This window comes from Oncorhynchus mykiss, chromosome 25 (assembly GCF_057628025.1).
Source record: "Oncorhynchus mykiss isolate SJ-2025 chromosome 25, ASM5762802v1, whole genome shotgun sequence".
Classification (NCBI taxonomy): Eukaryota; Metazoa; Chordata; class Actinopteri; order Salmoniformes; family Salmonidae; genus Oncorhynchus; species Oncorhynchus mykiss.
The window spans coordinates 2852501-2920305 of record NC_143046.1 but is presented as its reverse complement, the minus strand read 5'-3'; the positions used below and the strand labels follow the sequence as shown (position 1 = coordinate 2920305).

The window sequence follows — 67805 nt, the reverse complement described above, 5'->3', positions numbered from 1 at the left end:
GATCATCCTCCCAACCGTAGTAAACCCAGGATCATCCTCTCAACCGTATTAAACCCAGGATCATCCTCCCAACCGTATTAAACCCAGGATCATCCTCCCAACCGTAGTAAACCCAGGATCCTCCTCCCAACCGTAGTAAACCCAGGATCAAAGTCAGGATCATCCTCCTAACTGTAGTAAATTCAGGATCAAAGTGGCCAAACCAAAGATGAGCTGCTTTAATGATAAGTGCAGCAATTCAGATGTCCTTTATTTTGGCACTAATATCACTCCACACAGCAGTATAGTGTCCTGTCCAGGGGGTGTACTCCACACAGCAGTATAGTGTCCTGTCCAGGGGGTGTACTCCACACAGCAGTATAGTGTCCTGTCCAGGGGGTGTAATCCATACAGCAGTATAGTGTCCTGTCCAGGGGGTGTACTCCACACAGCAGTATAGTGTCCTGTCCAGGGGTGTACTCCACACAGCAGTATAGTGTCCTGTCCAGGGGGTGTACTCCACACAGCAGTATAGTGTCCTGTCCTGGGGGTGTACTCCACACAGCAGTATAGTGTCCTGTCCAGGGGGTGTACTCCACACAGCAGTATAGTGTCCTGTCCAGGGGTGTAATCCACACAGCAGTATAGTGTTCTGTCCAGGGGGTGTACTCCACACAGCAGTATAGTGTCCTGTCCAGGGGATGTACTCCACACAGCAGTATAGTGTCCTGTCCAGGGGGTGTACTCCACACAGCAGTATAGTGTCCTGTCCAGGGGGTGTACTCCACACAGCAGTATAGTGTTCTGTCCAGGGGGAGTACTCCACACAGCAGTATAGTGTTCTGTCCAGGGGTGTAATCCACACAGCAGTATAGTGTTCTGTCCAGGGGGTGTAATCCATACAGCAGTATAGTGTCCTGTCCAGGGGGTGTAATCCACACAGCAGTATAGTGTCCTGTCCAGGGGTGTAATCCACACAGCAGTATAGTGTTCTGTCCAGGGGATGTACTCCACACAGCAGTATAGTGTTCTGTCCAGGGGGTGTAATCCACACAGCAGTATAGTGTTCTGTCCAGGGGGTGTACTCCACACAGCAGTATAGTGTCCTGTCCAGGGGGTGTACTCCACACAGCAGTATAGTGTCCTGTCCAGGGGGTGTACTCCACACAGCAGTATAGTGTCCTGTCTAGGGGGTGTAATCCATACAGCAGTATAGTGTCCTGTCCAGGGGGTGTACTCCACACAGCAGTATAGTGTCCTGTCCAGGGGGTGTAATCCATACAGCAGTATAGTGTTCTGTCCAGGGGATGTACTCCACACAGCAGTATAGTGTCCTGTCCAGGGGGTGTACTCCACACAGCAGTATAGTGTCCTGTCCAGGGGGTGTACTCCACACAGCAGTATAGTGTCCTGTCTAGGGGGTGTAATCCATACAGCAGTATAGTGTCCTGTCCAGGGGTGTACTCCACACAGCAGTATAGTGTTCAGTGTTCTGTCCAGGGGATGTACTCCACACAGCAGTATAGTGTCCTGTCCAGGGGGTGTACTCCACACAGCAGTATAGTGTTCAGTGTTCTGTCCAGGGGGTGTACTCCACACAGCAGTATAGTGTCCTGTCCAGGGGGTGTACTCCACACAGCAGTATAGTGTTCTGTCCAGGGGGTGTACTCCACACAGCAGTATAGTGTTCTGTCCAGGGGGTGTACTCCACACAGCAGTATAGTGTCCTGTCCAGGGGTGTAATCCATACAGCAGTATAGTGTCCTGTCCAGGGGGTGTACTCCACACAGCAGTATAGTGTCCTGTCCAGGGGTGTAATCCACACAGCAGTATAGTGTTCTGTCCAGGGGGTGTAATCCACACAGCAGTATAGTGTCCTGTCCAGGGGGTGTAATCCACACAGCAGTATAGTGTCCTGTCCAGGGGTGTAATCCACACAGCAGTATAGTGTCCTGTCCAGGGGGTGTACTCCACACAGCAGTATAGTGTTCTGTCCAGGGGGTGTAATCCACACAGCAGTATAGTGTTCTGTCCAGGGGGTGTAATCCACACAGCAGTATAGTGTCCTGTCCAGGGGTGTAATCCATACAGCAGTATAGTGTCCTGTCCAGGGGGTGTACTCCATACAGCAGTATAGTGTCCTGTCCAGGGGGTGTACTCCACACAGCAGTATAGTGTTCAGTGTCCTGTCCAGGGGGTGTACTCCATACAGCAGTATAGTGTCCTGTCCAGGGGGTGTAATCCACACAGCAGTATAGTGTCCTGTCCAGGGGGTGTACTCCACACAGCAGTATAGTGTTCAGTGTCCTGTCCAGGGGGTGTACTCCATACAGCAGTATAGTGTCCTGTCCAGGGGGTGTAATCCACACAGCAGTATAGTGTTCAGTGTTCTGTCCAGGGGGTGTACTCCACACAGCAGTATAGTGTTCTGTCCAGGGGGTGTAATCCACACAGCAGTATAGTGTTCTGTCCAGGGGGTGTAATCCACACAGCAGTATAGTGTCCTGTCCAGGGGTGTAATCCATACAGCAGTATAGTGTCCTGTCCAGGGGGTGTACTCCATACAGCAGTATAGTGTCCTGTCCAGGGGGTGTACTCCACACAGCAGTATAGTGTTCAGTGTCCTGTCCAGGGGGTGTACTCCATACAGCAGTATAGTGTCCTGTCCAGGGGTGTACTCCACACAGCAGTATAGTGTTCAGTGTCCTGTCCAGGGGGTGTACTCCACACAGCAGTATAGTGTTCAGTGTCCTGTCCAGGGGGTGTACTCCACACAGCAGTATAGTGTCCTGTCCAGGGGGTGTAATCCACACAGCAGTATAGTGTTCAGTGTTCTGTCCAGGGGGTGTACTCCATACAGCAGTATAGTGTCCTGTCTACAGAAACAGGAGATGGACTCCTGCCCTACGGGCCGTTCTGGTTCACTCTACAGAAACAGGAGATGGACTCCTGCCCTATGGGCCGTTCTGGTTCACTCTACAGAAACAGGAGATGGACTCCTGCCCTATGGGCCGTTCTGGTTCACTCTACAGAAACAGGAGATGGACTCCTGCCCTACGGGCCGTTCTGGTCCACTCTACAGAAACAGGAGATGGACTCCTGCCCTACGGGCCGTTCTGGTTCACTCTACAGAAACAGGAGATGGACTCCTGCCCTACGGGCCATTCTGGTTCACTCTACAGAAACAGGAGATGGACTCCTGCCCTACGGGCCGTTCTGGTCCACTCTACAGAAACAGGAGATGGACTCCTGCCCTACGGGCCGTTCTGGTCCACTCTACAGAAACAGGAGATGGACTCCTGCCCTACGGGCCGTTCTGGTTCACTCTACAGAAACAGGAGATGGACTCCTGCCCTACGGGCCATTCTGGTTCACTCTACAGAAACAGGAGATGGACTCCTGCCCTACGGGCCGTTCTGGTCCACTCTACAGAAACAGGAGATGGACTCCTGCCCTACGGGCCGTTCTGGTCCACTCTACAGAAACAGGAGATGGACTCCTGCCCTACGGGCCGTTCTGGTTCACTCTACAGAAACAGGAGATGGACTCCTGCCCTACGGGCCGTTCTGGTTCACTCTACAGAAACAGGAGATGGACTGCTGCCCTACGGGCCGTTCTGGTTCACTGTACAGAAACAGGAGATGGACTCCTGCCCTACGGGCCGTTCTGGTCCACTCTACAGAAACAGGAGATGGACTCCTGCCCTACGGGCCGTTCTGGTTCACTGTACAGAAACAGGAGATGGACTCCTACCCTATGGGCCGTTCTGGTTCACTGTACAGAAACAGGAGATGGACTCCTACCCTATGGGCCTTTCTGGTTCACTCTACAGAAACAGGAGATGGACTCCTACCCTATGGGCCTTTCTGGTTCACTCTACAGAAACAGGAGATGGACTCCTACCCTATGGGCCTTTCTGGTTCACTCTACAGAAACAGGAGATGGACTCCTGCCCTACGGGCCGTTCTGGTTCACTGTACAGAAACAGGAGATGGACTCCTACCCTATGGGCCTTTCTGGTTCACTCTACAGAAACAGGAGATGGACTCCTACCCTATGGGCCTTTCTGGTTCACTCTACAGAAACAGGAGATGGACTCCTGCCCTACGGGCCGTTCTGGTTCACTGTACAGAAATAGGAGATGGACTCCTACCCTATGGGCCGTTCTGGTTCACTCTACAGAAACAGGAGATGGACTCCTACCCTATGGGCCTTTCTGGTTCACTCTACAGAAACAGGAGATGGACTCCTGCCCTACGGGCCGTTCTGGTTCACTCTACAGAAACAGGAGATGGACTCCTACCCTACGGGCCGTTCTGGTTCACTCTACAGAAACAGGAGATGGACTCCTGCCCTACGGGCCGTTCTGGTCCACTCTACAGAAACAGGAGATGGACTGCTGCCCTACGGGCCGTTCTGGTTCACTCTACAGAAACAGCAGATGGACTCCTGCCCTATGGGCCGTTCTGGTTCACTCTACAGAAACAGGAGATGGACTCCTGCCCTACGGGAAGTTCTGGTCCACTCTACAGAAACAGGAGATGGACTCCTGCCCTACGGGAAGTTCTGGTCCACTCTACAGAAACAGGAGATGGACTCCTGCCCTATGGGCCGTTCTGGTTCACTCTACAGAAACAGGAGATTGACTCCTGCCCTACGGGAAGTTCTGGTTCACTCTACAGAAACAGGAGATGGACTCCTGCCCTACGGGCCGTTCTGGTTCACTCTACAGAAACAGGAGATGGACTCCTGCCCTACGGGCCGTTCTGGTTCACTCTACAGAAACAGGAGATGGACTCCTGCCCTATGGGCGGTTCTGGTTCACTCTACAGAAACAGGAGATGGACTCCTGCCCTACGGGCCATTCTGGTTCACTCTACAGAAACAGGAGATGGACTCCTGCCCTACGGGCCGTTCTGGTCCACTCTACAGAAACAGGAGATGGACTCCTGCCCTACGGGCCGTTCTGGTTCACTGTACAGAAACAGGAGATGGACTCCTACCCTATGGGCCGTTCTGGTTCACTCTACAGAAACAGGAGATGGACTCCTGCCCTACGGGCCGTTCTGGTTCACTCTACAGAAACAGGAGATGGACTCCTACCCTATGGGCCTTTCTGGTTCACTCTACAGAAACAGGAGATGGACTCCTGCCCTACGGGAAGTTCTGGTTCACTCTACAGAAACAGGAGATGGACTCCTGCCCTATGGGCCTTTCTGGTTCACTCTACAGAAACAGGAGATGGACTCCTACCCTATGGGCCGTTCTGGTTCACTCTACAGAAACAGGAGATGGACTCCTGCCCTACGGGCCGTTCTGGTTCACTCTACAGAAACAGGAGATGGACTCCTGCCCTACGGGCCGTTCTGGTTCACTCTACAGAAACAAGAGATGGACTCCTGCCCTACGGGAAGTTCTGGTTCACTCTACAGAAACAGGAGATGGACTCCTGCCCTATGGGCCTTTCTGGTTCACTCTACAGAAACAGGAGATGGACTCCTACCCTATGGGCCGTTCTGGTTCACTCTACAGAAACAGGAGATGGACTCCTGCCCTATGGGCCTTTCTGGTTCACTCTACAGAAACAGGAGATGGACTCCTACCCTATGGGCCGTTCTGGTTCACTCTACAGAAACAGGAGATGGACTCCTACCCTATGGGCCGTTCTGGTTTACTGTACAGAAACAGGAGATGAACTCCTGCCCTACGGGCCGTTGTGGTCCACTCTACAGAAACAGGAGATGGACTCCTGCCCTACGGGAAGTTCTGGTTCACTCTACAGAAACAGGAGATGAACTCCTACCCTACGGGCCTTTCTGGTTCACTCTACAGAAACAGGAGATGGACTCCTACCCTATGGGCCGTTCTGGTTCACTCTACAGAAACAGGAGATGGACTCCTGCCCTACGGGCCGTTCTGGTCCACTCTACAGAAACAGGAGATGGACTCCTACCCTATGGGCCGTTCTGGTTCACTGTACAGAAACAGGAGATGAACTCCTGCCCTACGGGCCGTTGTGGTCCACTCTACAGAAACAGGAGATGGACTCCTGCCCTACGGGAAGTTCTGGTTCACTCTACAGAAACAGGAGATGGACTCCTACCCTACGGGCCTTTCTGGTTCACTCTACAGAAACAGGAGATGGACTCCTACCCTATGGGCCGTTCTGGTTCACTCTACAGAAACAGGAGATGGACTCCTGCCCTACGGGCCGTTCTGGTCCACTCTACAGAAACAGGAGATGGACTCCTACCCTATGGGCCGTTCTGGTTCACTGTACAGAAACAGGAGATGAACTCCTGCCCTACGGGCCGTTGTGGTCCACTCTACAGAAACAGGAGATGGACTCCTGCCCTACGGGAAGTTCTGGTTCACTCTACAGAAACAGGAGATGGACTCCTACCCTACGGGCCTTTCTGGTTCACTCTACAGAAACAGGAGATGGACTCCTACCCTATGGGCCGTTCTGGTTCACTCTACAGAAACAGGAGATGGACTCCTGCCCTACGGGCCGTTCTGGTTCACTCTACAGAAACAGGAGATGGACTCCTACCCTATGGGCCTTTCTGGTTCACTCTACAGAAACAGGAGATGGACTCCTGCCCTATGGGCCGTTCTGGTTCACTCTACAGAAACAGGAGATGGACTCCTACCCTATGGGCCTTTCTGGTTCACTCTACAGAAACAGGAGATGGACTCCTGCCCTACGGGAAGTTCTGGTTCACTCTACAGAAACAGGAGATGGACTCCTGCCCTATGGGCCTTTCTGGTTCACTCTACAGAAACAGGAGATGGACTCCTACCCTATGGGCCGTTCTGGTTCACTCTACAGAAACAGGAGATGGACTCCTGCCCTACGGGCCGTTCTGGTTCACTCTACAGAAACAGGAGATGGACTCCTGCCCTACGGGCCGTTCTGGTTCACTCTACAGAAACAAGAGATGGACTCCTGCCCTACGGGAAGTTCTGGTTCACTCTACAGAAACAGGAGATGGACTCCTGCCCTATGGGCCTTTCTGGTTCACTCTACAGAAACAGGAGATGGACTCCTACCCTATGGGCCGTTCTGGTTCACTCTACAGAAACAGGAGATGGACTCCTGCCCTATGGGCCTTTCTGGTTCACTCTACAGAAACAGGAGATGGACTCCTACCCTATGGGCCGTTCTGGTTCACTCTACAGAAACAGGAGATGGACTCCTGCCCTACAGGCCGTTCTGGTCCACTCTACAGAAACAGGAGATGGACTCCTGCCCTATGGGCCGTTCTGGTTCACTCTACAGAAACAGGAGATGGACTCCTGCCCTACGGGCCGTTCTGGTTCACTCTACAGAAACAGGAGATGGACTCCTACCCTATGGGCCGTTCTGGTTCACTCTACAGAAACAGGAGATGGACTCCTGCCCTACGGGCCGTTCTGGTCCACTCTACAGAAACAGGAGATGGACTCCTACCCTATGGGCCGTTCTGGTTCACTGTACAGAAACAGGAGATGAACTCCTGCCCTACGGGCCGTTGTGGTCCACTCTACAGAAACAGGAGATGGACTCCTGCCCTACGGGAAGTTCTGGTTCACTCTACAGAAACAGGAGATGGACTCCTGCCCTATGGGCGGTTCTGGTTCACTCTACAGAAACAGGAGATGGACTCCTGCCCTACGGGCCATTCTGGTTCACTCTACAGAAACAGGAGATGGACTCCTGCCCTACGGGCCGTTCTGGTCCACTCTACAGAAACAGGAGATGGACTCCTGCCCTACGGGCCGTTCTGGTTCACTGTACAGAAACAGGAGATGGACTCCTACCCTATGGGCCGTTCTGGTTCACTCTACAGAAACAGGAGATGGACTCCTGCCCTACGGGCCGTTCTGGTTCACTCTACAGAAACAGGAGATGGACTCCTACCCTATGGGCCGTTCTGGTTCACTCTACAGAAACAGGAGATGGACTCCTGCCCTACAGGCCGTTCTGGTCCACTCTACAGAAACAGGAGATGGACTCCTGCCCTATGGGCCGTTCTGGTTCACTCTACAGAAACAGGAGATGGACTCCTGCCCTACGGGCCGTTCTGGTTCACTCTACAGAAACAGGAGATGGACTCCTACCCTATGGGCCGTTCTGGTTCACTCTACAGAAACAGGAGATGGACTCCTGCCCTACGGGCCGTTCTGGTCCACTCTACAGAAACAGGAGATGGACTCCTACCCTATGGGCCGTTCTGGTTCACTGTACAGAAACAGGAGATGAACTCCTGCCCTACGGGCCGTTGTGGTCCACTCTACAGAAACAGGAGATGGACTCCTGCCCTACGGGAAGTTCTGGTTCACTCTACAGAAACAGGAGATGGACTCCTGCCCTATGGGCGGTTCTGGTTCACTCTACAGAAACAGGAGATGGACTCCTGCCCTACGGGCCATTCTGGTTCACTCTACAGAAACAGGAGATGGACTCCTGCCCTACGGGCCGTTCTGGTCCACTCTACAGAAACAGGAGATGGACTCCTGCCCTACGGGCCGTTCTGGTTCACTGTACAGAAACAGGAGATGGACTCCTACCCTATGGGCCGTTCTGGTTCACTCTACAGAAACAGGAGATGGACTCCTGCCCTACGGGCCGTTCTGGTTCACTCTACAGAAACAGGAGATGGACTCCTACCCTATGGGCCTTTCTGGTTCACTCTACAGAAACAGCAGATGGACTCCTGCCCTACGGGAAGTTCTGGTTCACTCTACAGAAACAGGAGATGGACTCCTGCCCTATGGGCCTTTCTGGTTCACTCTACAGAAACAGGAGATGGACTCCTACCCTATGGGCCGTTCTGGTTCACTCTACAGAAACAGGAGATGGACTCCTGCCCTACGGGCCGTTCTGGTTCACTCTACAGAAACAGGAGATGGACTCCTGCCCTACGGGCCGTTCTGGTTCACTCTATAGAAACAAGAGATGGACTCCTGCCCTACGGGAAGTTCTGGTTCACTCTACAGAAACAGGAGATGGACTCCTGCCCTACGGGCCGTTCTGGTTCACTCTACAGAAACAGGAGATGGACTCCTGCCCTACGGGCCGTTCTGGTTCACTCTACAGAAACAAGAGATGGACTCCTGCCCTACGGGAAGTTCTGGTTCACTCTACAGAAACAGGAGATGGACTCCTGCCCTATGGGCCTTTCTGGTTCACTCTACAGAAACAGGAGATGGACTCCTACCCTATGGGCCGTTCTGGTTCACTCTACAGAAACAGGAGATGGACTCCTGCCCTATGGGCCTTTCTGGTTCACTCTACAGAAACAGGAGATGGACTCCTACCCTATGGGCCGTTCTGGTTCACTCTACAGAAACAGGAGATGGACTCCTGCCCTACAGGCCGTTCTGGTCCACTCTACAGAAACAGGAGATGGACTCCTGCCCTATGGGCCGTTCTGGTTCACTCTACAGAAACAGGAGATGGACTCCTGCCCTACGGGCCGTTCTGGTTCACTCTACAGAAACAGGAGATGGACTCCTACCCTACGGGCCGTTCTGGTTCACTCTACAGAAACAGGAGATGGACTCCTGCCCTACGGGCCGTTCTGGTCCACTCTACAGAAACAGGAGATGGACTCCTACCCTATGGGCCGTTCTGGTTCACTGTACAGAAACAGGAGATGAACTCCTGCCCTACGGGCCGTTGTGGTCCACTCTACAGAAACAGGAGATGGACTCCTGCCCTACGGGAAGTTCTGGTTCACTCTACAGAAACAGGAGATGAACTCCTACCCTACGGGCCTTTCTGGTTCACTCTACAGAAACAGGAGATGGACTCCTACCCTATGGGCCGTTCTGGTTCACTCTACAGAAACAGGAGATGGACTCCTGCCCTACGGGCCGTTCTGGTCCACTCTACAGAAACAGGAGATGGACTCCTACCCTATGGGCCGTTCTGGTTCACTGTACAGAAACAGGAGATGAACTCCTGCCCTACGGGCCGTTGTGGTCCACTCTACAGAAACAGGAGATGGACTCCTGCCCTACGGGAAGTTCTGGTTCACTCTACAGAAACAGGAGATGGACTCCTGCCCTACGGGCCGTTCTGGTCCACTCTACAGAAACAGGAGATGGACTCCTACCCTATGGGCCGTTCTGGTTCACTGTACAGAAACAGGAGATGAACTCCTGCCCTACGGGCCGTTGTGGTCCACTCTACAGAAACAGGAGATGGACTCCTGCCCTACGGGAAGTTCTGGTTCACTCTACAGAAACAGGAGATGGACTCCTACCCTACGGGCCTTTCTGGTTCACTCTACAGAAACAGGAGATGGACTCCTACCCTATGGGCCGTTCTGGTTCACTCTACAGAAACAGGAGATGGACTCCTGCCCTACGGGCCGTTCTGGTTCACTCTACAGAAACAGGAGATGGACTCCTACCCTATGGGCCTTTCTGGTTCACTCTACAGAAACAGGAGATGGACTCCTGCCCTACGGGAAGTTCTGGTTCACTCTACAGAAACAGGAGATGGACTCCTGCCCTATGGGCCTTTCTGGTTCACTCTACAGAAACAGGAGATGGACTCCTACCCTATGGGCCGTTCTGGTTCACTCTACAGAAACAGGAGATGGACTCCTGCCCTACGGGCCGTTCTGGTTCACTCTACAGAAACAGGAGATGGACTCCTGCCCTACGGGCCGTTCTGGTTCACTCTACAGAAACAAGAGATGGACTCCTGCCCTACGGGAAGTTCTGGTTCACTCTACAGAAACAGGAGATGGACTCCTGCCCTATGGGCCTTTCTGGTTCACTCTACAGAAACAGGAGATGGACTCCTACCCTATGGGCCGTTCTGGTTCACTCTACAGAAACAGGAGATGGACTCCTGCCCTATGGGCCTTTCTGGTTCACTCTACAGAAACAGGAGATGGACTCCTACCCTATGGGCCGTTCTGGTTCACTCTACAGAAACAGGAGATGGACTCCTGCCCTACAGGCCGTTCTGGTCCACTCTACAGAAACAGGAGATGGACTCCTGCCCTATGGGCCGTTCTGGTTCACTCTACAGAAACAGGAGATGGACTCCTGCCCTACGGGCCGTTCTGGTTCACTCTACAGAAACAGGAGATGGACTCCTACCCTATGGGCCGTTCTGGTTCACTCTACAGAAACAGGAGATGGACTCCTGCCCTACGGGCCGTTCTGGTCCACTCTACAGAAACAGGAGATGGACTCCTACCCTATGGGCCGTTCTGGTTCACTGTACAGAAACAGGAGATGAACTCCTGCCCTACGGGCCGTTGTGGTCCACTCTACAGAAACAGGAGATGGACTCCTGCCCTACGGGAAGTTCTGGTTCACTCTACAGAAACAGGAGATGGACTCCTACCCTACGGGCCTTTCTGGTTCACTCTACAGAAACAGGAGATGGACTCCTACCCTATGGGCCGTTCTGGTTCACTCTACAGAAACAGGAGATGGACTCCTGCCCTACGGGCCGTTCTGGTTCACTCTACAGAAACAGGAGATGGACTCCTGCCCTATGGGCCATTCTGGTTCACTCTACTGAAACAGGAGATGGACTCCTGCCCTACAGGCCGTTCTGGTCCACTCTACAGAAACAGGAGATGGACTCCTACCCTATGGGCCGTTCTGGTTTCACTCTACAGAAACAGGAGATGGACTCCTACCCTATGGGCCGTTCTGGTTCACTCTACAGAAACAGGAGATGGACTCCTGCCCTACGGGCCGTTCTGGTTCACTCTACAGAAACAGGAGATGGACTCCTGCCCTATGGGCCATTCTGGTTCACTGTACAGAAACAGGAGATGGACTCCTACCCTATGGGCCGTTCTGGTTCACTCTACAGAAACAGGAGATGGACTCCTGCCCTACGGGCCGTTCTGGTTCACTCTACAGAAACAGGAGATGGACTCCTACCCTATGGGCCTTTCTGGTTCACTCTACAGAAACAGGAGATGGACTCCTGCCCTACGGGAAGTTCTGGTTCACTCTACAGAAACAGGAGATGGACTCCTGCCCTATGGGCCTTTCTGGTTCACTCTACAGAAACAGGAGATGGACTCCTACCCTATGGGCCGTTCTGGTTCACTCTACAGAAACAGGAGATGGACTCCTGCCCTACGGGCCGTTCTGGTTCACTCTACAGAAACAGGAGATGGACTCCTGCCCTACGGGCCGTTCTGGTTCACTCTACAGAAACAAGAGATGGACTCCTGCCCTACGGGAAGTTCTGGTTCACTCTACAGAAACAGGAGATGGACTCCTGCCCTATGGGCCTTTCTGGTTCACTCTACAGAAACAGGAGATGGACTCCTACCCTATGGGCCGTTCTGGTTCACTCTACAGAAACAGGAGATGGACTCCTGCCCTATGGGCCTTTCTGGTTCACTCTACAGAAACAGGAGATGGACTCCTACCCTATGGGCCGTTCTGGTTCACTCTACAGAAACAGGAGATGGACTCCTGCCCTACAGGCCGTTCTGGTCCACTCTACAGAAACAGGAGATGGACTCCTGCCCTATGGGCCGTTCTGGTTCACTCTACAGAAACAGGAGATGGACTCCTGCCCTACGGGCCGTTCTGGTTCACTCTACAGAAACAGGAGATGGACTCCTACCCTACGGGCCGTTCTGGTTCACTCTACAGAAACAGGAGATGGACTCCTGCCCTACGGGCCGTTCTGGTCCACTCTACAGAAACAGGAGATGGACTCCTACCCTATGGGCCGTTCTGGTTCACTGTACAGAAACAGGAGATGAACTCCTGCCCTACGGGCCGTTGTGGTCCACTCTACAGAAACAGGAGATGGACTCCTGCCCTACGGGAAGTTCTGGTTCACTCTACAGAAACAGGAGATGAACTCCTACCCTACGGGCCTTTCTGGTTCACTCTACAGAAACAGGAGATGGACTCCTACCCTATGGGCCGTTCTGGTTCACTCTACAGAAACAGGAGATGGACTCCTGCCCTACGGGCCGTTCTGGTCCACTCTACAGAAACAGGAGATGGACTCCTACCCTATGGGCCGTTCTGGTTCACTGTACAGAAACAGGAGATGAACTCCTGCCCTACGGGCCGTTGTGGTCCACTCTACAGAAACAGGAGATGGACTCCTGCCCTACGGGAAGTTCTGGTTCACTCTACAGAAACAGGAGATGGACTCCTACCCTACGGGCCTTTCTGGTTCACTCTACAGAAACAGGAGATGGACTCCTACCCTATGGGCCGTTCTGGTTCACTCTACAGAAACAGGAGATGGACTCCTGCCCTACGGGCCGTTCTGGTTCACTCTACAGAAACAGGAGATGGACTCCTACCCTATGGGCCTTTCTGGTTCACTCTACAGAAACAGGAGATGGACTCCTGCCCTACGGGAAGTTCTGGTTCACTCTACAGAAACAGGAGATGGACTCCTGCCCTATGGGCCTTTCTGGTTCACTCTACAGAAACAGGAGATGGACTCCTACCCTATGGGCCGTTCTGGTTCACTCTACAGAAACAGGAGATGGACTCCTGCCCTACGGGCCGTTCTGGTTCACTCTACAGAAACAGGAGATGGACTCCTGCCCTACGGGCCGTTCTGGTTCACTCTACAGAAACAAGAGATGGACTCCTGCCCTACGGGAAGTTCTGGTTCACTCTACAGAAACAGGAGATGGACTCCTGCCCTATGGGCCTTTCTGGTTCACTCTACAGAAACAGGAGATGGACTCCTACCCTATGGGCCGTTCTGGTTCACTCTACAGAAACAGGAGATGGACTCCTGCCCTATGGGCCTTTCTGGTTCACTCTACAGAAACAGGAGATGGACTCCTACCCTATGGGCCGTTCTGGTTCACTCTACAGAAACAGGAGATGGACTCCTGCCCTACAGGCCGTTCTGGTCCACTCTACAGAAACAGGAGATGGACTCCTGCCCTATGGGCCGTTCTGGTTCACTCTACAGAAACAGGAGATGGACTCCTGCCCTACGGGCCGTTCTGGTTCACTCTACAGAAACAGGAGATGGACTCCTACCCTATGGGCCGTTCTGGTTCACTCTACAGAAACAGGAGATGGACTCCTGCCCTACGGGCCGTTCTGGTCCACTCTACAGAAACAGGAGATGGACTCCTACCCTATGGGCCGTTCTGGTTCACTGTACAGAAACAGGAGATGAACTCCTGCCCTACGGGCCGTTGTGGTCCACTCTACAGAAACAGGAGATGGACTCCTGCCCTACGGGAAGTTCTGGTTCACTCTACAGAAACAGGAGATGGACTCCTACCCTACGGGCCTTTCTGGTTCACTCTACAGAAACAGGAGATGGACTCCTACCCTATGGGCCGTTCTGGTTCACTCTACAGAAACAGGAGATGGACTCCTGCCCTACGGGCCGTTCTGGTTCACTCTACAGAAACAGGAGATGGACTCCTGCCCTATGGGCCATTCTGGTTCACTCTACTGAAACAGGAGATGGACTCCTGCCCTACAGGCCGTTCTGGTCCACTCTACAGAAACAGGAGATGGACTCCTACCCTATGGGCCGTTCTGGTTTCACTCTACAGAAACAGGAGATGGACTCCTACCCTATGGGCCGTTCTGGTTCACTCTACAGAAACAGGAGATGGACTCCTGCCCTACGGGCCGTTCTGGTTCACTCTACAGAAACAGGAGATGGACTCCTGCCCTATGGGCCATTCTGGTTCACTCTACTGAAACAGGAGATGGACTCCTGCCCTACAGGCCGTTCTGGTCCACTCTACAGAAACAGGAGATGGACTCCTACCCTATGGGCCGTTGTGGTTTCACTCTACAGAAACAGGAGATGGACTCCTACCCTATGGGCCGTTCTGGTTCACTCTACAGAAACAGGAGATGGACTCCTGCCCTACGGGCCGTTCTGGTTCACTCTACAGAAACAGGAGATGGACTCCTGCCCTATGGGCCTTTCTGGCTCACTCTACAGAAACAGGAGATGGACTCCTACCCTACGGGCCTTTCTGGCTCCGACAAGGTTTATTTAAAAACAAATTCAGCAGCCTCAGATTCCCTTTGTGATGGTACTAATTTCCCTCCACACAGCAGCCTCAATCAGACGGCAGATCAATCAACCAATCAGACCGCAGACCAATCAACCAATCAGACGGCCGTAGGAGGGTGTCCTCCATTCAGAGACATCCTCCTTAGTGACCGGGTCCTGAAGGATCCCTCAGGGTGAATACTGTCTGGTTTAGCCTCACACCTGAACACCATGACGAACCCATTCCTGTAGTTCTTATTCATCCAGCCGTACAGGAGCGGGTTAGCGAAGGTGGAGCACATGGCTACCATGTGGAAGAGAGTATAGATGAGCTTGTATTGTCTTAAGCTGAGGACCAGGTCTAGGTCACTGGCTAGTTGAAACACGTGGAAGGGTAGCCAGCATGTGGCGAAGACTACAACCACCATAACCAGCATCTTGGTGGTCTTCTTCCTGCGCTGGATGGCGTCGATGCGGCTCGCTGGACTCACGTGGTTCTTCAGCTTCACCCAGATGCAGATGTAGGCATAACTGATGATGGACAGTGGCAGCACATACTGCAGCAGAAACATAGACAGGCTGTAAATGACTCCGTCTCTGCTGCTGCCGTAAGGCCACTTCTCGTAGCAGACTGAGATCCTCAGGTTGATGGACGGGATCTCCTCCTGACGGTACTCTCTGAAGATGGCGAGCGGGCCGGCCAGCACGGCGGACAGCGTCCAGGTGAGAGCCACGATGAGCAGGCTGCTTCGCCAGGTGAGGCGCTGGCCCAGGTGGAACACGATACACCTGTAGCGCTCCAGAGCGATGACGGTCAGCGTCAGGATCGATACGTGCACGCTCAGCGCCTGGGCGAACGGGACCATGTGACACAGCACCGCGCCGAACTTCCACTCGTCGAGCAAGGTATAAACGAGTGTGAACGGTAAACACAACGTATCCACCAACAGGTCGGCCAGGGCCAGGTTAGCTATGAAGAAGTTAGTGACCGTCCTCATGTTCCTGAAGCGGATGATCATGTAGATGACAAGGGCGTTGCCTACTAGACCCAGTAGGATGATCAGACTGTACGCTGTGATCAAAGCAGCCTGGACTCCTACATGCTTGGTGATGTCAGAGTGGAACCCCGGCCGGTCGAGGTGGAGGCTGAGACTGTCGTTAGCCAGGATGCCTTGTTGCATGTGGGTGGAGGTGGTGTCCATGTGGACTGGCAGGTCAGGTGCTCGGTCGGCCGTGCTGTTGGTGGTAGGGAGGGAGAGAGGGAGGGAGGGAGGGAGGGAGGGAGGGAGGGAGGGAGGGAGGGAGGGAGGGAAGGAAGGAAGGAAGGAAGGAGGGAGGGAGAGAGGGGGGGTGTTCATTGCACAAGAAGAACTAGGTAGATGGTCGCTAATTAGCTTCTAGTAATTTCCATTCAGTGGACACCACATGCATGCTGGTCTGGATCCTATAGATTCTTGGACGGTGAACTTGAGGAAAATACTGAATCATTACTGGCTCAAAAACAATCAGATAAAAATGAGTCCCAGATGGCACCCTATTCAATAAACAGTGCACTACTTTAAATGTGATCTGATATGATCTATATTCTGATATGATCTATGATCTGATATGATCTATGATCTGATATGATCTATTATCTGATATGATCTATGATCTAATATGATCTATTATCTGATATGATCTGATATGATCTATTATCTGATATGCTCTATTATCTGATATGATCTATGATCTGATATGATCTATTATCTGATATGATCTATTATCTGATATGATCTGATATGATCTATTATCTGATATGATCTATTATCTGATATGATCTATGATTTGATATTATCTATTATCTGATATGATATGATCTATGATCTGATATGATCTATGATCTGATATGATCTATGATCTATTATCTGATATGATCTATTATATGATATGATCTGATATGATCTATGATCTGATATGATCTATTATCTGATATGATCTATTATCTGATATGATCTATGATCTATTATCTGATATGATCTATGATCTATTATCTGATATGATCTATGATCTGATATGATCTGTGATCTGATATGATCTATCTGATATGATCTATGATCTATTATCTGATATGATCTATGATCTGATATGATCTATGATCTATTATCTGATATGATCTATTATATGATATGATCTGATATGATCTATGATCTGATATGATCTGTGATCTGATATGATCTATCTGATATGATCTATGATCTATTATCTGATATGATCTATGATCTGATATGATCTATGATCTATTATCTGATATGATCTATTATCTGATATGATCTATGATCTGATATGATCTATGATCTATTATCTGATATGATCTATTATCTGATATGATCTGATATGATCTATTATCTGATATGATCTATTATCTGATATGATCTGATATGATCTATTATCTGATATGATCTATTATCTGATATGATCTATGATTTGATATTATCTATTATCTGATATGATATGATCTATGATCTGATATGATCTATGATCTGATATGATCTATGATCTATTATCTGATATGATCTATTATATGATATGATCTGATATGATCTATGATCTGATATGATCTATTATCTGATATGATCTATGATCTATTATCTGATATGATCTATGATCTATTATCTGATATGATCTATGATCTGATATGATCTGTGATCTGATATGATCTATCTGATATGATCTATGATCTATTATCTGATATGATCTATGATCTGATATGATCTATGATCTATTATCTGATATGATCTATTATATGATATGATCTGATATGATCTATGATCTGATATGATCTGTGATCTGATATGATCTATCTGATATGATCTATGATCTATTATCTGATATGATCTATGATCTGATATGATCTATGATCTATTATCTGATATGATCTATTATCTGATATGAGCTGATATGATCTATTATCTGATATGATCTATGATCTGATATGATCTATGATCTGATATGATCTATTATCTGATATGATCTATGATCTGATATGATCTGATATGATCTATTATCTGATATGATCTATTATCTGATATGATCTATTATCTGATATGATCTATGATCTATTATCTGATATGATCTATGATCTGATATGATCTATTATATGATATGATCTGATATGATCTATGATCTGATATGATCTATGATCTGATATGATCTGATATGATCTATTATCTGATATGATCTATGATCTGATATGATCTATGATCTATTATCTGATATGATCTATGATCTATTATCTGATATGATCTATGATCTGATATGATCTATGATCTATTATCTGATATGATCTATGATCTATTATCTGATATGATCTATGATCTGATATGATCTATGATCTATTATCTGATATGATCTATTATATGATATGATCTGATATGATCTATGATCTGATATGATCTATGATCTGATATGATCTATTATCTGATATGATCTGATATGATCTATTATCTGATATGATCTATTATCTGATATGATCTATTAACTGATAAGAGCTAAGATCTGCAGTGGTGAGCTAACTTATATTTGACCCTAACTTACCCAGCACCTCAGCCTCCAACCTTCCCAGCACCTCATCCCTGCCAGCCTCAGCCTCCAATCCTCCCAGCACCTCATCCCTGCCAGCCCCAGCCTCCAATCCTCCCAGCACCTCATCCCTGCCAGCCTCCAACCCTCCCAGCAACTCATCCCAGCCTCAGCCTCCAACCCTCCCAGCCTCAGCCTCCAACCCTCCCAGCACCTCATCCCTCCCAGCCTCAGCCTCCAATCCTCCCAGCACCTCATCCCTGCCAGCCTCCAACCCTCCCAGCACCTCATCCCTGCCAGCCTCAGCCTCCAATCCTCCCAGCACCTCATCCCTGCCAGCCTCAGCCCCCAACCCTCCCAGCACCTCATCCATGCCAGCCTCCAATCCTCCCAGCACCTCATCCCTGCCAGCCTCCAACCCTCCCAGCAACTCATCCCAGTCTCAGCCTCCAACCCTCCCAGCACCTCATCCTTCCCAGCCTCAGCCTCCAACCCTCCCAGCACCTCATCCCTCCCAGCCTCAGCCTCCAATCCTCCCAGCACCTCATCCCTCCCTGCACCTCATCCCTTCCAGCCTCAGCCTCCATCCCTCCCTACTCCAGGGGAGACAAACACAGATAGAAATGGAATGTGTTCTGGAATGCCAGAAAGAATTCAGACTGAAATAGGGAATCAGAAGCATGCTGCATGCGTCTGGGTCAGAAATAAGGCACATGAATACATCTGGGTTTATGTTTATTACACAGGCTATACTGAGATTGAGACCATAACAACTGGGTTTGTGTTTATTACACAGGCTATACTGAGATTGAGACCATAACATCTGGGTTTGTGTTTATTACACAGGCTATACTGAGTGTAACGGCTCCCTTTTGTAGCATGAAGAGTGGACCAAGGTGCAGCGTGGTAGGCGTACACATCGTCTTTTTATTGACGACACCAACACGAAAATAACAACGACAAACAAAACGAAAGTGCACAGTTCTGTCAGGCACAGACACTAAACAGAACAACAAGATCCCACTAAACCCAAAAAAGGAAAAAGGACAACTTATATGTGATACCCAATCAGAGACAACGATAGACAGCTGCCTCAGTATGATCCCCAATCAGAGACAACGATAGACAGCTGCCTCAGTATGATCCCCAATCAGAGACAACGATAGACAGCTGCCTCAGTATGATCCCCAATCAGAGACAACGATAGACAGCTGCCTCAGTATGATCTCCAATCAGAGACAACGATAGACAGCTGCCTCAGTATGATCCCCAATCAGAGACAACGATAGACAGCTGCCTCAGTATGATCCCCAATCAGAGACAACGATAGACAGCTGCCTCAGTACGATACCCAATCAGAGACAACGATAGACAGCTGCCTCAGTACAATCCCCAATCAGAGACAACGATAGACAGCTGCCTCAGTATGATCCCCAATCAGAGACAACGATAGACAGCTGCCTCAGTATGATCCCCAATCAGAGACAACGATAGACAGCTGCCTCAGTATGATCCCCAATCAGAGACAACGATAGACAGCTGCCTCAGTATGATCCCCAATCAGAGACAACGATAGACAGCTGCCTCAGTATGATCCTCAATCAGAGACAACGATAGACAGCTGCCTCAGTATGATCCCCAATCAGAGACAACGATAGACAGCTGCCTCAGTATGATCCCCAATCAGAGACAACGATAGACAGCTGCCTCAGTATGATCCCCAATCAGAGACAACGATAGACAGCTGCCTCAGTATGATCCCCAATCAGAGACAACGATAGACAGCTGCCTCAGTATGATCCCCAATCAGAGACAACGATAGACAGCTGCCTCAGTATGATCCCCAATCAGAGACAACGATAGACAGCTGCCTCTGTATGATCCCCAATCAGAGACAACGATAGACAGCTGCCTCAGTATGATCCCCAATCAGAGACAACGATAGACAGCTGCCTCAGTATGATCCCCAATCAGAGACAACGATAGACAGCTGCCTCAGTATGATCCCCAATCAGAGACAACGATAGACAGCTGCCTCAGTATGATCCCCAATCAGAGACAACGATAGACAGCTGCCTCAGTATGATCCCCAATCAGAGACAACGACAGACAGCTGCCTCAGTATGATCTCCAATCAGAGACAACGACAGACAGCTGCCTCAGTGTGATCTCCAATCAGAGACAACGATAGACAGCTGCCTCAGTGTGATCCCCAATCAGAGACAACGATAGACAGCTGCCTCAGTATGATCTCCAATCAGAGACAACGATAGACAGCTGCCTCAGTATGATGCCCAATCAGAGACAACGATAGACAGCTGCCTCAGTATGATCCCCAATCAGAGACAACGATAGACAGCTGCCTCAGTATGATCCCCAATCAGAGACAACGATAGACAGCTTCTCAGTATGATCCCCAATCAGAGACAACGATAGACAGCTGCCTCAGTATGATCCCCAATCAGAGACAACGATAGACAGCTGCCTCAGTATGATCCCCAATCAGAGACAACGATAGACAGCTGCCTCAGTATGATCCCCAATCAGAGACAACGATAGACAGCTGCCTCAGTATGATCCCCAATCAGAGACAACGATAGACAGCTGCCTCAGTGTGATCCCCAATCAGAGACAACGATAGACAGCTGCCTCAGTGTGATCCCCAATCAGAGACAACGATAGACAGCTGCCTCAGTATGATCCCCAATCAGAGACAACGATAGACAGCTGCCTCAGTATGATCCCCAATCAGAGACAACGATAGACAGCTGCCTCAGTGTGATCCCAAATCAGAGACAACGATAGACAGCTGCCTCAGTATGATCCCCAATCAGAGACAACGATAGACAGCTGCCTCAGTATGATCCCCAATCAGAGACAACGATAGACAGCTGCCTCAGTATGATCCCCAATCAGAGACAACGATAGACAGCTGCCTCAGTATGATCTCCAATCAGAGACAACGATAGACAGCTGCCTCTGTATGATCCCCAATCAGAGACAACAATAGACAGCTGCCTCAGTATGATCCCCAATCAGAGACAACGATAGACAGCTGCCTCAGTATGATCCCCAATCAGAGACAACGATAGACAGCTGCCTCAGTGTGATCCCCAATCAGAGACAACGATAGACAGCTGCCTCAGTGTGATCCCCAATCAGAGACAGCGATAGACAGCTGCCTCAGTATGATCCCCAATCAGAGACAACGATAGACAGCTGCCTCAGTATGATCCCCAATCAGAGACAACGATAGACAGCTGCCTCAGTATGATCCCCAATCAGAGACAACGATAGACAGCTGCCTCAGTATGATCCCCAATCAGAGACAACGATAGACAGCTGCCTCAGTATGATCCCCAATCAGAGACAACGATAGACAGCTGCCTCAGTATGATCCCCAATCAGAGACAACGATATACAGCTGCCTCAGTGTGATCCCCAATCAGAGACAACGATAGACAGCTGCCTCAGTGTGATCCCCAATCAGAGACAACGATAGACAGCTGCCTCAGTGTGATCCCCAATCAGAGACAACGATAGACAGCTGCCTCAGTATGATCCCCAATCAGAGACAACGATAGACAGCTGCCTCAGTGTGATCCCCAATCAGAGACAACGATAGACAGCTGCCTCAGTATGATCCCCAATCAGAGACAACGATAGACAGCTGCCTCAGTATGATCCCCAATCAGAGACAACGATAGACAGCTGGCTCAGTATGATCCCCAATCAGAGACAACGATAGACAGCTGTCTCAGTATGATCCCCAATCAGAGACAACGATAGACAGCTGCCTCAGTGTGATCCCCAATCAGAGACAACGATAGACAGCTGCCTCAGTATGATCCCCAATCAGAGACAACGATAGACAGCTGCCTCAGTATGATCCCCAATCAGAGACAACGATAGACAGCTGCCTCAGTATGATCCCCAATCAGAGACAACGATAGACAGCTGCCTCAGTATGATCCCCAATCAGAGACAACGATAGACAGCTGCATCAGTATGATCCCCAATCAGAGACAACGATAGACAGCTGCCTCAGTATGATCCCCAATCAGAGACAACGATAGACAGCTGCCTCAGTGTGATCCCCAATCAGAGACAACGATAGACAGCTGCCTCAGTATGATCCCCAATCAGAGACAACGATAGACAGCTGCCTCAGTGTGATCCCCAATCAGAGACAACGATAGACAGCTGCCTCAGTGTGATCCCCAATCAGAGACAACGATAGACAGCTGCCTCAGTATGATCCCCAATCAGAGACAACGATAGACAGCTGCCTCAGTATGATCCCCAATCAGAGACAACGATAGACAGCTGCCTCAGTGTGATCCCCAATCAGAGACAACGATAGACAGCTGCCTCAGTGTGATCCCCAATCAGAGACAACGATAGACAGCTGCCTCAGTATGATCCCCAATCAGAGACAACGATAGACAGCTGCCTCAGTATGATCCCCAATCAGAGACAACGATAGACAGCTGCCTCAGTATGATCCCAATCAGAGACAACGATAGACAGCTGCCTCAGTATGATCCCCAATCAGAGACAACGATAGACAGCTGCCTCAGTGTGATCCCCAATCAGAGACAACGATAGACAGCTGCCTCAGTGTGATCCCCAATCAGAGACAACGATAGACAGCTGCCTCAGTATGATCCCCAATCAGAGACAACGATAGACAGCTGCCTCAGTATGATCCCCAATCAGAGACAACGATAGACAGCTGGCTCAGTATGATCCCCAATCAGAGACAACGATAGACAGCTGTCTCAGTATGATCCCCAATCAGAGACAACGATAGACAGCTGCCTCAGTGTGATCCCCAATCAGAGACAACGATAGACAGCTGCCTCAGTGTGATCCCCAATCAGAGACAACGATAGACAGCTGCCTCAGTATGATCCCCAATCAGAGACAACGATAGACAGCTGCCTCAGTATGATCCCCAATCAGAGACAACGATAGACAGCTGCCTCAGTATGATCCCCAATCAGAGACAACGATAGACAGCTGCATCAGTATGATCCCCAATCAGAGACAACGATAGACAGCTGCCTCAGTATGATCCCCAATCAGAGACAACGATAGACAGCTGCCTCAGTGTGATCCCCAATCAGAGACAACGATAGACAGCTGCCTCAGTATGATCCCCAATCAGAGACAACGATAGACAGCTGCCTCAGTGTGATCCCCAATCAGAGACAACGATAGACAGCTGCCTCAGTGTGATCCCCAATCAGAGACAACGATAGACAGCTGCCTCAGTATGATCCCCAATCAGAGACAACGATAGACAGCTGCCTCAGTATGATCCCCAATCAGAGACAACGATAGACAGCTGCCTCAGTGTGATCCCCAATCAGAGACAACGATAGACAGCTGCCTCAGTGTGATCCCCAATCAGAGACAACGATAGACAGCTGCCTCAGTATGATCCCCAATCAGAGACAACGATAGACAGCTGCCTCAGTATGATCCCCAATCAGAGACAACGATAGACAGCTGCCTCAGTATGATCCCAATCAGAGACAACGATAGACAGCTGCCTCAGTATGATCCCCAATCAGAGACAACGATAGACAGCTGCCTCAGTGTGATCCCCAATCAGAGACAACGATAGACAGCTGCCTCAGTATGATCCCCAATCAGAGACAACGATAGACAGCTGCCTCAGTGTGATCCCCAATCAGAGACAACGATAGACAGCTGCCTCAGTTTGATCCCCAATCAGAGACAACGATAGACAGCTGCCTCAGTGTGATCCCCAATCAGAGACAACGATAGACAGCTGCCTCAGTGTGATCCCCAATCAGAGACAACGATAGACAGCTGCCTCAGTATGATCCCCAATCAGAGACAACGATAGACAGCTGCCTCAGTATGATCCCCAATCAGAGACAACGATAGACAGCTGCCTCAGTATGATCCCCAATCAGAGACAACGATAGACAGCTGCCTCAGTATGATCCCCAATCAGAGACAACGATAGACAGCTGCCTCAGTATGATCCCCAATCAGAGACAACGACAGACAGCTGCCTCAGTATGATCTCCAATCAGAGACAACGACAGACAGCTGCCTCAGTGTGATCTCCAATCAGAGACAACGATAGACAGCTGCCTCAGTGTGATCCCCAATCAGAGACAACGATAGACAGCTGCCTCAGTATGATCTCCAATCAGAGACAACGATAGACAGCTGCCTCAGTATGATGCCCAATCAGAGACAACGATAGACAGCTGCCTCAGTATGATCCCCAATCAGAGACAACGATAGACAGCTGCCTCAGTATGATCCCCAATCAGAGACAACGATAGACAGCTTCTCAGTATGATCCCCAATCAGAGACAACGATAGACAGCTGCCTCAGTATGATCCCCAATCAGAGACAACGATAGACAGCTGCCTCAGTATGATCCCCAATCAGAGACAACGATAGACAGCTGCCTCAGTATGATCCCCAATCAGAGACAACGATAGACAGCTGCCTCAGTATGATCCCCAATCAGAGACAACGATAGACAGCTGCCTCAGTGTGATCCCCAATCAGAGACAACGATAGACAGCTGCCTCAGTGTGATCCCCAATCAGAGACAACGATAGACAGCTGCCTCAGTATGATCCCCAATCAGAGACAACGATAGACAGCTGCCTCAGTATGATCCCCAATCAGAGACAACGATAGACAGCTGCCTCAGTGTGATCCCAAATCAGAGACAACGATAGACAGCTGCCTCAGTATGATCCCCAATCAGAGACAACGATAGACAGCTGCCTCAGTATGATCCCCAATCAGAGACAACGATAGACAGCTGCCTCAGTATGATCCCCAATCAGAGACAACGATAGACAGCTGCCTCAGTATGATCTCCAATCAGAGACAACGATAGACAGCTGCCTCTGTATGATCCCCAATCAGAGACAACAATAGACAGCTGCCTCAGTATGATCCCCAATCAGAGACAACGATAGACAGCTGCCTCAGTATGATCCCCAATCAGAGACAACGATAGACAGCTGCCTCAGTGTGATCCCCAATCAGAGACAACGATAGACAGCTGCCTCAGTGTGATCCCCAATCAGAGACAGCGATAGACAGCTGCCTCAGTATGATCCCCAATCAGAGACAACGATAGACAGCTGCCTCAGTATGATCCCCAATCAGAGACAACGATAGACAGCTGCCTCAGTATGATCCCCAATCAGAGACAACGATAGACAGCTGCCTCAGTATGATCCCCAATCAGAGACAACGATAGACAGCTGCCTCAGTATGATCCCCAATCAGAGACAACGATAGACAGCTGCCTCAGTATGATCCCCAATCAGAGACAACGATATACAGCTGCCTCAGTGTGATCCCCAATCAGAGACAACGATAGACAGCTGCCTCAGTGTGATCCCCAATCAGAGACAACGATAGACAGCTGCCTCAGTGTGATCCCCAATCAGAGACAACGATAGACAGCTGCCTCAGTATGATCCCCAATCAGAGACAACGATAGACAGCTGCCTCAGTGTGATCCCCAATCAGAGACAACGATAGACAGCTGCCTCAGTATGATCCCCAATCAGAGACAACGATAGACAGCTGCCTCAGTATGATCCCCAATCAGAGACAACGATAGACAGCTGGCTCAGTATGATCCCCAATCAGAGACAACGATAGACAGCTGTCTCAGTATGATCCCCAATCAGAGACAACGATAGACAGCTGCCTCAGTGTGATCCCCAATCAGAGACAACGATAGACAGCTGCCTCAGTATGATCCCCAATCAGAGACAACGATAGACAGCTGCCTCAGTATGATCCCCAATCAGAGACAACGATAGACAGCTGCCTCAGTATGATCCCCAATCAGAGACAACGATAGACAGCTGCCTCAGTATGATCCCCAATCAGAGACAACGATAGACAGCTGCATCAGTATGATCCCCAATCAGAGACAACGATAGACAGCTGCCTCAGTATGATCCCCAATCAGAGACAACGATAGACAGCTGCCTCAGTGTGATCCCCAATCAGAGACAACGATAGACAGCTGCCTCAGTATGATCCCCAATCAGAGACAACGATAGACAGCTGCCTCAGTGTGATCCCCAATCAGAGACAACGATAGACAGCTGCCTCAGTGTGATCCCCAATCAGAGACAACGATAGACAGCTGCCTCAGTATGATCCCCAATCAGAGACAACGATAGACAGCTGCCTCAGTATGATCCCCAATCAGAGACAACGATAGACAGCTGCCTCAGTGTGATCCCCAATCAGAGACAACGATAGACAGCTGCCTCAGTGTGATCCCCAATCAGAGACAACGATAGACAGCTGCCTCAGTATGATCCCCAATCAGAGACAACGATAGACAGCTGCCTCAGTATGATCCCCAATCAGAGACAACGATAGACAGCTGCCTCAGTATGATCCCAATCAGAGACAACGATAGACAGCTGCCTCAGTATGATCCCCAATCAGAGACAACGATAGACAGCTGCCTCAGTGTGATCCCCAATCAGAGACAACGATAGACAGCTGCCTCAGTGTGATCCCCAATCAGAGACAACGATAGACAGCTGCCTCAGTATGATCCCCAATCAGAGACAACGATAGACAGCTGCCTCAGTATGATCCCCAATCAGAGACAACGATAGACAGCTGGCTCAGTATGATCCCCAATCAGAGACAACGATAGACAGCTGTCTCAGTATGATCCCCAATCAGAGACAACGATAGACAGCTGCCTCAGTGTGATCCCCAATCAGAGACAACGATAGACAGCTGCCTCAGTGTGATCCCCAATCAGAGACAACGATAGACAGCTGCCTCAGTATGATCCCCAATCAGAGACAACGATAGACAGCTGCCTCAGTATGATCCCCAATCAGAGACAACGATAGACAGCTGCCTCAGTATGATCCCCAATCAGAGACAACGATAGACAGCTGCATCAGTATGATCCCCAATCAGAGACAACGATAGACAGCTGCCTCAGTATGATCCCCAATCAGAGACAACGATAGACAGCTGCCTCAGTGTGATCCCCAATCAGAGACAACGATAGACAGCTGCCTCAGTATGATCCCCAATCAGAGACAACGATAGACAGCTGCCTCAGTGTGATCCCCAATCAGAGACAACGATAGACAGCTGCCTCAGTGTGATCCCCAATCAGAGACAACGATAGACAGCTGCCTCAGTATGATCCCCAATCAGAGACAACGATAGACAGCTGCCTCAGTATGATCCCCAATCAGAGACAACGATAGACAGCTGCCTCAGTGTGATCCCCAATCAGAGACAACGATAGACAGCTGCCTCAGTGTGATCCCCAATCAGAGACAACGATAGACAGCTGCCTCAGTATGATCCCCAATCAGAGACAACGATAGACAGCTGCCTCAGTATGATCCCCAATCAGAGACAACGATAGACAGCTGCCTCAGTATGATCCCAATCAGAGACAACGATAGACAGCTGCCTCAGTATGATCCCCAATCAGAGACAACGATAGACAGCTGCCTCAGTGTGATCCCCAATCAGAGACAACGATAGACAGCTGCCTCAGTATGATCCCCAATCAGAGACAACGATAGACAGCTGCCTCAGTGTGATCCCCAATCAGAGACAACGATAGACAGCTGCCTCAGTTTGATCCCCAATCAGAGACAACGATAGACAGCTGCCTCAGTGTGATCCCCAATCAGAGACAACGATAGACAGCTGCCTCAGTGTGATCCCCAATCAGAGACAACGATAGACAGCTGCCTCAGTATGATCCCCAATCAGAGACAACGATAGACAGCTGCCTCAGTGTAATCCCCAATCAGAGACAACGATAGACAGCTGCCTCAGTGTGATCCCCAATCAGAGACAACGATAGACAGCTGCCTCAGTATGATCCCCAATCAGAGACAACGATAGACAGCTGCCTCAGTATGATCCCCAATCAGAGACAACGATAGACAGCTGCCTCAGTATGATCCCCAATCAGAGACAACGATAGACAGCTGCCTCAGTATGATCCCCAATCAGAGACAACGATAGACAGCTGCCTCAGTATGATCCCCAATCAGAGACAACGATAGACAGCTGCCTCAGTATGATCCCCAATCAGAGACAACGATAGACAGCTGCCTCAGTATGATCCCCAATCAGAGACAACGATAGACAGCTGCCTCAGTATGATCCCCAATCAGAGACAACGATAGACAGCTGCCTCAGTATGATCCCCAATCAGAGACAACGATAGACAGCTGCCTCAGTATGATCCCCAATCAGAGACAACGATAGACAGCTGGCTCAGTATGATCCCCAATCAGAGACAACGATAGACAGCTGTCTCAGTATGATCCCCAATCAGAGACAACGATAGACAGCTGCCTCAGTGTGATCCCCAATCAGAGACAACGATAGACAGCTGCCTCAGTGTGATCCCCAATCAGAGACAACGATAGACAGCTGCCTCAGTGTGATCCCCAATCAGAGACAACGATAGACAGCTGCCTCAGTATGATCCCCAATCAGAGACAACGATAGACAGCTGCCTCAGTATGAACCCCAATCAGAGACAACGATAGACAGCTGCCTCAGTATGATCCCCAATCAGAGACAACGATAGACAGCTGCCTCAGTATGATCCCAATCAGAGACAACGATAGACAGCTGCCTCAGTATGATCCCCAATCAGAGACAACGATAGACAGCTGCCTCAGTATGATCCCCAATCAGAGACAACGATAGACAGCTGCCTCAGTATGATCCCCAATCAGAGACAACGATAGACAGCTGCCTCAGTATGATCCCCAATCAGAGACAACGATAGACAGCTGCCTCAGTATGATCCCCAATCAGAGACAACGATAGACAGCTGCCTCAGTATGATCCCCAATCAGAGACAACGATAGACAGCTGCCTCAGTATGATCCCCAATCAGAGACAACGATAGACAGCTGCCTCAGTATGATCCCAATCAGAGACAACGATAGACAGCTGCCTCAGTATGATCCCCAATCAGAGACAACGATAGACAGCTGCCTCAGTATGATCCCCAATCAGAGACAACGATAGACAGCTGCCTCAGTATGATCCCCAATCAGAGACAACGATAGACAGCTGCCTCAGTATGATCCCCAATCAGAGACAACGATAGACAGCTGCCTCAGTATGATCCCCAATCAGAGACAACGATAGACAGCTGCCTCAGTATGATCCCCAATCAGAGACAACGATAGACAGCTGCCTCAGTATGATCCCCAATCAGAGACAACGATAGACAGCTGCCTCAGTATGATCCCCAATCAGAGACAACGATAGACAGCTGCCTCAGTATGATCCCCAATCAGAGACAACGATAGACAGCTGCCTCAGTATGATCCCCAATCAGAGACAACGATAGACAGCTGCCTCAGTATGATCCCCAATCAGAGACAACGATAGACAGCTGCCTCAGTATGATCCCCAATCAGAGACAACGATAGACAGCTGCCTCAGTATGATCCCCAATCAGAGACAACGATAGACAGCTGCCTCAGTATGATCCCCAATCAGAGACAACGATAGACAGCTGCCTCAGTATGATCCCCAATCAGAGACAACGATAGACAGCTGCCTCAGTATGATCCCCAATCAGAGACAACGATAGACAGCTGCCTCAGTATGATCCCCAATCAGAGACAACGATAGACAGCTGGCTCAGTATGATCCCCAATCAGAGACAACGATAGACAGCTGTCTCAGTATGATCCCCAATCAGAGACAACGATAGACAGCTGCCTCAGTGTGATCCCCAATCAGAGACAACGATAGACAGCTGCCTCAGTGTGATCCCCAATCAGAGACAACGATAGACAGCTGCCTCAGTGTGATCCCCAATCAGAGACAACGATAGACAGCTGCCTCAGTATGATCCCCAATCAGAGACAACGATAGACAGCTGCCTCAGTATGAACCCCAATCAGAGACAACGATAGACAGCTGCCTCAGTATGATCCCCAATCAGAGACAACGATAGACAGCTGCCTCAGTATGATCCCAATCAGAGACAACGATAGACAGCTGCCTCAGTATGATCCCCAATCAGAGACAACGATAGACAGCTGCCTCAGTATGATCCCCAATCAGAGACAACGATAGACAGCTGCCTCAGTATGATCCCCAATCAGAGACAACGATAGACAGCTGCCTCAGTATGATCCCCAATCAGAGACAACGATAGACAGCTGCCTCAGTATGATCCCCAATCAGAGACAACGATAGACAGCTGCCTCAGTATGATCCCCAATCAGAGACAACAATAGACAGCTGCCTCAGTATGATCCCCAATCAGAGACAACGATAGACAGCTGCCTCAGTATGATCCCAATCAGAGACAACGATAGACAGCTGCCTCAGTATGATCCCCAATCAGAGACAACGATAGACAGCTGCCTCAGTATGATCCCCAATCAGAGACAACGATAGACAGCTGCCTCAGTATGATCCCCAATCAGAGACAACGATAGACAGCTGCCTCAGTATGATCCCCAATCAGAGACAACGATAGACAGCTGCCTCAGTATGATCCCCAATCAGAGACAACGATAGACAGCTGCCTCAGTATGATCCCCAATCAGAGACAACGATAGACAGCTGCCTCAGTATGATCCCCAATCAGAGACAACGATAGACAGCTGCCTCAGTATGATCCCCAATCAGAGACAACGATAGACAGCTGCCTCAGTATGATCCCCAATCAGAGACAACGATAGACAGCTGCCTCAGTATGATCCCCAATCAGAGACAACGATAGACAGCTGCCTCTGATTGGGAACCACACTCGGGCAAAAACAGAGAAATAGAAAACATAGACTTTCCCACCCGTGTCACACCTTGACCTAACCAAACAGAGAATAATAAGGATCTCTAAGGTCAGAGCGTGACACTGAGACTGAAGTATTAGGTGCTTAGTGATTGCCTCCAGGGCTTTGTAAAGAGCAGGCATTTGATTCCAATAAACGTATATACCACGCAGAAGTCAACTCACCATTTACAGTGGCTTGGGTTTGCGCCAGACATAGCGTTTTCTTTGATGGCCAAAAAACTCAATTTTATTCTCATCTAACCAGAGTACCTTATTCCATGTGTTTGAGTCTCCCACATGCTTTCTGGCGAACACTAAACATGTTTGCTTATTTTTTTCTGGCCACTCTTCCATAAAGCCCAGCTCTGTGGAGTGTACGGCTTAAAGTGGTCCTATGGACAGATACTCCAATCTCCGCTGTGGAGATTTTGCAGCTCCTTCAGGGTTATCTTTGGTCTCTTTGTTGCCTCTCTGATTAATGTCCTCCTTGCCTGGTCTGTGAGTTTTGGTGGGGGGCCCTCTCTTGGCAGGTTTGTTGTGGTGCCATATTCTTTCCATTTTTTAATAATGGATTTAATGGTGCTTCGTGGGATGTTCAAAGTTTCTGATGTTTTTTTATAACCCAACACTGGTCTGTACGTCTCCACAACTTTGTCCCTGACCTGTTTGGAGAGCTCCTTGGTCTTCATGGTGCCGCTTGCTTGGTGGTGCCCCTTGCTTAGTGGTGTTGCAGACTCTGGGTCCTTTCAGAACAGCTGTATATATACTGAGATCATGTGACAGATCATGTGACACTTAGATTGCACACAGGTGGACTTCATTTAACTAATTATGTGACTTCTGAAGGTAATTGGTTGCACCAGATCTTATTTAGGGGCTTCATAGGAAAGAGGCTGAATACATATGGATCCACCACTTTTCTGTTTTTAATTTTTTTTACATTTTTTGAAACAAGTAATTTTTTTTCATTTCACCTCACCAATTTGGAACATTTGTGTGCATGTCCATTACACTACTCCTCAAGATTCATGCGTAATTTCATTCTCCTTATTGTGTGTTGGGTTTAGTCTGTGTGGATGTTATTTAATTATGTCTCAGTAGCCTCTATTTACCAAAGGCAGCGCTAATACATTTAACCAGAATCCATCTGTGTAGCACTGAAACAGGAGATGATGGAAGTGGTTGCGTTAAGCTACGGGCGGGTCTTTCTGATCCCTAAACTATTAACTGTGATATATACCGTCTCACTTTGATCATCACATGATCAACCGAAAAATCAACAGTCATTTTTAATCATGTCAAGCTCCAAATCAGTTCTATATTATTGTACAGGTAAACTGCAAACGTCTTCAGTAACCTATCCACCCGTTCAAATACTCACCTTTCCCCCGTCTGAGTCGCAGGCTCCTTGGTAAACGAGTCTTCAAATGAGATGTTGCACGGAACAAGTGAAAATCCTGGAACAAGTGAAAATCCTGGAACAAGTGAAAATCCTGGAACAAGTGAAAATCCTGAAGCTCCTCGTGAGCAGAGAAGAGAACTGAGCAGAGTGTAGCGCACATATTGTGTGTGTGCCTTCTCTCTCTCTCTCTTTCTCTCTCTCTCTGTCTCTCTCTCTCTCTCTCTCTCTCTCTCTCTCTCTCTCTCTGTCTCTCTCTCTCTCTCTCTCTCTCTCTCTCTCTCTGTTGTGTAAACTAGCAGCAAAATAGGATACATTATAGAATTGTTAGTGTCACTAAACGTCATTGTCTGTTTGAGCTAGGGAATCTTGACCCTGCGATCTCTGATCAAAATAGTCACTAGACCAGTACATTGTAATATAAGAATATCATAAAGACAGAGTAAACTCTCAGAATATCGTAAAGACAGAGTAAACTCTCAGAGTATCATAAAGACAGAGTAAGCTCTCAGAATATCATAAAGACAGAGTAAGCTCTCAGAATATCGTAAAGACAGAGTAAACTCTTAGAATATCGTAAAGACAGAGTAAGCTCTCAGAATATCGTAAAGACAGAGTAAACTCTCAGAGTATCATAAAGACAGAGTAAACTCTCAGAATATCGTAAAGACAGAGTAAACCCTCAGAATATCGTAAAGACAGAGTAAGCTCTCAGAATATCGTAAAGACAGAGTAAGCTCTCAGAGTATCATAAAGACAGAGTAAGCCCTCAGAATATCATAAAGACAGAGTAAACTCTCAGAATATCATAAAGACAGAGTAAACCCTCAGAATATCATAAAGACAGAGTAAGCCCTCAGAATATCATAAAGACAGAGTAAACCACATTAAAAGATAAAGATACATTGAGGAATGAGTATGCATCCCAAATGGCACCTTACTATCTCAAGGCCCTGGTCTAAAGTAGTGCACTACATAGGGAGTAGGGTCTAAAGTAGTGCACTACATAGGGAATAGGGTCTAAAGTAGTGCACTACATAGGGAATAGGGTCTAATGTAGTGCACTACATAGGGAATAGGGTCTAAAGTAGTAAAATAGTTTGCCATTTTTAAAATGTACCTTTATTTAACCAGGCAAGTCAGTTATGAACAAATTCTTATTTTCAATGACGGCCTAGGAACAGTGGGTTAACTGGTCTAGGAACAGTGGGTTAACTGGTCTAGGAACAGTGGGTAAGGGACAGAACGACAGATTTGGGGGTTTGAACTTGCAACCTTCCGGTTACTAGTCCAATGCTCTAACCACTAGGCTACCTGCCTCTAACCACTAGGCTACCCTGCCGCCCCAGTGGTAGAATCTATCTCAGTATCAAATCAAATTGTATTAGTCACATGCGCCAAATACAACAGATAGACCTCACAGTGAAATGCTCACTTGCAAGCCCTTAACCAAAAATGCAGTTTTAAGAAAACACAGATACAAATAATTCTAAGAGATTAGAATAACAAATAATTAAAGAGCAGCACTAAATAACATTAGCGAGGCTTTATACAGGGGGTACCGGTACAGAGTCAATGGGCGGGGGCACCGAATAGTCGAGGTAATTGAGGTAATATGTACATAAAATGATAATAACAGAGAGTAGCAGAAGTGTAGAAGGGGGGCAAATAGTCTGGGTGGCCATTAGATGTTAGATGTCCAGAAGTCTTAGGACTTCTGGGGGGCAGAAGCTGTTTCGAAGCCTCTTGGACCTAGACTTGGCGCGCAGGTACCGCTTGCCGTGCGGTAGCAGAGAGAACAGGCTATGACTAGGGTGGCTGGATTCTTTGACCATTTCTAGGGCCTTCCTCTGACACTGCCTGGTATAGAGGTCCTGGATGGTAGGAAGCTTGTCCCCAGTGATGCAGAGAGAGGTGTTTAGTCACAGGATCCTTAGCATAATGATGAGCTTCGTGGGAACTATGTTGTTGAACGCCTGGCTGTAGTCAATGAACAGCATTCTCACATAGGTGTTCCTTTTGTCCAGGTGTGAAAGGGCAGTGTGTCGTGTGATTGAGATTGTGTCATCTGTGGATCTGTTTTGGCGGTATCTGAATTGGAGTGGGTCTAGGGTATCCGGGAGGATGCTGTTGATGGGAGCCATGACCACCCTTTCAAAGCACTTCATAGCTACCGATGTGAGTGCTACGGAGCAGTAATAATTTAGGCAGCTTACTTCACTTCCTTGGGCAAAGAGACTATTGTGGTCTGTTTGAAACATGTAGGTATTACAGATTCGGTCAGGGAGAGGTTGAAAATGTCAGTGAAGACACTTGCCAGTCACCATAATTTGCAAATAAATTCATTAAAAAATCCTACAATGAGATTTTCTGGATTTTTTTCTCATTTTGTCTGTCATAGTTGAACTGTACCTATGATGAAAATTACAGGCCTCTCTCATCTTTTTTAAGTGGGAGAACTTGCACAATTGGCGGCTGACTAAATACTTTTTTGCCCCACTGTAGATGAGAACTCTCTTGGTAGATAGTGTGGTCTACAGCTTATCATAAGGTACTCTACCTCAGGTGAGGAATACCTTGAGACTTCTTTAAAATTAGACATCGCACACCAACTGTTATTGACAAATAGACACACATCCCCACCCCTCGTCTTACCAGACGTAGCTTCTCTGTTCTAACAGGAAACTCCTTACCATCTCATTCTCCTTCAACCCTAACAGGACACTCCTTACCCTTACCATCTCATTCTCCTTCAACACTAACAGGAAACTCCTTACCCTTCCTTGCCACCTCATTCTCCTTCAACCCTAACAGGAAACTCCTTACCCTTCCTTGCCACCTCATTCTCCTTCAACCCTAACAGGAAACTCCTTACCATCTCATTCTCCTCATGTCAAACGACCACCCCTCATCACTGTCAAACGACCACCCCTCACCACTGTCAAACGACCTCCCCTCATCACTGTCAAACGACCTCCCCTCATCACTGTCAAACGACCTCCCCTCATCACTGTCAAACGACCACCCCTCATCACTGTCAAACGACCACCCCTCATCACTGTCAAACGACCTCCCCTCATCCTGTCAAACGACCACCCCTCATCACTGTCAAACGACCATCCCTCATTACTGTCAAACGACCAACCCTCATCACTGTCAAACGACCATCCCTCATCGCGGTCAAACGACCACCCCTCATTACTGTCAAATGCTCCCTAACACTTCAGTGAGCAGGCCTTTCTAATCGACCTGGCCGGGGTATCCTGGAAGGATATTGACCTCATTCCGTCAGTAGGAGATGCCTGGCTATTCTTTAAAAGTGCTTTCCTCACAATCTTAAATAAGCATGCACAATTCAAAGAATTTAGAACCAGTAACAGATATAGCCCGTGGTTCTCTCCAGACCTGACTGCCCTTGACCAGCACAAAAACATCCTGTGGCGTATTGCATTAGCATCGAATAGCCCCCACGATATGCAACTTTTCAGGGAAGTTAGGAACCAAGATACACAGGCAGTTAGGAAAGCAAAGGCTAGCTTTTTCAAACAGAAATTTGCATCCTGTAGCACAAACTCCCAAAAGTTCTGGGACACTGTAAAGTCCATGGAGAATAAGAGCACCTCCTCCCAGCTGCCCACTGCACTGAGGATATGAAACACGGTCACCACTGATAAATGGAATTTAGTAAGCATTTTCCACCTGGCTACCCCTACCCCGGTCAACAGCTCTGCACCCCCCACAGCAACCCGCCCAAGCCTCCCCATTTCTCATTCACTCAAATCCAGATAGCTGATGTTCTGAAAGAGCTGTGAAATCAGGACCCTCACAAATCAGCTGGGCTAGACAATCTGGACCCTCTCTTTCTAAAATTATCCGCCACAATTGTTGCAACCCCTATTACCAGCCTGTTCAAACTCTCTTTCCTGGCTTTCCTGTCTGAGATTCCCAAAGATTGGAAAGCTGCCGCGGTCATCCCCCTCTTCAAAGGGGAAACACTCTAGACCCAAACTGCTACAGACCAATATCTATCCTACCCTGCCTTTCTAAGGTCTTCGAAAGCCAAGTTAACAAACAGATCAGCAACCATTTTGAATCTCACCATACCCTCTCTGCTATGCAATCTGGTTTCCGAGCTGGTCATGGGTGCACCTCAGCCACGCTCAAGGTCCTAAATGATATCATAACTGCCATCGATAAGAGACATTACTGTCCAACCGTATTCATCGACCTGGCGAAGGCTTTCGACTCTGTCAATCACAACATTCTTATTGGCAAACTCGACAGCCTTGGTTTCTCAAATGATTGCCTCGCCTGGTTCACCAACTACTTCTCAGACAGAGTTCAGTGTGTCAAATCGGAGGGCCTGTTGTCCGGACCTCTGGCAGTCAATTCTTGGGCGGACTCTCTTGTCTGTATACATCAATGATGTTGCTCTTGCTGCTGGTGATTCTCTGATCCACCTCTATGCAGACAACACCATTCTGTATACTTCTGGCCCTTCTTTGGATACTGTGTTAACAAACCTCCAGACGAGCTTCAATGCCATACAACTCTCCTTCCATCGCCTCAAACTGCTCTTAATTGCAAGTAAAACTAAATGCATGCTCTTCAACCGATCGCTGCCCGCACCTGCCTGCCCATCTAGCATCACTACCCTGGACGGTTCTGACTTGAATATGTGGACAACTACAAATACCTAGGTGTCTGGTTAGACTGTAAACTCTCCTTCCAGACTCACATTAAGCATCTCCAATCCAAAATTACATCTAGAATCAGCTTCCTATTTCGCAACAAAGCATCCTTCACTCATGCTGCCAAACATACCCTCGTAAAACTGACTATCCAACCGATCCTTGACTTCAGCGATGTCATCTACAAAATAGCCTCCAACACTCTACTCAGCAAATTGGATGTAGTCTATCACAGTGCCATCCATTTTGTAACCAAAGCCCCATATACTACCCACCACTGCGACCTGTACGCTCTCGTTGGTTGGCACTCGCTTCATATCCGTCGCCAAAACCACTGGCTACAGGTCATCTATAAGTCTTTGCTAGGTAAATCCCCACCTTATCTCAGCTCACTGGTCACCATAGCAGCACCCACCCGTAGCACATGCTCCAGCAGGTATATTACACTGGTCACCCCCAGAGTCAACTCCTCCTTTAGCCGCCTTTCCTTTCAGTTCTCTGCTGCCATGACTGGAACGAATTGCAAAAATCACTGAAGCTGGAGACTTATATCTTTCTCACTAACTTTAAGCATCTGCTGTCAGAGCAGCTTACAGATCATTGCACCTGTACATAGCCCATCTGTAAATAGAACACCCAAATACCTCATCATTTTTTGCTCCTTTGCACCCCAGTATCTCTACTTGCACATTCATCTTCTGCACATCTATCACTCCAGTGTTTAATTGCTATATTGTAATTACTTCGCCACCATGGCCTATTTATTGCCTTACCTCCCTAATCTTACTACATTTGCACACACTGTACATAGACTTTTCTATTGTGTTATTGACTGTACGTTTGTTTACTCCATGTGTAATTCTGTTGTCTGTGTCACACTGCTATGCTTTATCTTGGCCAGGTCGCAGTTGTAAATAAAGAACTTGTTCTCAACTGGCCTACCTGGTTAAATAAAGGTGATCTGGTCTACCTGGTTAAATAAAGGTGATCTGGTCTACCTGGTTAAATAAAGGTGATCTGGTCTACCTGGTTAAATAAAGGTGATCTGGTCTACCTGGTTAAATAAAGGTGATCTGGTCTACCTGGTTAAATAAAGGTGATCTGGTCTACCTGGTTAAATAAAGGTGATCTGGTCTACCTGGTTAAATAAAGGTGATCTGGTCTACCTGGTTAAATAAAGGTGATCTGGTCTACCTGGTCTACCTGGTTAAATAAAGGTGATCTGGTCTACCTGGTTAAATAAAGGTGAAATAAAAAATTAAATAAATTAAAAACGTTGAAGTTGAAACAAACACTGCTCGAATGGATCCTCTTTTCAAACTAGCCACAGCAGAGGTCCAAATGAATAACAAAATCCAGCCATGAGAAGTGAAATGACACAACTGGATCATTTGCTTCCCACTGTTTACTGACCCCGTCAGATGAACCTGGGCTCCCGAGTGGCACAGCGGTCTAAGAGGCGTCACTACAGACACCCTGGTTTGAATCCAGGCTGTATCACAACTGGCTGTGATTGGGAGTCCCGTAGGGCGGTGCACAGTTGGCTGGTGTAGGCCGTCATTGTAAACAAGATTTGTTCTTAACTTACTTGCCTAGTCAAGTTAAATAAAAAAACAATCACGGAAGCCTTTGTACTTTTGGGGCGTGCACATTACATCATGTCCTCTGTTACATTGAGCTACTTAGAAAACGATGTTGCGGGTGAAAATGTTTTTTTTTGCCTACTTCTAAATCACGCCATTTTACGCCATTTTTCGTAAAATATATACATATATTTCACTGTGACCTGCTGCTGATGCTTATCAGGCAGTTTGTTACTGGGTGAATAAGTTAGGGCAGGAGGAGTGTGTGTTGTGACAGCACTGCTGCAGGTAGCTAGGTCACCTGACTCAGAGGAGACAGCGCCGTATGCGCACACATCTTGCCAACTTGTTTACCAGTTGAAGGTAGGCTGTGTAAATTGTCATAATAGAGATATCTACTTCCTACCCTTTTTTTTCTCCATAAAACATTAACGCGCATCAAATAAATAACGGCGACAAAGCACAGAAACGACTTTTAGGCGCATTAAATAAGTTGAAAGGGAAGTGGTTTTCAGGCCTTGTGGGCGGGTTTTTGACTAGGTATGGGCTATAAATGTAAATAGACCTGGCAACCCCGAGTCTGGACTTCCTGGCGAGGCGGGGCTCAGTAGCAGCTAACTAACATCTGGCGAAGAGCTCGTGGTAAAGCTCTCCACCTCGGGCTGCAGAGACAGTAGGTCACATTCCTTCGACTCTTTATACACAAGTTGTAGCTTGCATACCAAATAATCAAATAGTAGCTTGCTAGTGTGTTGTTTTTTAAACATGTAGCTAGATACCGTGCATTAGTTAACTAGGAGTATGCTTGCCAGCTAACTATAACCACAAGGTTTCAAAACCAGAGGTGCAAATAGGAAAACCTCTGGGGGAAACTTACGAAAGAGACCGAACAAGGCCGGGGTTTGAGAATTAAATTAGAAAGTACAACATTATTCCCTTCGTAGTTAATTTTCTTTCAATCTAAAGGCATCACAAAGTAGTTGAACATGTTATTACACCAACCCCGTGACATTGACAAACTGACACGTTTTAATTTGTGTAAAAAAAAAACCCGACCTTTAGTACTGTATCCTTTGATAAGTATTTAGTTATTACCCCCCCAGCTGAACTGTTCCCGTTAATGTCAGCTGACTGAGTCAATATCCAGCTTACTTTCGAGTTTAGAGAACTGTGACCAGCTAACGTGTTATTACGAAAACCACTCAAATGACTTTGTGATTAGGTAACTAATGACAGGCTGGACACGTTAACATTTTTAACATGTGTTTTTATTTTCGTCTCTCTTCATAATATTACCATATGTCCCAGCTTGCTTGCCGTAGTTTTGAAGTAAACACGGAAAGAACAACCCCCAGGCCTTTATTTTAAGGCCGTTTTTCACCCTGCCAAGTCCTGTATTAGTAGTTGCGCACCGACTCGCCGTCAGAACCGACTGTTCCCGGTGTGTTGTAGGGCGCAGTACTTTACTACTGTGGGCAATGAGACCTGTCCACGTTACTGCTCGGTAAAGATGTGAAGAACATGACTCCTGTTACTCTGAGCTCGTCCCATTCTTTTGCTATAGGGGAAATATAGGTCTGTCTATTTGGCCAAATAATTCAATGTGTAAATTTATATTTTTGTTTTAATTGGCCACCATTTTAAACATGATGATCTTATCTTTCTAATGATGTAAGGCAGGGCAGCGTACTCCATTGTCACCAAACGCCAGCTCCGAAATACCTTTTGGCCTTTGAACGTTGAGCCCCCCCCCCCCCCATTGTTTTCCTATGGAGAGGCATGCTTCTGTATTTCACTAAATATTCTGCAATGTGTTTATTTAGATTTGTATTTATTCCAGCTCGTACAGCATTTTAGTCAGGATACTCTCCTCTTTCTAATTAAGATTGGACAGCGTACTCTGCTGTCATCGATCCTTAGACCAGAAATAGTCCCCCCTTCGCCCCCCCCCCCCCCCCCCCCCACACTTCCTCGTTATGCAGACATAAGCAAACTTGGCACCATCAGGTTTACTTTCTACTCGAGTTCTTTTCCAGTTTCGTCCCCAGAACAGATTTGTAGTGGTAAAATAATAATGGGATAACACATGTTGTTTTTGGTGGCATTTAGGGGAAATGTATCTAAGTGTCTCTCCAGTCTAAACAGGCGTTCCTCTGCTATGGGCTCGGCTCAGACAACGTTCCTTTGCCAATTTTTCAGCCTTATGTGAATTTAGATTCATCCTTAATTTCCAGCCTACTAATGAGCTGTAAATGCATGTTGTCTTTACTGGACACCCCCGCCCTACCCTAAAGGTTAGCTATGTAACAGACCAAATGTTATTTGCTTGCTGTGGGTGCACTCTCCCTGAAGGCTGTTACTTTAGCCTGGCTGAAAACAACATCATTTGTGTTTTGATCAATTCCATTAAATAGATGGTGACGAGTTTAGAAGGCTAAACTATTAGCCTCCCGACAGTTGATGTCATTGAGATTGTGTGTAGCTAGGTATACAGCTACTGTACTGTGTGTGTGTGACAAAAGAAGCATTATCTGACACGGTCTCTCTCTCACCCTCCAGTCTCTTAGCGACCAGCCCTGTGTCTGCCTCTAGCCTGTCTATGAACTGAAGTGCCTCATTTCTAAAAAGAACAGACCGTCCCCATCATGTCTGCGGCAGCTCCCAACAGTAAGAGCCAGTCCAGTCTCAGAGAAGACTTGACCTGCGCCATCTGCTGTGACCTCTTTACTGAGCCGGTGATGCTGGGGTGCATGCATCACTTCTGTAAGCACTGTATCAGTACCTACTGGAGGGGTACCCAGACACCGGTTTCCTGTCCTCAGTGTAGGAAGGAGTTCACCAACAAACACTTCCAGACCAACTATCTGGTGACGGCCATGGTGGAGAAGGTTAGGGCCTCCACCTCGGACTGTTATGTCCAGAATATACAGGTGAGTTAGATATTTTAAGAGTGAGTTGTTCAGCTGTTGTGGGTTGTGTTGTAGTATGGAGTGTGATGGGTTGTAGTATGGAGTGATGTGTTGTAGTATGGAGTGTGATGGGTTGTAGTATGGAGTGTGATGTGTTTTGGGGCCCCTTCAGACCCCTGAAGGCACAGTGATGCTCAAACATTGTTGGTTTATCCAATAAATGACGGAGTTGGTTTTATATTTGTGTCTAACTTCAAGCCTTTCACTGAAGTTTTGGTTCAGCCTTGCGCGGTAGCGGGCCTTGCGGCTGACTCAGGGATTCTGTTTGAAACCTTTAACGAATAGAAGTTTCAAGTCATGTGAACATGGATGGAAAGTGATCTTTGAGTTAAGGAAATGGGGGGGGGGAAATGGCTTCTCATGTGTCCCTCTAGTTCCTCATCTTGCTCCCCCCTCCCCCGTATGTTAACATTACCAAACCATTGAAGTAGATAATAAACAAAAGTGACAAAAATAAATGAAGTGAACATTACTCACAAGTTCCAAAATAATAAAGACATTTCAAATGTGTGTGTATCTGTGACCACCGTCTCGCTCTCGCTGTTCCTCTCTCGCTGTTCCTCTCTCGCTGTTCCTCTCTCGCTGTTCCTGTCTCTCGCTCTCGCTGTTCCTGTCTCTCGCTCTCGCTGTTCCTGTCTCTCGCTCTCGCTGTTCCTGTCTCTCGCTCTCGCTGTTCCTGTCTCTCGCTCTCGCTGTTCCTGTCTCTCGCTCTCGCTGTTCCTGTCTCTCGCTGTTCCCGGCTCTCGCTCGCTGGCTGTTCCCGGCTCTCGCTCGCTGGCTGTTCCCGGCTCTCGCTCGCTGGCTGTTCCCGGCTCTCGCTCGCTGGCTGTTCCCGGCTCTCGCTCGCTGGCTGTTCCCGGCTCTCGCTCGCTGGCTGTTCCCGGCTCTCGCTCGCTGGCTGTTCCCGGCTCTCGCTCGCTGGCTGTTCCCGGCTCTCGCTCGCTGGCTGTTCCCGGCTCTCGCTCGCTGGCTGTTCCCGGCTCTCGCTCGCTGGCTGTTCCCGGCTCTCGCTCGCTGGCTGTTCCCGGCTCTCGCTCGCTGGCTGTTCCCGGCTCTCGCTCGCTGGCTGTTCCCGGCTCTCGCTCGCTGGCTGTTCCCGGCTCTCGCTCGCTGGCTGTTCCCGGCTCTCGCTCGCTGGCTGTTCCCGGCTCTCGCTCGCTGGCTGTTCCCGGCTCTCGCTCGCTGGCTGTTCCCGGCTCTCGCTCGCTGGCTGTTCCCGGCTCTCGCTGTTCCCGGCTCTCGCTCTCGCTGTTCCCGGCTCTCGCTCTCTGGTAAGGTAGTGAAGGCATGTTCCGCCAAGCAGCACAGTGTAATCTAACTGACAATAATTCACTCTAGGGTTCATCCCAAATGACCCTATACCCTTTATAGTGCACTTCTTTTGACCGGGGCCGTAGGGACTATATAGGGAATAGGGTGCCATTTGGAACACATGGTCTCAAACCAAAGGTCTCTTATATTCCCTGATACCAGGGATGGGCAACTTGTAGCCCTGCAGGCCTGTGGTTTTATCTTGTTGTGTCACAGTAACTCAATCAACCCATGTTATCTTCCAATAGTTATGTCCGGAACAGAACCATTATTTTTTTAACCGATTTGACCCCCCCCCCATATTCTTCCAATTAAGACACAGAACGCTTTCCTCACCTGTTTCTTTTGAAGTAGCCTAACATTTTGACCACGTTATTTTAATGTTTTGTTGTCAGAAACAACAGAAGGATTCGTTGGAGGCCCACAGACGGAGACGAGAGGATTTCATCACTGTTCTAAACGAAGACAAGGACAAGATGGAGAGCATCAAGGTAAAGACCTGTGTGTGATGCAGAGACGAGGAACAATGGAATCTAAAGGTTTAGGAGGACATCCATCAACATCTGTCTGTCCTCTTGTCCGTCACAATTTAAAACAAATAGTTGGACATGAAGATTATAGATTTTAAGTTGTTAAAAAAATCATTAGTGTCTATTTTGAGAAACAAGTCCTCAACTGGCAGCTTCATTAAATAGTACCCGCAAAACACCAGTCTCGACCTCAACAGTGAAGAGGCGACTCCGGGATGCTGGCCGTCTAGGCAGAGTTCCTCTGTCCAGTCTCAACGTCAACAGTGAAGAGGCGACTCCGGGATGCTGGCCTTCTAGGCAGAGTTCCTCTGTCCAGTCTCAACGTCAACAGTGAAGAGGCGACTCCGGGATGCTGGCCTTCTAGGCAGAGTTCCTCTGTCCAGTCTCAACGTCAACAGTGAAGAGGAGACTCCGGGATGCTGGCCTTCTAGGCAGAGTTCCTCTGTCCAGTCTCAACGTCAACAGTGAAGAGGAGACTCCGGGATGCTGGCCTTCTAGGCAGAGTTCCTCTGTCCAGTCTCAACGTCAACAGTGAAGAGGAGACTCCGGGATGCTGGCCTTCTAGGCAGAGTTCCTCTGTCCAGTCTCAACGTCAACAGTGAAGAGGTGACTCTGGGATGCTGGCCTTCTAGGCAGAGTTCCTCTGTCCAGTGTCTGTGTTCTTTTGCCCATCTTAATCTTTTCTTTTTATTGGCCAGTCTGAGATATTGCTTTTCCTTTGCAACTCTGCCTAGAAGGCCAGCATCCCAGAGTCACCTCTTCACTGATGTTGAGACGGGTGTTTTGCTCATACTATTTAATGAAGCTGCCAGTTGAGGACTTGTGAGGAGTCTGTTTCTGAAACTAGACACACTAATGTACTTGTCTTGCTCAGTTGTGCACCGGGGCCTCCCACTCCTCTCTCTATTCTAGTTAGAGCCGGTTTGCACTGTTCTGTGAAGGGAGTAGTACACAGCGCTGTACGAGATCAATGGCAATTTCTCGCATTTAATAGCCTTCATTTCTCAGAACAAGAATAGACTGACGAGTTTCAGAAGACAGTTCTTTGTTTCTCGCCATTTTGAGCCTGTAATCGAACCCACAAATGCTGATGCTCCAGATACTCAACTAGTCTAAAGAAGGCCCGTTTAATTGCTTCTTTAATCAGGACCACAGTTTTCAGCTGTGCTAACATAATTGCAAAAGTGTTTTCTAATAATCAATTAGCCTTTTTAAAATGATAAACTTGGATTAGCTAACACAACTTGCCATTGGAACACAGGAGTGATGGTTGTTGATAATGGGCCTGTGTAGATATTCCATTAAAAATCAGCTGTTTCCAGCTACAATAGTCATTTACAACATTAACAATGTCTACACTGTATTTCTGATCAACTTGATGTTTTTTTAAATGGACAAAAAAAAGGTGCTTTTCTTTCAAAAACGAGGACATTTCTAAGTGACCCCAAACTTTTGAATGGTAGTGTAAATATGTTTTTGTATATCAGCCCAGGGATGATGGGTTTCAAAAATATAAAGTTACTGTCAAACCTGTAGTGTGTTGAACGGGAGGACTGCAGTTAAGAAGTTATTTATGTTCCTTCGTTATGGATGGTTGTTGGTGTATAAGATGGGGGTTTGGTTGTTGTGTTTCCTGATTCATGTCCCACTCAGGTCAGCTCATCTCACACGACTATGGATTCATCTTCATTCAGTCAACTTTATTTTCCTCAGAACATTTTTTTAAAATTTAGGATTGGATTTATATCCAGGTTGATATCCACCCCCCCCCCCCCCCCCCCCCATCTCTCCCCTCTGTCTGTAGAGAATTGGCTCTGAGCTGCAGGTGCGGATCCACGGGGACTTCCAGGCGTTGCAGGCCTTCCTTGCAGAGGAGGAGGCGTGTGTGTTGGAACGGCTGCGGAGGGAGCAGGAGGTGGCTCTGGAACAGCTGCAGCGCCACCTGGAGGCTGTCAGAGAGGCTGTCAGTCAGCTGGATCACAGTATGAGAATCCTGCATGAGGCTGCTACTACCACGTACCAGACTGGACTAGTAGAGGTATTGAAGAGTTGTTCAGGGTTTATAGAAATCCCAAGTAGGCGTGTGTGTGACTAATAGAAAAGGAAAAAAGTAATGTTGAGAAGATTGTTTCCTGAAACTCTCCTTGACTTGAGCTGCAACGACCACATTCCAGTCTGTTTATAGAGGGGACTACTGTTGGACTGTTTTGACCCTTCAGGGTTTATAGAGGGGACTACTGTTTTGACCCTTCAGGGTTTATAGAGGGGACTACTGTTGGACTGTTTTGACCCTTCTGGGTTTATAGAGGGGACTACTGTTGGACTGTTTTGACCCTTCAGGGTTTATAGAGGGGACTACTGTTGGACTGTTTTGACCCTTCTTGGTTTATAGAGGGGACTACTGTTGGACTGTTTTGACCCTTCTGGGTTTATAGAGGGGACTACTGTTGGACTGTTTTGACCCTTCTGGGTTTATAGAGGGGACTACTGTTGGACTGTTTTGACCCTTCTTGGTTTATAGAGGGGACTACTGTTGGACTGTTTTGACCCTTCTGGGTTTATAGAGGCGACTACTGTTGGACTGTTTTGACCCTTCTTGGTTTATAGAGGGGACTACTGTTGGACTGTTTTGACCCTTCTTGGTTTATAGAGGGGACTACTGTTTTGACCCTTCAGGGTTTATAGAGGGGACTACTGTTTTGACCCTTCAGGGTTTATAGAGGGGACTACTGTTTTGACCCTTCTTGGTTTATAGAGGGGACTACTGTTGGACTGTTTTGACCCTTCTTGGTTTATAGAGGGGACTACTGTTTTGACCCTTCAGGGTTTATAGAGGGGACTACTGTTTTGACCCTTCTTGGTTTATAGAGGGGACTACTGTTGGACTGTTTTGACCCTTCAGGGTTTATAGAGGGGACTACTGTTGGACTGTTTTGACCCTTCAGGGTTTATAGAGGGGACTACTGTTGGACTGTTTTGACCCTTCTTGGTTTATAGAGGGGACTACTGTTGGACTGTTTTGACCCTTCTGGGTTTATAGAGGGGACTACTGTTGGACTGTTTTGACCCTTCTTGGTTTATAGAGGGGACTACTGTTGGACTGTTTTGACCCTTCTGGGTTTATAGAGGCGACTACTGTTGGACTGTTTTGACCCTTCTTGGTTTATAGAGGGGACTACTGTTGGACTGTTTTGACCCTTCTTGGTTTATAGAGGGGACTACTGTTTTGACCCTTCAGGGTTTATAGAGGGGACTACTGTTTTGACCCTTCAGGGTTTATAGAGGGGACTACTGTTTTGACCCTTCTTGGTTTATAGAGGGGACTACTGTTGGACTGTTTTGACCCTTCTTGGTTTATAGAGGGGACTACTGTTTTGACCCTTCAGGGTTTATAGAGGGGACTACTGTTTTGACCCTTCTTGGTTTATAGAGGGGACTACTGTTGGACTGTTTTGACCCTTCAGGGTTTATAGAGGGGACTACTGTTGGACTGTTTTGACCCTTCAGGGTTTATAGAGGGGACTACTGTTGGACTGTTTTGACCCTTCTGGGTTTATAGAGGGGACTACTGTTGGACTGTTTTGACCCTTCTTGGTTTATAGAGGGGACTACTGTTTTGACCCTTCAGGGTTTATAGAGGGGACTACTGTTGGACTGTTTTGACCCTTCTTGGTTTATAGAGGGGACTACTGTTGGACTGTTTTGACCCTTCAGGGTTTATAGAGGGGACTACTGTTTTGACCCTTCTTGGTTTATAGAGGGGACTACTGTTGGACTGTTTTGACCCTTCTGGGTTTATAGAGGGGACTACTGTTGGACTGTTTTGACCCTTCAGGGTTTATAGAGGGGACTACTGTTGGACTGTTTTGACCCTTCTTGGTTTATAGAGGGGACTACTGTTTTGACCCTTCAGGGTTTATAGAGGGGACTACTGTTGGACTGTTTTGACCCTTCTGGGTTTATAGAGGGGACTACTGTTGGACTGTTTTGACCCTTCAGGGTTTATAGAGGGGACTACTGTTTTGACCCTTCTTGGTTTATAGAGGGGACTACTGTTGGACTGTTTTGACCCTTCTGGGTTTATAGAGGGGACTACTGTTGGACTGTTTTGACCCTTCAGGGTTTATAGAGGGGACTACTGTTGGACTGTTTTGACCCTTCTTGGTTTATAGAGGGGACTACTGTTTTGACCCTTCAGGGTTTATAGAGGGGACTACTGTTGGACTGTTTTGACCCTTCTGGGTTTATTAACTCGGGTGTATCTGACACCATCGAGCAGAGCTTTCTAACCCTGTTCTCACAGGGCTACCCAACTGTAGGTTCTCTCTCCAGGAACAGGGTTGGAGAGCACGGTTGTAGTAGAACAATGTTCCCCCAACTGTTCGTTAAGATCTAGTTCCATCTACTGTATTCCAGGGTTTTCTGGATCATAAAGGTTCTTTAAATGGGAAGTGTGGCAGGGGGAGCAGCCAGATTTTAGGGAACATTTTAGAGGTGGTTTAGAGGTTTGTGCTTTTAAGGCCATTTTCTACAATTCTACACATTTTGCCATGCAGCTGAGACTTCTTGCAGTTTTATATCAAATGTCCTGCTATGCTACATATTCTAACACAGATTTTAAGGAAATGTTTGCCTATTTATTTTTTTAAATGCATTTCTGTGGTATTTTAAAGTATTCCTATGAGATGGTAGAGCAGTGTTCCCTGCAGTAGAGTATTGGATCTGAATTGGTCTTTTAACATCTTGAATTCGTAGCTAATATCTCACCCTGATTTCTCTCTCTCTCTCTGCAGCTTCCACAGATACGGTGAGTGATTCTTTGACTCCCCCTCTGTCATGGCCAACGGTGTTGACCCTCATGATCTGTGTTTGTTTTCATGTTTGTTTTCAAACAATGTAAAAAAATAATAATAATTGGACTAAAGGAGCACGAAGGCTTTATAGTGCCCTCCGTTTGCCTGGTGCTCATACAAAAGTAGTCCACTAATTAAGAGAATAGGCTCTGGTCAAAACTAGTGCACTACATAGGGACTAAGGTGCAATTTGGGAGGTATTTAATAGAAATGTCCCTTTTTTTAAATCATCAGTTTTCACCAAGTGATTTACATGGTTTCTTTCTTCACCAGGCCTCCATTAGACGTGGGCCCAGGACCAGAGCTAGACTTGAATGCCTTCAGCAGTAGATACATGGCCCCGTTGCAGTACATCACGTGGAGGAAGATGTTCAAGTCTCTCAAACCCGGTAAGATCCCACCCCTCCGCGGCTGGCCTAGGTACAGGATGCGTGCCAACTGGCCCCCTACGGCTGGCCTAGGTACAGGATGCGTGCCAACTGGCCCCCTACGGCTGGCCTAGGTACAGGATGCGTGCCAACTGGCCCCCTACGGCTGGCCTAGGTACAGGATGCGTGCCAAATAGCCCCCTATGGCTGGCCTAGGTACAGGATGCGTGCCAAATAGCCCCCTGTTCCCTGTATGGTGTACTACTTACCTCCACAAAACAAAATGTCTGCTTGTCTTTATTGCAGTCACCCGCATTAGATCTCCTCTTCCTGGCACTGATTCCTCTCCTCTCCTCTTCCTGGCACTGATTCCTCTCCTCTCCTCTTCCTGGCACTGATTCCTCTCCTCTCCTCTTCCTGGCACTGATTCCTCTCCTCTCCTCTTCCTGGCACTGATTCCTCTCCTCTCCTCTTCCTGGCACTGATTCCTCTCCTCTTCCTGGCACTGATTTCCATTCCTCTCCTCTTCCTGGCACTGATTTCCTTTCCTCTCCTCTTCCTGGCACTGATTTCCTCTCCTCTCCTCTCCTCTTCCTGGCACTGATTTCCTCTCCTCTCCTCTTCCTGGCACTGATTTCCTTTCCTCTCCTCTTCCTGGCACTGATTTCCTCTCCTCTCCTCTTCTTGGCACTGATTTCCTTTCCTCTCCTCTTCCTGGCACTGATTTCCTCCTCTCCTCTTCCTGGCACTGATTTCCTCTCCTCTCCTCTTCCTGGCACTGATTTCCTCTCCTCTTCCTGGCACTGATTTCCTCTCCTCTTCCTGGCACTGATTTCCTCTCCTCTCCTCTTCCTGGCACTGATTTGGCTGTTGGCCGCAGAGTTACAGACAACACGCATCGAAGTTAAGCCCTACCAATATATCTGGACCTGTTAATAAAGTACATCATAGAAAAGTAGTAACTGGGGCGTAGGTTGAGGTAGAGGAGCTAAGAGAACATTTAACCTCTTTCCCCCCCCCCCAGGCCTACTAGACGTAGTATAGACAACATTTAACCTCTTCCCCCCCAGGCCTACTAGACGTAGTATAGACAACATTTAACCTCTTCCCCCCCCAGGCCTACTAGACGTAGTATAGACAACATTTAACCTCTTCCCCCCCAGGCCTACTAGACGTAGTATAGACAACATTTAACCTCTTCCCCCCCCCAGGCCTACTAGACGTAGTATAGACAACATTTAACCTCTTCCCCCCCCGGCCTACTAGACGTAGTATAGACAACATTTAACCTCTCCCCCCCAGGCCTACTAGACGTAGTATAGACAACATTTAACCTCTTCCCCCCAGGCCTACTAGACGTAGTATAGACAACATTTAACCTCTTCCCCCCCCCCCCCCAGGCCTACTAGACGTAGTATAGACAACATTTAACCTCTTCCCCCCCCCCAGGCCTACTAGACGTAGTATAGACAACATTTAACCTCTTCCCCCCCCAGGCCTACTAGACGTAGTATAGACAACATTTAACCTCTTCCCCCCCAGGCCTACTAGACGTAGTATAGACAACATTTAACCTCTTCCCCCCCCTGGCCTACTAGACTTAGTATAGACAACATTTAACCTCTCCCCCCCAGGCCTACTAGACGTAGTATAGACAACATTTAACCTCTCCCCCCCAGGCCTACTAGACGTAGTATAGACAACATTTAACCTCTTCCCCCCCAGGCCTACTAGACGTAGTATAGACAACATTTAACCTCTCCCCCCCCCCCCAGGCCTACTAGACGTAGTATAGACAACATTTAACCTCTTCCCCCCCAGGCCTACTAGACGTAGTATAGACAACATTTAACCTCTTCCCCCCCCCCCAGGCCTACTAGACGTATAGACACACTACCCCATAATGACATTGAGAATTTGTTTTTGCAAACTTATCAAACACCTTATTTATATAAGTATTCAGACCCTTTGCTATGAGACTTGATAATTGATCTCAGGTGCATCCTGTTTCCATTGATCATCCTTGAGGTGTTTCTGCAACTTGGAGTCCAGCTGTGGTATGTTAGTACTGTAGGACTGGGAGCTGTGGTATGTTAGGACTGGGAGCTGTGGTATTGATTGGAGTCCAGCTGTGGTAAATTAAAATGTATTGGAGATGATTTGGAAAGGCCTGTCTAACACACAGTTTTGACTCTGGGTCAAAGTTCTACAAAGATCCAGCTATATAAAGGACTATATTCGTTTCAGGTAAAATAACAACCCAAATGTTCATCTCCCAGAACACATTAGCAAGTTGGCTAAATGTCAATTTAATGTTTTATGTGTGTGTGATAAATTAATATAGCTTCACAGTTTTGATCGTGTCTGGTGTGGATGGACAAAATCAACATGCGCATGGCCTGTGTCAGCATATAAGTCATACCATATATCCGACACGATCTCGTGACTGGCTTGTCCTTCATGTTCCTGTTTTTTAGTTTCTGTCTGTCCCCCTCGCCCCCCCCCCCCGGACATGGAACCAACTCCAGTATCACTTACAGCAGGAAATTGCTGTATACAAATCAAGTGTTCATGGTCACATGTCCAAATGATTAGCAGATGTTATTGCAAGCGTAGCGAAATGCTTCTGCTTCTAGCTCCGACAGTGCAGTAATATCTAACAAATTACACAACATATACGCAATACACATCTAAGAAGGCATTAATTAAGACTATATACATGAAAAATGGTGCATAAATCAAAATACTACAACGTTTAAGAGCTAGTCGTGATGCTACCATCTTCGTCTGCGCCCTCTTGATCCTACGGTTGTTTTAAACCTGTTATGGCTAGACGTCCCGCTAGTGGCACACCTCGACAACCATCCTGGGAAATTGCAGAGCGTGAAGTTCAAATTACAGAAGTATTTTTAACATTCATGAAAATACAAATGTTCTACATCAAAATAAAGCGTAACTTCTTGTTAATCCAGCCGTCAGATTTCAAAAAGGCTTTACCTTGCGACTATCTAAGGACGGCGCCCCGCACACACAACCACGAAACATATTTCAACCAGACAGGTGCGCCGCAAGTCAGAAATGGCGATATAATAAATGCCTTTGCGTGACAACAGAATATCTTCAAAGGTCCCAGTAGCATCACAAATGGTCCTTTTTTGTTCGATAAAGTTATTTTATATCCAGTTCAGTATATCAAACTCAGTTTAGCTGGCACACTTCATTCAATAATCCACCAGTTTCCCTCCTTCAAAATGAATCCCAAACGTCACCAATAAACTTATCCAAACAAGTCAAACAACGTTTATAATCAAACCTCCGGTACCCTAATACGTAACTAAACGATACAATTTAAGATGGCGAATTGTTATTGTCTTTACCTGAGAAACAACGCGTTCTTATCCACGCGCATGAAAACACTACAGCCAAAATGGGAGCCACTTAGAAAAACTACTAATTCTAGCAAATGTTTTCCAAAAACCAGTCTGAAACACTTTCTAAAGACTGACATCTAGTGGAAGCCCTAGGAACTGCAATATGGGAGGATTTCGCCTCATAATGAAAATGACAGCCATTGGAAACAGTGGTAGGCTGAAATATATGTTTTTGGATGGTTTGTCCTCAGGGTTTTGCCTGCCATATCAGTTCTGTTATACTCACAGACATTATTATTTGTTATTTTTTTTAACTTTAGTTTTTTTTTCTTCCAAATCTACCATAATATGCATATCCTAGCTTCTGGGCCTGAGTAACAGGCAGTTTACTTTGGGCACGCTTTTCATCTGAACGTGAAAATGCTGCCCCCTATCCCAAAGAGGTTATTAATTGTGCTCTGTCCTGGGGTTGTTTTAAAGCATTAAGGCTTTCTTTTTCTGTGTAGTTCTCTTCAGGGCTCACTGGAGAAAAGAGACCTGGGCCTCATGGTTGACGTCCCTGTAAACATAAAGGTGATCTAAAATGGAAAAGCATTGAACCTTAATCTAACCTTTCTCCCCCTCAGGTCCGGCACCGGTAACGTTCGACGTGGACACGGCCCACCCCAGTGTCTACGTATCCAGAGATAGAACCATCGCAGTAGACTGTGATAGCATGACCCCCTACCAGCCCAACCCTAAGAGGTTCCTGCAGTCTGTCAACGTGCTGGGGGCTCAGGGCTTCCAAGATGGACGCCACTACTGGGAGGTAGGGTGGATCCCTTGACTTTTTCCACATTTTGTTACGTTACAGCTGTATTCTAGAATGGATTCCATTGTTTTCCCCCCTCAATCTACACACCAAACCCACAATGACGAAGCAAAAACAGGCTAGAAATGTAAATGCAAATGTATAAAAAAAAATGCATATCACATTGACATTAGTATTCAGACCCTTTACTCAGTACTTTGTTGAAACACCTTTGGCAGCGATTACAGCCTTGAGTCTTCTTGGGTATGACGCTATAAGCTTGGCACACCTGAATTTGGGGAGTTTCTGCGGCGACACACACACACACACACACACACACACACACACACACACACACACTGCATTCTATTTTTGTTAAATATGTGTATAATACTCTACTTTTTTTTATTTTTTTTATAGAAATGCAGCAATTTTACTGATTTTTAGTTCATAATAGAATTGCATTTTAAATAAATTCATTAGGACCTAATCTATGGATTTCACAACTGGTCAGGGTTATAGCTATGGCTGGGCCTGGAAGGGCATAGGCCCGGCCAGCCACTGGGGAGCCCGGCCAGCCACTGGAAAAAAATCTGCTGGCAGGAACTAATAGGATCCATTATAAATACAAATCAGAATGAGTTTTTTTTTTCCCCCAACAAAAGGGCTTTATTACAGACAGAGATCCTCCTCGACATGAACATCAAATTCTCTGCCAACAGCTTTGGTGGACGTCTGTGACACAACTGCACATTTTAAAGTGGCTTGTTATTGTATTGTAAAGTAAGCCTTGTCTGAGACAGATTATCTCCTGTTTCTGTAGTGAGGACAGAACACCCTGGACAGAACACTCGTCTCCGTTTATTCTATTACAGGATATTGTATTTATTTACTAATATATCTATCCCTCCTAGGTAGGAGTGGGCAGCAAGGCCAAGTGGGACCTGGGTGTGGCGTCGGAGAGGGTTGACCGTCAGGCCCGGGTCAAGCTGAGTCCTGAGAGCGGTTACTGGACCCTACGACTGAGGGAGGGAGACCAGTACTCTGCAGGCACACAGCCCTGGACACGGCTCCAGGTGGGATCCTCTGCGCTACAGTAGTGACACTTCAGGGTTTAGTGAAACTCAAGTGTTGACTCTTCTTCGGCTGTCCCCACTGGAGAACCGTTTTGGGTTCCACCTAGAACCCTATTGGGTTCCATTTAGAACCCCTTCCTTCAGAAGTTCTACATGGAATCCAAAGGGGTTCTTCAAAGGGTTCTCCTGTGGGGACAGCCAAGAACTGTGTTGGAACTTTTTTTTTTCTTCCTAAGAGTGTATGTGCGACCCATGGATTATTGGAGCTGAAGTGGCTCTTTAATTTAACATTGATCCAGCTTCACCTGATAACATCTGGTTGTTTCTCTCTCCATGTTGTGTCCTGCAGGTTGGGTGGTCTCCCCAGAGGATAGGGGTGTTCCTGGACTGTGATGAGAGGAAGGTGTCCTTCTATAACGCTGATGACATGAGTCTCCTGTACTCCTTTAGTAACGGCCCCAGGGGCAGAGTGCTGCCCTTCTTTAGTCCCTGTGTCAATGACACTAACCAGAAACCACAGCCCATACAGCTTCTGCACTATCCTCCTGTTGACCTGACCTGTTAGGACAGGTGTTTCAATGATTACTAACCAGAAACCACAGCCCATACAGCTGCTGTACTATCCTCCTGTTGACCTGACCTGTTAGGACAGGTGTTTCAATGATTACTAACCAGAAGCCACAGCCCATACAGCTTCTGCACTATCCTCCTGTTGACCTGACCTGTTAGGACAGGTGTTTCAATGATTACTAACCAGAAACCACAGCCCATACAGCTTCTGCACTATCCTCCTGTTGACCTGACCTGTTAGGACAGGTGTATCAATGACTAGAGTCAGAAACCCTATCCCATAATGCTCCTCTTGGCCCTGACTGGTGTCTTTTGAGATGGGGTTTCTCTGATCCTTGGCTCTTGATTTGCCAGTTGCTGTAATAGTTTGCCCAAAGTGTCTACTGTTTGAGCTTCCCAAGTCTAAATCACTCCGTATCACTTCATTCCTCTGAGGCATTTACTTCCAAAAAGGTTTTGCAATGGAACAGTTGCTATAGTAAATGTCTCATCACCAGGACTTATCAGCGTGATGTATCATGGGAATCATAACGTGGTCTCATTTATAAAGGAGTAGTAGAAATATTGTAATAAATTCTACTTTAGTGGCTATGTGTACTTTTTGGGTGACCAAATTCTCACAGAAATGTGAGTTATAAGATATTTCATTCTACTTAAACAAGTCTTAAAAAGTGGAAGATGTGTGATATTTCTATGCTAAAGTTGATTTTTCTTTCTTGTGACTTTTTGCTTTCGGTTCTGTACACCAGCTTCAAAAAGCTGAAACAACATGTTTGGTTATGGAAGGTCTATTTCACAGCGGTTTAGACGGAACAGTGATTCTCTACACTATACTACCTTATTTTGTCACATAAACTGAAATTAGGCAAACTACTAGAGTTTTAGAAACCAGGAAATGGCAGAGCGACTTCCTGCATAGTGCATCTTTTTAAGTATCAGCCTGTTGCTCTTTTGACAAAATGGGGCCCGTTGTCCATTTTAGTGGATGTTTCCTCCTGTGTTTAAGAGTCACTGTAGATGTATGCTATAATTACACACTGCACCTTTAAATCCCCCTGCTTTCTCATCGGGGCTTATGTTATACCTTCTCACATTTTTTTTTTATTTTTTATGTGATCTCTATTTTTAATCGGTTCAATATAGCTTTAAAAGTGTTTTATTTCATCACAGTACTTTTTAATTTTGAGTTCTTTGCGCTCATTCTATTTCCCCCCCCCCCCTAATCTGAATACTACACATTTACATATCTCAATCAATCTCTGCTCATCAGATTAAATGAAGGACTGATTTTATTGTAATCAGAGAAAGGACTTTTTTTTTGCGGGGGGGGGGTGGGGATGTCATTGACAATAAACAATGAACCAAATCAAACACTGTTGTGTCTATGGTTTTTCAGATGACCTCTGAGTACTGCAACACAGATTTTTGTCTTAAAAATGACAGATTGAGCTAATGGTCTTTAAATGGGAGTCATCTGACACATGATGAACAGCGATTGTCTGTATTTTATTTTTTTACTGCTGACCTTTTTGTCATATGCAGCTCATCTGAAAATAGTGGAGTGGTGATTTTAACTTGACAAACTGACAATTAATGAATTATATACGATTTCCTCTGTGTTCATGAGTCTCGGTTGTCGTCGGGGTTAGCACAGTGCACCTGGGGGAGGAAGTGTGTTGTATCCCTGAGTAACATCCCTGACATCCCCCTGCCAGTCACCCAGCGAGGTTGCACCTCCGTTATCTCCTCTAACATACTGCTCAGCCACTTCCTGTTTCCTCTTGCAAGGGTCAGAGGTCACACAAACACACTGTGCAGGATGGAGGGTTGGGGATTAGGCCTGCAGCCTTCTAGCTGGGTGACTAACCAGCCCCCGGGGGGGTTATGGATGGCACTGTGCAGGATGGCCAGCAGTGCTTCATTTGTAAATTGGGCGGTCCTGGAACACACAGTAAGTGCGAGAAGGGGAGGTTTATCAGGGGTCCTCCGAGGTTCCCGGAACACATTGAGAAATTGTCAAACACAACGACAGTAAACAGCCATGTAGCCTGTCGATGGTGGTGAAACAGACAGAACTCTCCAAGTAGCCTACTGTCTATGGTGGTGAAACAGACAGAACTCTCCAAGTAGCCTACTGTCTATGGTGAAACAGACAGAACTCTCCAAGTAGCCTACTGTCTATGGTGGTGAAACAGACAGAACTCTCCAAGTAGCCTACTGTCTATGGTGGTGAAACAGACAGAACTCTCCAAGTAGCCTACTGTCTATGGTGAAACAGACAGAACTCTCCAAGTAGCCTACTGTCTATGGTGGTGAAACAGACAGAACTCTCCAAGTAGCCTACTGTCTATGGTGGTGAAACAGACAGAACTCTCCAAGTAGCCTACTGTCTATGGTGGTGAAACAGACAGAACTCTCCAAGTAGCCTACTGTCTATGGTGGTGAAACAGACAGAACTCTCCAAGTAGCCTACTGTCTATGGTGGTGAAACAGACAGAACTCTCCAAGGAGCCTACTGTCTATGGTGGTGAAACAGACAGAACTCTCCAAGTAGCCTACTGTCTATGGTGGTGAAACAGACAGAACTCTCCAAGTAGCCTACTGTCTATGGTGGTGAAACAGACAGAACTCTCCAAGTAGCCTACTGTCTATGGTGGTGAAACAGACAGAACTCTCCAAGTAGCCTACTGTCTATGGTGGTGAAACAGACAGAACTCTCCAAGTAGCCTACTGTCTATGGTGGTGAAACAGACAGAACTCTCCAAGGAGCCTACTGTCTATGGTGGTGAAACAGACAGAACTCTCCAAGGAGCCTACTGTCTATGGTGGTGAAACAGACAGAACTCTCCAAGGAGCCTACTGTCTATGGTGGTGAAACAGACAGAACTCTCCAAGGAGCCTACTGTCTATGGTGGTGAAACAGACAGAACTCTCCAAGGAGCCTACTGTCTGTGGTGGTGAAACAGACAGAACTCTCCAAGGTGCTAATTCATACAAATCATTTTAGACCGTCACTGCAAAAGTATCCACCCTCCCCCTGGCATTTTCCCTATTTCGTTGCCTTACAACCTGGAATTAAAATATTTTTTTGGGGGGGGGGGGGGGGATCATTTGATTTACACAACATGCCTACCACTTTGAAGATGTAAAATATTTTTTTATTGTGACACAAGAAATAAGAAAAAAACAGAAATTGAGCGTGCATAACTATTCACCTCCCCAAAGTCAATACTTTGTAGAGCCACCTTTTGCAGCAATTACAGCTGCAAGTCTCTTGGGGTATGTCTCTATAAGCTTGGCACTTCTAGCCTCTGGGATTTTCTCCCATTCTTCAAGGCAAAACTTCTCCGGCTCCTTCAAGTTAGATGGGTTCCGCTGGTGTACAGCAATCTTTAAGTCATACCACAGATTCTCAATTGGATTGAGGACTGGGCCATTCCAAGACATTTAAATGTTTCCCCTTAAACCACTCGAGTGTTGCTTTAGCAGTATGCTTAGGGTCATTCTCCTGCTGGAAGGTGAACCTCCGTCCCACTCTCAAATCTCTGGAAGACTGAAACAGGTTTCCCTCAATCATTTCCCTGTATTTGGCACCATCCATCATTCCTTCAATTCTGACCAGTTTGATAAGAGGTGCTGGGTTTGCGTCAGACATAGCGATTCCCTTGATGGCCAAAAAGCTAAGTACTTTGTTCCACATGTTTGGGGAGTCTCCCACGTGCCTTTTGGCGAACACCAAACGTGTTTGCTTATTTTTTTTCTTTAAGCAATGGCTTTTTTTCTAGCCATTCTTCCGTAAAGCCCAGCTCTGTGCAACAAAATAAGAAAAATGCCACGGGGGTGAATACTTCTGCAAGGCACTGTATGCCCTCATACTCAGCTGTGGAGTTTACAAGAACCACATTTCATATAATTTTTAAATATCAGAATATAATTTTAAATAAAATAAATCAATGTAGGCTACAGCAAAACACACATGATAATAATATACTGTGGGTAGAACAAGTATTTGATACACTGCCGATTTTGCAGGTTTTCCTACTGACAAAGCATGTAGAGGTCTGTAATTTTTATCATTCACTTCGACTGTGAGAGACGGAATCTAAAACAGAAATCCAGAAAATCACATTTGTAAGATTTTTAAGTAATTAATTTGCATTTACAAAATACACTTTTCTTATCAATTTTTTTTATATGGCTTTCCCACGTTTCAAATTCAGCATGGAGACGACTGGACTAGGCGACGTGACTTGACGTGATTACGTCACTAGTTGACCACCAAGACCTGTGTCAAGATCAGTTACTTAGGACAGCAGCCCTCCCCATAACATCTATGTACAAATAAGAGAGCAGGTCTGAGATCAGTGTGACAAGATAGGATCACCGTGCTTTTACGTGATGGTCTTTCTGGGGGGGTGGGAGAAATGAGGAGGAGGCAATTTGATTTAACGCGGATTGCTTTAAATAGAATGTCTACGTATGCGAACAGTGAAATAATTAATAAATCAACGTTGCGAGAGGAATCTGGGAAAATAGGTGCCGGAACAAAGAAAGTCAAATCTGATGGCCAGGACAGTGACAGTAAGGATCAGACCTCCAGGCTGCTACTAGGGGATATAGTGAAGAGATCAGACCTCCAGGCTGCTACTATGGGATATAGTGAAGAGAGATCAGACCTCCAGGCTGCTATTAGGGGATATAGTGAAGAGATCAGACCTCCAGGCTGCTACTAGGGGATATAGTGAAGAGATCAGACCTCCAGGCTGCTACTAGGGGATATAGTGATAGAGATCAGACCTCCAGGCTGCTATTAGGGAATATAGTGACAGTAAGGATCAGACCTCCAGGCTGCTACTAGGGGATATAGTGAAGAGATCAGACCTCCAGGCTGCTACTAGGGGATATAGTGATAGAGATCAGACCTCCAGGCTGCTATTAGGGAATATAGTGACAGTAAGGATCAGACATCCAGGCTGCTGCTAGGGGATACAGTGACAGTAAGGATCAGACCTCCAGGCTGCTACTAGGGGATACAGTGACAGTAAGGATCATACCTCCAGGCTGCTGCTAGGGGATACAGTGACAGTAAGGATCAGACTTCCAGGCTGCTGCTAGGGGATACAGTGACAGTAAGGATAAGACATCCAGGCTGCTGCTAGGGGATACAGTGACAGTAAGGATAAGACATCCAGGCTGCTGCTAGGGGATACAGTGACAGTAAGGATAAGACTTCCAGGCTGCTGCTAGGGGATACAGTGACAGTAAGGATAAGACATCCAGGCTGCTGCTAGGGGATACAGTGACAGTAAGGATAAGACATCCAGGCTGCTGCTAGGGGATACAGTGACAGTAAGGATAAGACGTCCAGGCTGCTGCTAGGGGATACAGTGACAGTAAGGATCAGACCTCCAGGCTGCTGCTAGGGGATACAGTGACAGTAAGGATAAGACATCCAGGCTGCTGCTAGGGGATACAGTGACAGTAAGGATAAGACATCCAGGCTGCTGCTAGGGGATACAGTGACAGTAAGGATCAGACCTCCAGGCTGCTGCTATGAGATACAGTGACAGTAGAGATCAGACCTCCAGGCTGCTACCCCTTGCATCACTTCTGGTGTGGTTCCCCCTGCATCACTTCTGGGTGTGGTTCCCCCTGCATCACTTCTGGGTGTGGTTCCCCCTGCATCACTTCTGGGTGTGGTTCCCCCCTGCATCACTTCTGGGTGTAGTTCCCCCTGCATCACTTCTGGGTGTGGTTCCCCCTGCATCACTTCTGGGTGTAGTTCCCCCTGCATCACTTCTGGGTGTGGTTCCCCCTGCATAATTTCTGGGTGTGGTGTTCTGGTCAGTTTGGTGTCATGCCTCAGTGAGCCCTGAACAGCTCGTCTGGAGCCTGATGCTGAAGCCAAGGCAAACACAAACACACACACACACCACCCTGTAATTACCAAGTATCACAGGATTTCACAGGAATCATAAACCTGCACTTTACACATCTGTTTGTGTTCTTGTATCTCTGTGTGTGTTACCCCGTGAGCAGGCCTGTGTGTGTGTGTTACCCCGTGAGCAGGCCTGTGTGTGTGTGCTACCCCGTGAGCAGGCCTGTGTGTGTGTGTTACCCCGTGAGCAGGCCTGTGTGTGTGTGTGTTACCCCGTGAGCAGGCCTGTGTGTGTGTGTTACCCCGTGAGCAGGCCTGTGTGTGTGTGTTACCCCGTGAGCAGGCCTGTGTGTGTGTTACCCCGTGAGCAGGCCTGTGTGTGTGTTACCCCGTGAGCAGGCCTGTGTGTGTGTGTTACCCCGTGAGCAGGCCTGTGTGTGTGTGTTACCCTGTGAGCAGGCCTGTGTGTGTTACCCCGTGAGCAGGCCTGTGTGTGTGTGTTACCCCGTGAGCAGGCCTCTGTGTGTGTGTGTTACTACAGACTGTTTGCCACTTCCAGATGTCCTGTATCTTCCTATAATATACAGCTGATAGCAGGCTGTTTGCCACTTCCAGATGTCCTCTATCTTCCTATAATATACAGCTGATAGCAGGCTTGTGTTCCAAATGGCTCCCTATTCAATGCACTAATATGGGCTCTGGTTACACAGAACTGGTCCGGCCGGCTCTTAGCACATGTTTCCCATTCACACCCCAACAAGTCCCTGAAGAGGAGGAGGAGGAGGAGGAGGAGGAGGAGGAGGGGGGGGGGGGGGGGAGATAACTGTCGTTTGTGTTTTATTAGCTTGATGCCACGTGCTATGCCATCCGTAGTGATAATTAATGATGCTTATGAGATTATACCCGCGTGTGTGTGTGTGTGTGTGTGTGTGTGTGTGTGTGTGTGTGTGTGTGTGTGTGTGTGTGTGTGTGTGTGCGTGTGTGCATGCATTTGTATTTGTAGGCAGATGCTATTCTTCCTGGGGTTTATTATGGATCCCCATTAGATGTAGGGCTGGTGATAGTCTATAGGGATATAGGAGCTGGTGATAGTCTATAGTGATATAGGGGCTGGTGATAGTCTATAGTGATATAGGGGCTGGTGATAGTCTATAGTGATATAGGGGCTGGTGATAGTCTATAGTGATATAGGGGCTGGTGATAGTCTAGTCTATAGTGATATAGGGGCTGGTGATAGTCTATAGTGATATAGGGGCTGGTGATAGTCTATAGGGATATAGGGGCTGGTGATAGTCTACAGTGATATAGGGGCTGGTGATAGTCTATAGTGATATAGGGGCTGGTGATAGTCTATAGGGATATAGGAGCTGGTGATAGTCTATAGTGATATAGGGGCTGGTGATAGTCTATAGTGATATAGGGGCTGGTGATAGTCTATAGTGATATAGGGCCTGGTGATAGTCTATAGTGATATAGGGGCTGGTGATAGTCTATAGTGATATAGGGGCTGGTGATAGTCTATAGTGATATAGGGGCTGGTGATAGTCTATAGTGATATAGGGGCTGGTGATAGTCTATAGTGATATAGGAGCTGGTGATAGTCTATAGTGATATAGGAGCTGGTGATAGTATATAGTGATATAGGGGCTGGTGATAGTCTATAGTGATATAGGGGCTGGTGATAGTCTATAGTGATATAGGTGCTGGTGATAGTCTATAGTGATATAGGGCTGGTGATAGTCTAGTCTATAGTGATATAGGGGCTGGTGATAGTCTATAGTGATATAGGGGCTGGTGATAGTCTAGTCTATAGTGATATAGGGGCTGGTGATAGTCTATAGTGATATAGGGCTGGTGATAGTCTAGTCTATAGTGATATAGGTGCTGGTGATAGTCTATAGTGATATAGGGGCTGGTGATAGTCTAGTCTATAGTGATATAGGGGCTGGTGATAGTCTATAGGGATATAGGGGCTGGTGATAGTCTATAGTGATATAGGGGCTGGTGATAGTCTATAGTGATATAGGGGCTGGTGATAGTCTATAGTGATATAGGGCAGGTGATATAGGTGCTGGTGATAGTCTATAGTGATATAGGGGCTGGTGATAGTCTATAGGGATATAGGGGCTGGTGATAGTCTACAGTGATATAGGGGCTGGTGATAGTCTATAGTGATATAGGGGCTGGTGATAGTCTATAGTGATATAGGGGCTGGTGATAGTCTATAGTGATATAGGGGCTGGTGATAGTCTATAGTGATATAGGGGCTGGTGATAGTCTATAGTGATATAGGGGATGGTGATAGTCTATAGTGATATAGGGGCTGGTGATAGTCTATAGTGATATAGGGGCTGGTGATAGTCTATAGGGATATAGGGGCTGGTGATAGTCTACAGTGATATAGGGGCTGGTGATAGTCTATAGTGATATAGGTGCTGGTGATAGTCTATAGTGATATAGGGGCTGGTGATAGTCTATAGGGATATAGGGGCTGGTGATAGTCTATAGTGATATAGGGGCTGGTGATAGTCTATAGTGATATAGGGGCTGGTGATAGTCTATAGTGATATAGGGGCTGGTGATAGTCTATAGTGATATAGGGGCTGGTGATAGTCTATAGTGATATAGGGGCTGGTGATAGTCTATAGTGATATAGGTGCTGGTGATAGTCTATAGTGATATAGGGGCTGGTGATAGTCTATAGTGATATAGGGGCTGGTGATAGTCTACAGTGATATAGGGGCTGGTGATAGTCTATAGTGATATAGGTGCTGGTGATAGTCTATAGTGATATAGGGGCTGGTGATAGTCTATAGTGATATAGGGGCTGGTGATAGTCTATAGTGATATAAGGGGCTGGTGATAGTCTATAGTGATATAGGGGCTGGTGATAGTCTATAGTGATATAGGGGCTGGTGATGGTCTATAGTGATATAGGGCAGGTGATTGTCTAGTCTATAGTGATATAGGGGCTGGTGATAGTCTATAGTGATATAGGTGCTGGTGATAGTCTATAGTGATATAGGGGCTGGTGATAGTCTATAGGGATATAGGGGCTGGTGATAGTCTATAGTGATATAGGGGCTGGTGATAGTCTACAGCGATATAGGGGCTGGTGATAGTCTACAGCGATATAGGGGCTGGTGATAGTCTATAGTGATATAGGGCAGGTGATTGTCTAGTCTATAGCGATATAGGGCAGGCGATTGTCTAGTCTATAGCAATATAGGGCAGGCGATTGTCTAGTCTATAGTGATATAGGGGCTGGTGATAGTCTATAGCGATATAGGGCAGGTGATTGTCTCGTCTAGTGATATAGGGGCTGGTTATAGTTTATTTGTATTTACAGCTCAGACACCCATCCATAGTCTCCATATGTTAATGTGGATATTTTTAAAAAAAATTCTGGGATGCTTGTTTGTTTTCGTTGCTTTACGGGGAGGCTTAGCAGAAGTAGACATGCTAATGTTATTTATGTTAGTGTAACCGATGTGAAATGGCTAGCTAGTTAGCGTTTCAATCGGTGACGTCACTCGCTCTGAGACCTTGAAGTAGTTGTTCCCCTTGCTCTGCAAGGGCCGCGGCTTTTGTGGAGCGATGGGTAACGATGCTTCGTGGGTGTCAGTTGTCTATGTGTGCAGAGGGTCCCTGGTTCGAGCCCGGGTTGGGGCGAGGGGACGGATGAAAGTTATACTGTTACATTAGTGCAGGGTGAGCTGTACACAGTGGATTTCCTACTAGCGCACACCGCCGCGTTGCTTACAGTATTACTGGTTTATTGGCACATGATTACTGCAGACAATAGCTGTATAATCAGCAGAGGCTTTTAGGGCTGTTAGAGGGACATGAAATAGGTTACTTACATTGTGTCTACCAACACCCCTGGTGTAATGAACATTTACTGAAGCATTATGACAACTCAGTGACACAATGGTAGGGATTAACTGAGCTGGGCTTGGGTCATTAATAAGTCCAGTGGCGATTTTTAAATCTTTGTGGGGGCAAACAGAAACAAAACACTTGGTGATGCCAGCAAAGCCACAACACAACACTAAGAAAATACACAAATTGTATTCTAACGGTGACAAACGGTGCCCACAAACTGTTAAGGCCATCCCAACGCCTTACCACTGCTACACCGGGCTATCAGCGGAGCCTTGTCCGTCTGTAAGAGTTGGTTTGTGTGTCAGTCAGTTGTGTTATTGGGTGGAAACATGTTCTCATGCATGGAAGAAACATGTACAGTGCATTCAGAAAGCATTCAGACCCCTTCGCCTTATTCCACATTTTGTTACGTTACAGCCTTATTATAAAATGGATTAATTAGTTTCCCCCCTCAATCTACACACAATACCCCATAATGACAAAGCAAAAACTGGTTTGTAGAATTTTTTGCTAATTTATATATATATAAAAAAATTGAATTATCACCCTTACATAAGTATTCAGACCCTTTACTCAGTACTTTGTTGTAGCACCTTTGGCAGCGATTACAGCTTTGAGTCTTCTTGGGTATGACGCTACAAGCTTGGCACACCTGTATTTGGGGAGTTTCTCACATTCTTCTCTGCAGGACCTCTCAAGCTCTGTCAGGTTGGATGGGGAGCGTTGCTGCACAGATATTTTCAGGTCTCTCCAGAGATGTTTGATCATGTTCAGGTCCGGGCTCTGGCTGTGCCACTCAAGGACATTCAGAGACTAGTCCCGAAGCCACTCCTGTGTTGTCTTGGCTTGGTGCTTAGGGTCGTTGTCCTCTTGGAAGGTGAACCTTCGCCCCAGTCTGAGGTCCTGAGCACTCTCGGGAAGGTTTTCATCAAGGATCTCTCTGTACTTTGCTCCGTTCATCTTTCTCTCCGTTCATCTTTCTCTCAATCTTGACTAGTCTCCCAGTCCCTGCCGCTGAAAAACATCCCCACAACATGATGCTGCCACCACCATGCTTCACCGTAGGGATGGTGCCAGGTTTCCTCCAGACATGATGCTGCCACCACCATGCTTCACCGTAGGGATGGTGCCAGGTTTCCTCCAGATGTGACGCTTGGCCTTCAGGCCAAAGTATTCAATCTTCGTTTCATCAGACCAGAGAATCTTGTTTCTCATGGTCTGGAGTCCTTTAGGTGCCTTTTGACAAACTCCAAGTGGGCTGTCATGTGCCTTTTACTGAGGACTGCCTTCTGTCTGGTCACCCTACCATAAAGGCCTGATTGGTGGAGTGCTGTAGAGATGGTTGTCCTTCTGGAAGTTTGTCCCATCTCTACAGAGGAACTATGGAGCTCTGTCAGTGACCATCTGGCTCTTGGTCACCTCCCTGCCCAAGGCCCTTCTCCCCCGATTGCTCAGTTTGGCAGGATGGCCAGCTCTAGGAAGAGTCTTGGTGGTTCCAAACTTCTTCCATTTAAGAATGATGGATGCCACTGTGATCTTGGGGACCTTCAATTCTGCAGAAATGTTTTGGTACCCTTCTCCAGATCTGTGCCTTGACACAAACCTGTCTCGGAGCTCTACGGACAATTCCTTCGACCTCATGACTTGGTTTTTGCTCTGACGTGCACTGTCAACTGTGAGACCTTCTATAGACAGATGTGTGCCTTTCCAAATCATGTCCAATCAATTTAATTTCCCACAGATGGACTCTAATCAAATTGTAGAAATATGTCAAGGATGATCAATGGAAACAGGATGGACCTGAGCTCAATTTCGAGTCTCATAGGAAAGGGCCTGAATAACTATGTAGAAAATGTATTTTTTTATTTTTTATTTTTAATACATTTGCAAAAATGTCTAAACCCCTGTTTTCACTTTGTCATTATGGTGTATTGTGTGTAGATTGATGAGGGGGGGAAAAGTATTGTATCCATTTTAGAATAAGGCTGTAACGTAACAAAATGTGGAAAAAGGGAAAGGGGTCTGAATACTTTCCGGATGCCCTGTAGCATCTCTAAGGGACTTAAAGATCTCTGAGGCTGAAATTGATATTGACAGACATATTTGTTTGTGGCATGACCTTACCAGAATCTAATTGTATATTGTTAACCATTAAAGCAAGTTTTCAATTCTGCAAAAATGTTATTGTTGTCATATGATCCTGAACAGGGATTAAATCAAGTAAAGGATAAAACTCCCATTAACGATTTTAAATGTCAAAAAGTACAAGTTGAATTTGGGAAATTGTGTAATTCTTTACAATTCTTTATAAATGGAGGAGACTGAGTCAAGGATATAACTGTCATTAACTCGCCTATGTATGTCTAAGGTTAAAGTTTAAAATTGTGAATTGGTAAATTACTTGGCTGTGTGCAGTGTTGAATTTCAAGAGAAGCAACAGTGACATACCAGTTAAATGAAGCAGTCTAACGTGGTAATAATATAGTGTTGGGATTACATCTTCACTCCAGGAAGGACATTTCTCGTGGGATTCCTCCACGGTGACTGGAAGGCTTAGCCTGTTTTATGAACGAGAGTGGCGTGTGTGTGCGTGTGCCCGTGTGTGTGTGTCCTATGTGTGCGTGCCAGTCACGAGCGAGGGAAAAGGAAACCATTGTGGGTCCATTCAGGACTTGATTCATCCTTTGGTTTTTTTTTAACAGGGAAATAGGAAAAGGTTTATTTTAGTTTTCTCCATTTCACCCAGCACATCCTCCTCGTGCGGTTCTAGTGACAGAGTCACCGCTTCCCACTTCCACACTACGCGCACCTGAGTTTGTCCCGTTATCCCTCACCGAGTTTTATTTGACCCCTTTTTCTCTGCGGCTCTTGCAGTCAACACCTCAAACACGCGACGTTTTGTAGTAAAAATAATAATCGGTTAAACCTTCGCAGGACTGGAGAATTGGAAATGAAGAGAGATTTGACGTGTTTCTGTCGGATTTGGTTTGGGATCGCTGCTTCTTCAGGTAAGTGGAGAAAGACGCTTTGTTCGATTTTGGATAGCGCAGTCAAAAGTTTATCCCGGCAACACGCACATCTGGGGAGGGGGGTTGGTGTGGGGATTCTGATAGAATCTTTATCGTGTGTTGTTTTGTAACAGATGTGGACT

At 47.3% G+C, this 67805-nt stretch overlaps 3 protein-coding genes across 7 annotated transcripts in view; 2 read left to right on the top strand and 1 right to left on the bottom strand.

Annotated features, from left to right (window-relative positions):
• Positions 1–15087: 15087 nt before the first annotated feature.
• npy7r (neuropeptide Y receptor Y7) lies at positions 15088–16184 on the bottom strand. The gene has a single exon (XM_090221235.1). It carries the CDS (start codon positions 16168–16170, stop codon positions 15088–15090), a length of 1083 nt encoding a protein of 360 aa, XP_090077361.1. The 5' UTR covers positions 16171–16184.
• Positions 16185–39123: 22939 nt separating this feature from the next.
• Positions 39124–56262, top strand: trim105 (tripartite motif containing 105). Of its 4 annotated transcripts, none has more exons than XM_090221229.1 (9): positions 39124–39416; positions 41613–41983; positions 43729–43824; positions 45668–45901; positions 48657–48670; positions 48990–49105; positions 53082–53263; positions 54160–54321; positions 54671–56262. In XM_090221229.1, the coding sequence occupies exons 2-9, from the start codon at positions 41699–41701 to the stop codon at positions 54884–54886; spliced, it is 1305 nt and encodes a 434-aa protein (XP_090077355.1). In that variant the 5' UTR covers positions 39124–39416; positions 41613–41698; the 3' UTR covers positions 54887–56262. The 4 variants fall into 4 exon arrangements, with proteins under 4 accessions (XP_090077355.1, XP_036825770.2, XP_090077357.1 ...); XM_036969875.2 differs by having other exon boundaries at positions 39324–39726; XM_090221231.1 differs by lacking the exon at positions 39124–39416 and adding an exon at positions 40374–40557.
• A 10909-nt stretch (positions 56263–67171) lies between these two features.
• flt4 (fms related receptor tyrosine kinase 4) overlaps positions 67172–67805 on the top strand; it is a 200076-nt gene continuing 199442 nt past the window's right edge. For both annotated transcript variants that reach the window (XM_090221227.1, XM_090221226.1), the window contains exon 1: positions 67172–67662. In XM_090221227.1, coding sequence (XP_090077353.1) covers positions 67605–67662 — 58 coding nt within the window. In that variant the 5' untranslated portion in view covers positions 67172–67604. The remainder of the gene's footprint in view (positions 67663–67805) is intronic.

Bases quoted from the DNA above. Each gene is read 5' to 3' on its own strand.
- npy7r (XM_090221235.1), bottom strand. From the start codon at position 16,170: ATGGACACCACCTCCACCCACATGCAACAAGGCATCCTGGCTAACGAC.
- trim105 (XM_090221229.1), top strand. From the start codon at position 41,699: ATGTCTGCGGCAGCTCCCAACAGTAAGAGCCAGTCCAGTCTCAGAGAA. The intron at 49,106-53,081 runs GTAAGATCCCAC...TCTCCCCCTCAG, and splicing joins GTTCAAGTCTCTCAAACCCG to GTCCGGCACCGGTAACGTTC. The intron at 54,322-54,670 runs GTGGGATCCTCT...TGTGTCCTGCAG, and splicing joins AGCCCTGGACACGGCTCCAG to GTTGGGTGGTCTCCCCAGAG.